Source organism: Pristiophorus japonicus, chromosome 9, assembly GCF_044704955.1.
Source record: "Pristiophorus japonicus isolate sPriJap1 chromosome 9, sPriJap1.hap1, whole genome shotgun sequence".
Taxonomy (NCBI): Eukaryota; Metazoa; Chordata; class Chondrichthyes; family Pristiophoridae; genus Pristiophorus; species Pristiophorus japonicus.
In genome coordinates, this window is record NC_091985.1 from 61,839,878 (window position 1) to 61,911,966 (window position 72,089).

Below are 72,089 nucleotides of genomic sequence, written 5' to 3' on the forward strand. Positions count from 1 at the left end.
AGTTACAACATAGTAAAGTTTTTAAAATTAGAAACCATATGAAATTCCTTGTTTTACAAGTTATTGTACTTTATAAGAAAAGCAAATTTAGTGCAGAGAACAAAGCAGATTGTTTTCGCTGAACTTCTTAAAACTATTCACATCTCAAAAAGAATCTATCATAAATGGACATATTTACCATAAATGGATGGTATTCTAACATAAACAGACATTTCCTCAGACCTTTTCCATATGCAGTAATTTGTCACACTGAAATCTGGTTTCCAGCAGAGTGTTTGAAAGTGAATGCTTTAGCTGCCTTGCATTCTTTAGCTTCTAGTCCAAATACAGTTACCAAACTAAAGGAAGAAGGTAGATTGAGGTCCAACTCATAATTGGTTACTAAGAGTAACCTTGTCCACTAGATGTTAAAGGTACAAACCTGCCATTACTTTTTAATTAGGTTCAAGGCAAAAAGCAGTAGCGTGGTCTTGTTAAAGACTGTGCATACCAGTGGTAGGTAGACTTATCCAATACTGAGTCTGTGAAAGCTGTATGCCGCATGTATTGAGCTTCTTGGCATTGCTTCAGATTATAGCACTGTGCCAGATCTAGAAAACTATCGGGGATTGATGGCAAGAAACAAGATTTGCTCTGCCAAAAAAAAATCTAGGTAAACAAAGTGCGTATTCTGTGTGTACTGGCTATAAATCCTGTGGATATGGCAGAAGAATAACAAGACCCTGCATGATGAGTCATTGAAAAATACTTACATCTAAAAAAGTTGTAATTATTGCCCTTCAAAATGAGCCCCTTTTTAAAAATAAGTTTACTTTCAAAACTCTCAAAGCGTTAGGCAAGATTTGACTGTGCATGTAAGAAAATATATTCAGTTTTCCATCTAAATGACTTGTCTAATTCATCGCTTGCTGAGCTTTAAAACAATGCTGAATTTCATTGGCATTGAGCTAAAATGGTCAGTCACACTTACAGGAATGCAACGATGAATTAACACTGACAGAAAATCTAAACTCAATGTTTGAACTATTATTCACATCATTGAGCATAAAATCTAGGCTGACACTTCAGTGCACTACTGAGGGAATGCTGCACTGTCGGAGGTGCTCTCTTTTGGATGAGGCCACGTCTGCTCTTTTTTGAAGAAAAGCAGTGGAGTTTTCCCCAATGTCCTCAACCAATATCTAAAAACAAATGATCTGATCATTATCACATTGCTGTTTGTGGGAGCCTGCTGTGCGCAAATTGGCTGCCGCATTTCCTACATTACAACCGTGACTACACTTCAAATATACTGCATTAGCTGCAAAGTGCTATGGGACATCCTGAAATCGTGAAAGGTGCTATATAAATGCACCTTTTTTTTCCTTCCTACTAGAATACCCTTTGTATGAGACAGCTATTCTGTTATTACCATGGTACAAATTAACTCAATACAAGTAAATACATGTGAATGGCACACATGGTGGGATAGCACTTTGGTGTCACTGCCAGGGTAGGACATGAGCTCACATTCAGGAGTGCCCATAAAGCAAGCTTCTGCTATTGGCCATATAGTCAGGGAGATACAAAGCTGAAGCTCACTGCAAACATAATTACTGGCATGGAATACCACCCACTAATAAATGATACCATGGTGTTTATTACTGCCATTTAGCCATGTATTTTTTTATATTTGTACAGTGGTTCATGCCTAACAACTTATAGTACAACAGTGTGGATTTAAATCTTAGCACAATCTATCAACATGCAGGAAAACTGTAGTCACATTAGCCAGAAGAAAGCAGCTGCACTGATTTGTAAAGATAGAAAAAACTTGTCTTCATAGCTTAGAAGCAGCACACTGCTTCTCAGGGCAAGTGTGTGATGTCTTACCACACATTCCTGTTCAGATCTAATAAAACCCATTTTATCCTTAGATAGATACAGATGGCTTATAAGGATCTGACCGCAGAATGACGGCAAAAATGTAATGGCAGCTGCTTACAGTTCACTGGTTGTTCAACTAATTGTAGACAAATATTTACCAGAATTAAATAAAAGGTAGGACAGACTACGCATTCCCAATGTTCATTTCCCATCACTGTCCTGTGTGCGAAACATTGGTGCAATTCAAGTAAATTTGTTATAGGATTTAATTCCCCTGTTCGCCCTTCATCCCCCTCTCCTCTGCTCCCTCCTCTCACTTTATTTCCTTTCTCTCCCCCCCACTCCTGCTCCCGCCATCCTTCTCTCCCTTCTCTTAAAAGGGAAGGTGTAGTGGATCGGAACATCTGCCAAAATAACTTGGTCAACTGAAGAGGTGCCATTCAGGAATACCTAGTCAGCGGGGTTGAGTGTGGGCTGGCCCAGTTGTCTGATAATTTGCTCAATGAGAGGTGGAATGCAGGGCAACTCACTTGGAGTGGTGGGGGGAGGGGTGGAGGTGGGGGGTACTTCACCACGAGGAGGATGAACTTGTTCAGTAGGGTGGGACATTGTAGTGGAAATTATCTGGGGGGAAAAGCAAATAATGAAGGAGTTGCTCAGGGTGGGGGTAGGGTTGTGGGGATGGGTAATGGACATGTCGCTGAGTGGGTGAGGGGGCAGTGATTGAACTACTGCTCAGTGAGCGGACATATTGCTTAGTGCGGCGCAAAGTTGTGCATTTAGTGCTCAGTGGACGTGTACAAAGACAATACTGGCACGACAAATATATTTTTCAGAATAAAGGGGTCGATGCTTTAGGAAGGAGTGAGACTGATCAATTCTTCTAATTGGGAATGTCAAGTGAGAGGTGCCGTTTTTTTGTAAGTCTGATGCACCGAGACATACCGTGCTCTGACCCAAGCCACAAGGGGGGAGCTTTATTCATTTTTCATTAAGAATGCATAACATTTAAACTATTCCGGTTGTTGCCAAATCAGTACTTTTTTTCTGACTGGATCACAGGCAAAGTCAAATCAAATGAAATAGTAAAGCTGACTTTAAAGTAGATCATGACTGCTATACATATTTCTTATGTTCTTATGACAAAACTAGATTTATTTGTAAGTCTTAAAGAGGAAAGGGGCTGGGAGGGCTAAAAAAACTGCTTTAAGTCAATAAAATATAAGGGTCCAGAAATTTGAGTACGTCCAAAAACAGGTGTACTGGGGAAGCAGGCACCTGAATAGATAGCCCTGATGTGCATGTTATATTGGGTCTCGAACCAGTATTGCTGAGGGTTCTCCAACAGGTGTTAGTCCCCTTATTTGAATATGCAAAGGGGCTAACTCCTATTTCAGGCCTTTTTTTGCCTACACCAATATGGCAGCATCCCACTTCCGGCTCGTAATGAGAAAATGGCTGGGGTGCTCTCCAATGTCTAGGCCAAGAAGTTAGAAGTAAATTGTTAAAAATAGGAAGAATAATCTTTAATTTTCAATAAATACTTATCCACTGAGAAAACAAGATGATAAAACCAAGTTCTGAAATGTTTCAAAAAAAGTTAGTGAAGGTGTTTACAGCCTGGGCAGACACCAATCAGCCAGACTGTGAAATTACAGCATGACAAGTTTACATAGGAAAAATCTTTTATCAATGTGGCATTTGTGGGAGAAATTCAAATCACGGCCATCCATTTTTCAGACAAAGAATTTTGCATCATGATCTGCCGCACCTGATCGGCACTGGAAGTGCACTGGACACCTTATTGGTTTGGCCGACTTTTAGTTGTCCAGGTGCCTGCCTGAACCAGGCTTCAGGTTCTTCATATATGTAAACTGGGGTCCCACACCAATTGTATTATTCACTGTACTATAAGCTTCCTTTAAAGAAAAGGAAAATATTCTAACAGAAACATCTCTCACTAATTTGAAAAAAAGTAAAGTTTGACCAAACAAATCACATCAAAGGACTTGTTTCTTGAGGAGGTAAAATTAATCTGAACTGTTTGCATATAACTGTGGCTGACGGAGCACACACATGTAACACATTTCTGTCCCGTTGGTATAATGATTTCATTTTGGGGATTTTGAGTATACAGCATATTTTTCAAGGATTTCTGCATAAAGTGAGGACTGAATGAAATTCACTGATGCTAAGAGCAAAGTGGCAGCTGAAAATTTGACGAATGTTTTCCTGTGGATAAAATAGAATTGAGAGACATTCAAATTGCTCCTAGAGGAATAAAATATACCTGCTGCACTGTTACAAGCATAACATTTCTGAACATTCCATTACAGGAGCCTTTTCATGGATATGCCCATTAATCATCTTCAGTTCTGTCCTCCATGCATGACTCAGATCTATAAAATTCAATTAGTCCTCCAACTGCAGTGACCTCTGACAGCTTCACACTGCATTCCAGACATTCTCACCTACACTCCAGCACTAAGGTTCCTTTTGACATTACTGCAGCCCCTGCGTCCCTACCTCCCCCCACCCCCAACCCCCCCACCCAATCCATATTTCTTCAAAGTCTGGCTGGTTTTCTTTTCATGTCGTAATTGGTTTGAGAAAAAAATAAAATTACCTTTAATTTGGCACCACGCCTTACAATCATACTTTACAACATCTGCATCTGGGACCCTAACTCAGCACAGCAGCACTTACATACAAAACACAACATCTGCAAGAGTGGAAATATACAGATTGTTTGTGCAACTGGGTTTAGTTTAGTAAAATATGATAAAGATGCTGTTGGAGAGCCAAAAAGACCCATCCCTGCATATGCTGCTTTAATAAGTTACAGAAATGGGGATCTGGGTGGCTGCCACAGTGCATTTGAATTGTCTATGTAGCCCACCCATGCCGACAGTGTGAAAGTTTCCTCTCGCTCTCTGACAGCTGCTAAAGATGTTAAGTGAAATGAGTTTAGTCTAATTTCCGACAGCCAAGATTGTGTAATACAAACTGTCCCAAATCCAGTACTTGTCACCACTTTAGCTGTCTTTAGAAAGAAGGGGCTTAATTTTCCCCAATGCTGTTTTTTGGCATATTTGAAGAGTTACGCCTGGTTTTTTTGGCACTGACTTCTCCAAAAAAAAACTTGCAAGTTTCCCCATTCTAATTTATGAAATTGGCGCCGCGCAGCCTGTCCTTTAGCTTCGGGAGGTGGAGCCTAATGTCGGTGCCGAAAAAATGATGCTCTCCCTTCTGCGCATGCGCAAAATAAAAAATACATTTTTCACATGACTGCTATGGGCGTGCATGTCCAGTACAGCTCTCGGTCTAAATTCGGCCATTTTTAAAGAGCTAGTTGTGTGTGAGAACTTTAATTCTCCGTGGAAAAATGGGAGTTGCAATGCAATATGCAACGCAGCTCAAGGACCAAGAATTTCTCACAGGTTGAAGTGGAGGCACTGGTTACCGTAATTGAGGCTGGATGGCACGAGCTGCACACCAGCAGAGGTCACAAAAAAGTTTCACCAAAAGAAATGAAGAAACGCTGGAACCAACTTGCAGAAGAGTACTGTGCAATGGTGACCACCCCGAGGTCTGGAGGCCAGTGCAAAAAGAAGTGGCAAGACCTTGGTCAAGTAGTTAGTGTCAGTAATATTTTCATTTATTCAATGGAATTGCAATTGTCAGTGTGACCAAGTGTGACAGCAGAAAGACACCCTCTCTAAAAAGTTATATTTTCATCTTTGCAGAGGAAGGTGGCACACAACAAAAGGGAAAGAACTCGAACAGGAGGAGGCCCGGCAAATCTGCACCCACTGACACCCTTGGAAGAGAAGGTCGCTGCTTTGATGGGTACTGCCTGGAGAAAAGCAACCACCACTGCACAAGCTGGGCCCACACTCGAGGGAAAGGGTAAGTCCTGCAAATTCCACAGTCTGGCTTTGCTAAATGTTAAGTACTGCGTGGGCTAGCCATGCTTTGGTTCATGGGGATGTCTCCATTAGCTATGCTTCGGTTGATGCAATGTGCTATCATTCATGGTGGTCCTTCAAATGAGTCTGCTGACTGCGCTGTGTGAGCTTACTCATGCCACCCTGCCCCCTCCTCTGCTGCTAACCATTTGTCTCTTCTGTTACATTTTGCAGAACTTGAGGCCAACCCTGACGAGGCTGAAACTGATGCAGATGAAGATTCAGACGTGGATGAGCCTGAAGAGGAGAACATCTGCCAATCCCACCTTCCAGAGCATGAAGGGTGAGGGGGAGGGAGAGGGGCAGGGGAGGGGATAGATGAAGTCCCCACTCTTGTACTCACTCTGGAGGAGCTGCAGGTGCCGCCCATTGAGGTGCCAGCCCCTTTCCTGAATGGTACGAGTGTTGGGAGATTCCAAGGTTTCTCACAGTCTGAGACTGGGGATTCCAGTGGGGTGCAGCGAGGCACACCCAGGGCCCCACAGTATAGCTGTAACCTTCACTTCAACTGACAAAGCAGTCCTCCTGATGCTTCTAGGTTGCAGGTCTGCTTTTACTAACTCACAGATCTCGGTTACAACTTCTTTGTGGAAACGCAGCCTTCTGACACAGTCTGCATCACTCAGGTGCAGGTATGAACGCCTGTCTCGATATACCCGATGCGGGTAAGGCCTCCTGCCAATCATCCTATGTGCTCTGAGGTTCCCCAGGCGATGCTGCCTAATCAATCGTCTGCTCCGCAGCACTATCATGCAGAAGTCTTGCACGAGGTATGGCATTGTCAGTATTGCCCCTATAATTAAATCGTACCTTTGCAAGAAGCTCAAAACAGCAGGACAAGGAGTTAAAGCTTCTTTCATCTCTCTCTCCCCAAGGTCAATGCCCTCGGGTGACCACACCCTGATCTGCGCATGTGCAATAGTCTTGCTTAGAACGGGAAGCTAGGCATTGAATGAAGACATTTGGGGCAACGAAGTCTAATGCAATTCTTTAATTTTAGATTTTTTTCAAGGTACCACCACCCACCCCCGACCGAACGTCTCCTCACCGGGCTTGAGGGTCAGCCGGCAGTATCGCTCCCTCGCCCGGACACAGGGGCTCAGCGTCCACCACCCCCACCCTACCCCCACCCCCTCCCCTGCCCCCCCAGCGCTTCTTTTGAAGCTGCTGTATAGTGTAAGGATTCTCATTCCTTCAGTTTGGTTTCAACAGCCCCCTCACCCACCCCTCCCCGCCCCCACCCCCCCACCCCCATCCCCGTCCCTGGGCTTCTTTTGATGCTACTGCATAGTGTAAGGGTCCTCATCCCTTCAGTTCGGCTTCCACTGCTCCCCCCCCCCATCCGCCCCCGGGCTTCTTTTGCACCTGAGCCTCGAGCCCCTGTGTTCTGGCGAGGGAGCGATTCTGCCGGCTGACGCTCCAACCCGCGAACCTGGTGAGGAGACGTTCGGTGGTGGTGGTGAAAAAATTAAAAATTAAAGAATTGCATTGGACTTCCGTTTTCTCCGTTTTTAGTTTGAAAAAAATTAAGCTTCATAATGCATATTCTTTGCCTTCTTGACGCCCCTCCAAAACTTCGTATAAAAACAATGGCGTCTTTCTGTGCTGATTTTTTAATGCGCACTGGTTTTGCTTGTGTGCCCAGAAAGTATTTTGGGAGTGGTCACATACACCTTCCTCGGAAAAATCTAACTTGCTTAAATGTGAAAAACTGCCGCAGACATCAGGTTATGCCCCCTATGATGCAAAATATCCTAACCTAAAAAAATCGTAACTAACTGAGTTATGCTGGCGCAGAAACTTTGGGGATACTTGGATATTTTAATTTACACCAAAAAAAGCGGCGCACGCCAAAAAAACGGCGTAGATAACTGGGGAAAATTGAGCCCAATATGTGGGAGATGAAAATGTTACTCTGCAATAGCTGAATGATTGACATTGAGGTTTGTGCCGAGCTACACTGTTGGAGAAATGGAGATGGTTGACTCGAAGATCTGGGACCCTTTACTATCTCCAGAGCCAAAGTACAAGTGCAATCATACACTAATTATGTAGGAAGCTTGGGTTGTGGACATAACCCTAAAGATTTAAATGCAGTAATACTTGCATTCTTTGCCCTGCAGCAATCTGGATATGCACATGCATGAGTGAAAGAGCTGAAAATTATCTGAGTTCTTAGCATGCAGCCTCAGTCAAACTGCATCAGGTCATGAGGTAGCTCTTTGTGGCAACGTACTCTACCCCTATATTTGGGGTAGACAAATGTGGGCACTCTTACTATGGCAATTTTCCAGATGCTGCCAAAACTCTTTCTCATGTGTTCCCACAATCTGTGGGCAAATCTCTTCTGCTGCACTTCACAATGAAGCAATCCATGCCCAAATGTAACAAGACCTAGATGACATTGAGACTTGGGCTGATAAGTGGCAAGTAACATTTGTGCCATGAAAGTGCCAGGCACTGACTATCTCCAACAAGCGAGAGTCAAACCACCACCCTTTGATATTCAATGGCATTACCATCGCCAAATCCCCCACCATCAACATCCGGGGGGTCACCATTGACCAGAAACTTAACTGGACCAGCCACATAAATACTGTGGCAACAAGAGGAAGTCAGAGGCTGGGTATTCTGTGGCAAGTGTCTCACCTCTTGACTCCACAAAGCCTTACCACCATCTACAAGGCACAAGTCAGGAGTGTGATGGAATACTCTCCACTTGTCTCGATGAGTGCAGCTCCAACAACACTCAAGAAGCTTGACACCATCCAGAACAAAGCAGCCCGCTTTGTCCCATTCGCCATCTTAAACATTCACTCCCTGCACCACCGGCGCACCATCGCTGCAGTGTGTATTATCTATAAGATGCACTGCAGCAACACGCCAAGGCTTCTTCGGGAGCACCTCCCAAACCCGCGACCTCTACCACCTAGAAGGACAAGGGCAGCAGGCGCATGGGAACACCATCACCTGAAAGTTCTCCTTCAAGTTGCACACCATCCTGACTTGGAAATATATCGCCGTTCCTTCATCGTTGCTGGGTCAAAATTCCGGAATTCCCTCCCTAACAGCACCGTGGGAATATCATCACCAGACGGATTGTAGTGGTTCAAGGAGATGGCTTACCACCACCTTCTCAAGGGCAATTAAGAATGGGCGATAAATGCTGGTCTTGCCAGCGATGCCCACATCCCAGGAATGAATAAAAAAAACCTTCAAATGCAGCATCTTCATAAAGAGCAGTTTGAATGTGCAATCTTCTTTCTTCCTTCATCAGACTATCAAAGCAGCAGCATGCAACTTCACAGGTTAAGTAGCAAAAGCATCCCTTTACACCTGGTGCTGTGCAGGAGATTGTGTTCCAGCGATCAGTGAGCTCCAGCCCCTGGCCTGATCAGGGCTGGGAGCTCGCGGGTCACCTGCAGATGAGCTGACCTCAGAAAGTTGCACAAAGTCACCCTCTTTAGGAATTCACAAAGGTGATGTGCCCTACAAGCAGGTCCCACTACCTCTGTGTTGGGGTTGGAAAATCACTCCTGATATTACATCCAATATCATTCAACAAACTTTCAATGTCTTTCATTGTGTCCATCTAGGTTTCTGAGAAAGGAGTTTTGTTAATATTGACCTCATTCATTCTTTTGTTCCGCCAAAGATAATTGTACAGATTGGATTTCTGGCATTACTACATTTTTTAAAATCCGATTTAATTATCCCTCAGATACTCCATACCAAAATATTCATGGGAAAGCATTCAAATAAGAACCTGATTTTATAAAAGTGAACTCCAATTACATCAGTTGACTGCTTCTGGCTCTGCTACTGTTACAAGATCTCAATATTAGATGACAAGGCCTTGAGTTCCAGCCGGATATCTACCATTTGCCATTCGCTCATCAAATTATGGCTTGTGCAGACAAAATTACCACTCAGATGGTCAAATCAGTCTGTGTGGTTCACTCAATTATCAATAATAACGTATGATTCATAACTGAAACCACTTGTGAAAATAAAATAGCTTAATAACTTATGATTGGTTATTTAAGCCATCAGCCAATAAAATAAAGGAATGTTTTGAACTTTCATTCGCTGCAGTCTTTCCCCGTTGAGTGCATTTGCTAATAATGGGACTCTGTTACTGCTGGTCAGTGGGAAAAAAAATCGCTCTTTCTTCTGCTAACAGTGTAGTGCTATGCAGTACAAGCATGTGGAAGGAATGATTGCCCTAAACGAAAGTTGACTTTGACAATTATCTTGAATGAATTTTAATTAATGCCAATTCGTTTGAAAACATTTTCTGCTGCAGATGAATTTTTCAAGCACATCAATCACACTTTTATGACATGTATAACATTACCAGTGTAAAACACCAATTCAGTATGACCACGGGCTGCTACTTAGAGCCTAGCAATGCAATGGGCCGTAAATTGCGGCCTCTCCGGGTGCGTACGATGTGCGCACGCGCCCGAAAAGGCCTCGCAAATGCCAGTTCTCGGTGCGCAATGCGCATGCGCCGTGAACCGGTATTTACGAATTGTCAAAATGTTTTTTGACAGATCGCACACATGCCCAGGACAAGGACATTCGCGGGCAGAGATTTGGGCTATTTGCCCAACTTCTGCCCAGCAAATGTCTTTCAAACTCTTACGCCTGGTAAAAGCAGATATATGTATAGCCTGCTGTTACCAGCATAAGAGTTTTAAAGGATAAGAAAAATTACATTTTATCACTAATTTTTATATTAAAAACACTATCCATTAAGGTAAGTTTATTTTTACCTCTATTAAAACATTAAAAAATTCAAAAAATTATTTTTTTGTCTAAAACATTTAATTTAATTCAATTTCAATGAATATTAAATATGTGAGGTGTTGTTTTTATTTATTGTGTTGTGTTTCTGTGTTTTTGTGTCAATGGCTTTGTCTTCCCAGGCACAGAGTGTGATTGATTGCAGCCACATGCCATCTGGACTTCTGCCAGTGACTACAGGAACACCCTGCAGACAAAAACTTAATTGCAAATTGTGTGACATTATAATGGAGCACAAAAATGCACAAAACAAAATTATCATCCATCCTGCCTTTCTTTCATGACTTCTTTCTTAATCAATTACTCCTACGAGGTGCAACCAAAGTGACTTCAGCATGGGAGGTGGAAGGCTGCTGGTGCTAGGAGTGAACTCTAGAATCTTGGGCCCAAGAGGGCCTGGCTGCAAAACATAGCATCATGGCAACTGCTGGGGCAGTCTGGCCCAACTTGTATTCTGGCACAAGAGCAGGCATTGGTTAGGGGCTGTGAGGGAGCAGACGTGCTGTCATCTTGAGAAAGGGGAACATGTACAACTTCCATTGTGTTATTGCAACTCTCATAAGACTACTGCTCAGCCCTCCCACTGATCTGCAGGTGAGCAAACTATAGGAAATCTGTGATGCAACTGAAAGCCCGATCTATTTGGGCCCCCAGCCTTTCCAAGGCGGAGGTGGTGGTGCTGGTGCCCAAAGCCTGTTTGTTACCAGTATGAGCATCTATGGCTGGTGCCACAGACTCCAGGAAAGTGAGCACAGTTGACCACACACTCAGTGGTAGACTGCAGAGTGCTAATGCCATGCACCAGAATCTCACACAAGTTGGAATTGGACTCCTCCATACTCTCCAACACGGTACAGAAGCTCCCAGGCAGGCACTTCAATGTGTTCAGCAATTGATGCTGCACAGAAATCATCCTTCTTTCAAAGGCTAGATCCTAAAGACTACATCTCTATTCTCTTCAGCAGAGCTAGCATGCAAACTAGCCCCCCAGTAAGTTATTTTCAGGACCGTCCTTTCCACTTGCACCTGTTCCTGCTCATCTTTGCTCAGTGAATCACCCAGAGAGGTGCTGATATCTGTGCTGGTGCTTGCTTGGAAGTGTAAGAGCGAGTGATGGGCGAATCTCCACATAGATGGTTGTTCCTCCATCTGTACAACTGCAGGAGCCGAGTCATCATATGAACCTAGGAAAGGGGGAGAGGGCCAAAGGTCAGCATGTAATTGAAAGAATAAGCAGTTGCAGATGAGTGTCAGAGCAATGCAGTTCCAGGTTGCTCTGCTGACTGTATGTGTGATTGTTTGAAGAAAGAGAAAAGATAAGGTATGTAATCAAGAACCATGCAGCACTTGGCCACCAACCTTGCCACCTCCAATATTATGGAAAGTCCCTTTGCCTATGATGTCCAGGGCAGTTTCCTTCATTAGTGAGGACTTATATGTTGGCTGAACCTCCCTCTCCCACCCTCCCAACCCCCTCTCAAACCCCTCCCATCCCCCCATCCTAGAAACATTGAAACATAGAAAATAGTTGCAGGAATAGACCGTTCGGCCCTTCGATCCTGCACCCCCATTCAATAAGATCATGGCTGATCATTCCCTCAGTATCTCTTTCCTGCTTTCTCTCCATACCCCTTGATCCCCTTAGCCGTAAGGGCCATATCTAACTCGTTCTTGAATATATCCAATGAACTGGCATCAACAACTCTCTGCGGCAGGGAATTCCACAGGTTAACAACTCACTGAGTGAAGAAGTTTCCCCTCATCTCAGTCCTAAATGGCCTACCCCTTATCCTAAGACCGTGTCCCCTGGTTCTGGACTTCCCCAACATCGGGAACGTTCTACCCGCATCTAACCTGTCCCGTCCCGTCAGAATCTTATATGTTTCTATGAGATCCCCTCTCATCCTTCTAAACTCCAACGTATAAAGGCCCAGTTGATCCAGTCTCTCCTCATGTGTCAGTCCAGCCATCCCGGGAATCAGTCTGGTGAACCTTCACTGCACTCCCTCAATAGCAAGAACATACTTCCTCTGATTAGGAGACCAAAACTGAACACAATATTCCAGGTGAGGCCTCACCAAGGCCCTGTACAACTGCAGTAAGACCTCCCTGTTCCAATACTCAAATCCCCTAGCTATGAAGGCCAACATACCATTTGCCTTCTTCACTGCATGCTGTACCTGTATGCCAACCTTCAATGACTGATGAACCATGACACCCAGGTCTCGTTGCACTTCCCCTTTTCCTAATCTGCCGCCATTCAGATAATATTCTGTCTTCGCGTTTTTGCCCCCAAAGTGGATAACCTCACATTTATCCACATTATACTGCATCTGCCATGCATTTGCCCACTCACCCTGTCCAAGTCACCCTGCAGCTTCTTATTGTCCCCCTCACAGCTCACACCACCACCCAGTTTAGTGTCATCTGCAAACTTGGAGATATTACACTCAATTCCTTCATCTAAATCATTGATGTATATTGTCAAGAGCTGGGGTCCCAGCACTGAGCCCTGCGGCAATCCACTAGTCACCGCTTGCCGCCCAAGTGCCGTCAAGGATGGAGTCAGGCCCACGGAGGGTCAATGACCTCAAAAGAAATCTTACCCCATTCCCACTCTTTCCCACCCCTCCTCAACTCTCTCCTACCCCCCATCCTACCCCCACCCTCATCACCTCCCCCCTTCCCCCGGCTCATCCGGTTCTGATCCTCTCCCTGTTGTTGCATTTCAGTTTGCCCTGCAAGAAGAATGGAAGTAATGTATGGTCCTTTCAAAAGGCTTGTGCCGATGTGTAAGGTAGCTTTCTATAGTGTGCATTCTGAAAAGCAGAAGCAGCAGGTTATGAGCAAGAGGTGGTGGTGATTACGTGAAACAACGTGCTTCCAGTGGGAAGGCTGAAACCACTTAACAGAAATGCATTCTAGTTGTTACTAGGTAAAAGCAGAATGGTGTTTGTGCAAGTTCTGAGGAAGCAGCAGATGCTGAGGGGCCGATTTTCATCAAGGCCTCCACCCACCCAAGTGCTGCCCAAAATGCCGGTGATGGCCGGCGAGGTACCGGACAGTACTTTGGGCGGGATATTCATCGCCGAGGTCCCTCGAAGGTCGGCGGACAGCAAATGGCTGACGTACACTGCCAATCTGGGCAGCAGCGGGCGGGAGGTCTCATTCTCGGCGGCAGAGGCGCTTGCCGCCCAAGTGCCGTCAAGGATGGAGTCGGGCCCACGGAGGGTTGAAGACCTCAAAAAAAAATCATCAGTAAAAAATAAAAAAACTATCTGATCTTCAGGTGACCCCATCCAGGTAAGTTGCTGTGGAAATTTTTTTTTAAAATGTTCATTAACCTTTTTTTCAGGATCTTCATATTTAATGTCGAGGACAGACCAGCCTCCAGCCAGCGGTTCACTCCCGTTCTGGCACCGACTCCTGCAGACTCCTGCCCACATCAATACGGGAGCTCGGCGGGTGGGAGGTCAGTTGCATCACTCGGCCATCTGCTGACGTCAGCGGGCGATTCCCGGCTGCTCTCCCCTCCCGCCGTCTCCAGGCCACCTCGAAAGTGGCACTGGGCGGATCTGCAAGAGCAATGTCGGTGGCAGTGGGCGGCAGTCGGCGGTGAGTTGATGAATTTTGGCCCCTCAGAGTGTGAGTGTAAGCAGAAGCAGGAGTGGTTCAGTGTCATGTGCAACGGGGGAGGGATGTGTTGGAGTGCTGGGGAGAGATAGTGTTATGTTGCAAGGCATAATTCTGAGAAACAGATTGATGAAGAAATCAGTCTCACATTTGCTGACAGGCTAAGGTTAGAACATAGAAATCTACAGCGCAAAAGGAGGACATTTTGGCCGACAAAGAGCCACACAGCCCTCGGTTAGCAGCCCTGACGGTTACATATAAATCTACGAACAATGAACAATGGCGGACAGGTAAAGAGCATCCGGCCCAACCAGTCCACCCCCCACAACTGCGATACCCCATGCATCACAACATTTTACACTCCACCCCAACCAGGGCCATGCGATCTCCTGAGAAAGGCAAAAAACAGATAAAAACCCAGGCCAATGGGGAAAAAAAGCTGGGAAAATTCCTCTCCGACCCATCCAGGCCATCAAAACTAGTCCAGGAGATCATTCTGGCCGTATTCGATTCTCTGAAGTACTTACCATCGTATCTGCACCAGCCAACAAGAGGTTATCCAGTCAAATCCCATTTACCAGCTCTAGGTCTGTATCCCTGCAGTTTACGGCACTTCAAGTGCCCATCCAAGCACCTTTTAAATGTGGTGAGGGTTTCTGCCTCTACCACCCTTCCAGGCAGTGAGTTCCAGACCCTCACAACCCTCTGCGTGAAGAAGTTTCCTCTCAAATCTCCTCTAAACCTTCCACCAACCACTTTAAAACTATGCCCCCTTGTAATTGACCCCTCCACCAATGGAAATAGGCCCTTGCTATCCACTATATCCAGGCCCCTCAAAATTTTATACACCTCAATGAGGTCTCCCCTCAGCCTCCTTTGTTCCAAGAAGCACAAGCCCAGCCTATCCAATCTGACCTCATTGCTAAGATTCTCCAATCCAGGCAGCATCCTCTGAAATCTCCTCTGCACCCTCTCTAGTGCAATCACGACCTTTCTATAATACGGCGATCAGAACAACACGCAGTACTCCAGCTGTGGCCTACCTTTTTCTCTTGACAGGTGAGAGTTGCAGTACCATGCAACACTTTCCTTTTATGTGATGCTGTCCCACTGTGAATGGCAAACATGATGATTGCAATAAATGGCAAAAGGAGCTTTAGCAAAATAAACAAACCCACGTGCAAAACAGATTGTGTATGTGCGTATACCTCTATGTATTAGGATATTGGAAGAAGGAAGGAGGAAGGAGTTTGTGCGTATGTACTAGATGCATGCAGCAGAGCCTGGTCTCTAGTCGTCTTGGATCCTCTTGCCGTTGGACCAAGACCTTGCTCTGTCAAGCCTGTGTGGTGGCTGGTGTGCAACGGCCACCCCACGTTAAAAGAATTCACGCAAGGGCATCTTGCACCATTTAAAATGAAGTTCAGGACCTAGAACTTTAGGACCCTCATTGACAACACCTATGACAGAGAATGTTGGTCCCGCATCAGACTCATCAGTCACCTGAGAACTCATTTTTCGTGTGGAAGCAAGTCATCCTCGACTCCAAGGGACTGCCTAAGAAGAAGAGATTCCAGCTGTGGCCTAACCAGTGTATTATACAATTTAAGCATGACCTCCCTGCTCCTGTATTCTATGCCTCGGCCAATAAAGGCAAGTATTCCATATGCCTTCTTAACCACCTTATCCACCTGGCCTGATACTTTCAAGGATCTGTGTCAAGCACTCCAAGGTCCCTTTGTTCAGCTACACTTCCAAGTGGCCTACTGTTTAATGAGTATATCCTTTCCTCATTAGCCCTCCCCAAATGCATTACCTCACACTTCTCTGAATTAAATTCCATTTGCCACTGTTCTGCCCACCTGACCAGTAGATTGATATCCTCCTGCAACCAATTTTAGTGTCATCTGCAAACTTCTTAATCATACTCCCTATATTCAAATCTAGATCATTGCTGTTTACCACAAAAAGCAAGGGACTACAGAGCCCTGCAGAACCCCACTTAAAACATCCTTCCAGTTACAAAAACATCCATCAACCATTACCCTTTGCTTCCTCCGGCATCATGCCTAATTCCAAAGAGGATTGACTGGAAAATGATGGTCAAGGTCTCTGCTATTTCCTCTTTTGCTTCGCTCAACAACCTGGGATGCATTTCATCCAGGCCTGGGGAATTATCCACTTTCAAAGCTGCTAAACCCCTTAATACCTCCTCTCTCACCATGTTTATTTCATCCAGAATTTCATACTCCTCCTCGATAGGAGTATCAGCATTGCCCCTTTCCTTTGTGAAAACAGATGCAAAGTATTCATTAAGAACCATACCAACATCTTCCGCCTCCACACAAAGATTACCGTCATGGTCTCTAAAAGGCCCTAGTCGTTCTTTAGTTATCCTCTTACTCTTAATATATTTATAGAACATCTTTGGGTTTTCCTTAATTTTACTTGCCAAGAATTTTTCATGCTCTCTCTTACCATTCCTAATATCTTTTTTAATTTTACCTCTGAACTTTCTATATTCCACCAGAGATTCTGCAGTATTTAGCGTCGGTATATGACATACACTTCCCTTTTTTTCTTTATCCTCCCCTGTAAGGCCCTAGACATCCAGGGGGCTCTAGAATTGTTATTCCTACCTTTTTTCTTTAAGGGCACAGGTTTGGTCCTAGCCTTCCAGATCTCCTCCTTGAATGCCTTCCACTATTCCGACACTGATTTACCTACAAGTAGCTGTGTCCAGTCCACTGTGGCCTAAATCACTTCTCAACTTAGCAAAGTTAGCTTTTCCCCAATTTGGGACTTTTATTCTTGGTCTATCCTTGTCCTTATCCATAACTACCTTGAATCTGACTGAATTATGGTCACTGGCATCCACTGATACCCCTTCCACCTGCCCAGCTTCATTCCCCAAATCTAAATCCAGAACCGCCCCCTCTCGTGTTGGGCTTGTTACATGCTGACTAAAAATGTTTTCTTGAATGCATTTTAAGAATTCTGCACCCTCTATACCCTTCACACTATATTTGTCCCAATCAATATTAGTATAATTGAAATCCTCTACTATTAATGCCCTATGATTTTTGGACTTCACAGAAATTTGCCCACATATTTGCTCCTCCATCTCCCTCCCACTGTTTGGGGGTCTATAATACACGCCTAGCAGTGTGATCGCCCCTTTTTTGTTTTTCAGTTCGACTCATATGGCCTCATTTGATGATCCCTCTAACATATCATCCCTCCTCACCGCTGTAATAGTTTCTTTAATCAATACCAGGGAGGGTGGAGAACCTACAAATAAAAATCATAGGAAATAAAAAAAAAACACTGAAGCACCTTCAGTGGACCCTATCCAGATAAGTCGCTGTAAAAAATGTTTTTTTAATATGTTCACAAACCTTTATTTTACTGTTCTTCATACCTACCGTCAGAGTTAGATCTGCCTCCATGCAATGGTCCTTCCTCCTACTGGCACTGACTCCCGCCGACTCCTGCCTGCACCAATCTGGCAGCTCAGCGGGCGGGGGGCCACTTGTGCTACTTGGCCGCCAGAGGATGTCAGCGGACGGTTCCCGGCGGTACTCCCCTCCCACCCGCTCCAGCCCAAGTGGAAAATGGCGAAGAGAGGAAAACGGCAGCAAAACTCGGCGGCAGTCGGCGGCAGCAGCCGGTAAGACCACCAGTATCAGGGCCCTTGGCTTTATGCTGACAGTTGGAACAGGACACAATGTCCTTGGCCCTGTGACAGCACACACCATCCCACTATTGGGAACATTGTGGTTGTTTGTAGTGCTAAGAACTTCCCATGTTGCTCTATCAATATAATTCATACTCTTAGTGTCAATTAAACACCCAGACCAAAGCACCAAGAAATAAGTATCAGACCCAATCACATGACTATACAGAAGGCTTGTCTTGGTTTATAAACAGGCTCATTACAAGAATAATTGAAATAGCATTTGACTTTAGTTCTACAACAGTCTCGCCGAGAATCCAGCACTTGCTTTAGTAAATGTTAAAGATTCCAATGCAGGATGCCTGAATCTCTAATTCTCTTAAAGAGGACGGTGCCGGCAATCTGTGGTTGTTCTGGTGCTCTTACCAAGTGTACCTTGCAGACATCAGAGGAAAGGAGCCCCATCTGGGTTCCAGCTGGGATCGGGACCTCAAGGTGAGGGAGGGAACATTTTCTTGCACGTAGTCCCCTGACGCAGTGGGCTGCTGTGGACAGCCTTTTCCCTTTTTCAGGCAAGGTGACTTGGTATCTCCCGAGATTGGCAAGCATAGGCCAATGTTTCTGGTCTCTTTGGCATGCAGGTGCTCAAATATACCCCTAATGTGACCCACCTCATTGACCCTCCCCCTGACCGAGTGAGCTTTGGCGGGGTCAGTGATTAAGGCCACGGGCAGGTTCATCCTGGCACTTGAACTTGCAGTCCTGGAAGGTCAATCTAGTGTTCAACTGCAACATCGTCACATTTCCCTTCTTTTGAGTTAATGAAACAAACACATTTTAACTTGACTTCAGAGTGGATTACTGTAGGTCTGACGACAGGCAGGGGGTTATTCTGCTCTTGCAGTTGCTGTTAGTAACTAGCCATTGTCTTGATAATGTATTGCTTTTTTCACAATCCTGCTCTCAATTGCTTAAAGTTGCTGCTTCTCGTTCTGGGCGTAACACTATCTCCTAGAGTGAGTACTTGAACAATAGAATCTTCAGACACATCTGGTGCTGCTGGTAATGTATATTTGGGCTGCAAGTCCTGATCTGACCTATCCTTCTTTGAACTTGGAATGAATTGTAGATAACTCTGGTTCCTGTGTTTAGTCCAATTGCCTCTTTGCACTTTAGGACTGATTTTCTGTGGCTCCACTCATGGCAGACAGCCTCACTGTGGGTGAGTACAGGTCACAAAATTGAACATGCAACCCAGTCTGCCTGAGGTGCAACATTTTACAGCAAAGAAATTGTCTGAGCTGCTGATTCGCTATCACCTGTCATATAGCAAAAAGTCAAAATTACCCCCATTGAGTCTGGAGGTGCTCAAAGCATGGATATGAGTTTCAGCAGCAGGAGCTGGGTTAGGGTAAGAGATGGCCATATAATTGCAGAGGTAAGCAGATTTAGTGATGGAGATGATTGGGGTATGATGCACAACTTAGAGGCAAGTATGATGCTGAGATTTTGCACGGCTTTGTTTAACCTAAGCGAGTGATCAAGGAGGGGGCAGGCATTCATAGCAAGGGAGTTTAGAACAGGCATTGAAAATGTTCTTGAAGTTGATTTAATTGGAAATGAAAATTGGGCTGTTTCTATAACTGGTTGGTGATTCCCTCAGCCAGTTAACAGTTCAAGCGGTGAAATGTACATTACCCCTATGGATGCAATCAGTAATGTCCTGGATGCTGCGATGATGTGCAAAATGTTCTGCCTGGAAAGTGGTGAAAGTATTTGCTCTCATGATCAATGAATCAGTGACTTGCTTGATGCATCTGTACAGTGCCAATTGACATCGCTGATTTCCCCCGACATTGCTTGGATGGGTCTGAGCCATAAAAGTACAGGGAAAAGGGAGAAACAATTGAGGAACAGAAATTATCAAGGGAAGCAAAAGAAAGATCGAGGGAAATAGAGAAAGAACTGGGACAACAATGAAAAAAGTGGGGCAACAGTAAAATGGAAGGCAAACAGAGAAAACATAGGAGGAAACAGGAAGCATGGGAGAATAATGTGGGAAAATGTGAGGTTATCCACTTTTGGCAGAAAAAATAGAAAAGCAAATTATAATTTAAATGGAGAAAAATTGCAAAGTGCTGCAGTACAGAGAGACCTGGGGGTCCTTGTGCATGAAACACAAAAAGTGAGTATGTAGGTACAGCAAGTAATCAGGAAGGCAAATGGAATGTTGGAAGGGGGATAGAGTAAAAAAGCAGAGAAGTCCTGCTACAACTGTATAGGGTATTGTTAAGGCCACACCTGGAGTACTGCTTACTGTTTTGGTCTCCATATTTAAGGAGGGATATACTTGCATTGGAGGCTGTTCAGAGAAGTTTCACTAGGCTGATTCCGGAGATGAGGGGTTTGACTCATGAAGATAGGTTGAGTAGGTTGGGCCTATAGTCATTGGAGTTCAGAAGAATGAGAGGTGATCTTATCGAAACATATAAGACAAGGTGGATGTAGAGAGGATATTTCCACTCATAGGAGAAACTAAAGCCAGGAGGCATAGTCTCAGAATAAAACTGGGATGAGGAGGAATTTATTCTCTCAGAGGGTTGTAAATCTATGGAATTCTCTGCCCCAGTGAGTTGTGGAGGCTGGGTCATTAAATATATTTAAGGTGCAGATAGACAGATTTTTGAGTGATAAGGGAATAAAGGGTTATGGGGAGTGGGCAGGGAAGTGGAGCTGAGTCCATGATCAGATCAGCCATGATCTTATTAAATGGCGGAGCAGGCTCAAGGGGCCAGGTGACCTACTCTTGCTCCTATTTCTGATGTTCTTATGTAATAAGTGGGAACTGAAACCCAGGACCTTTAGGAGAGAATTTACCATACAAATTATTTACTATTGGTTTGGTGCTTTGCACAATTTTTTTGTAGATTTATATTGGAGTTCTCAACCTAGCAGCCAATTAATCTCAATGGGCTAGACTTTCCACTTTGGTGTCTAGCCCCCAAAAAATGGGCGATGTCCCAGCGATGTTCGATTTCTCAGCCTTTCCGATCACTGGAACATCGCTCATTTTTTGGATCGTGATTTTCCACTCAGTGATAGGCCAGCGATGTGAAATGGGTGGTGCAAAAGGTTAGCGATGTGACGTGCGCCCAGCGAACGGCCAACGATGTGGAAGTCAAAAGCTTCCCTAGCAACGGCCTTCTGCGCATGCAATTTTTTTTTCCAGTTGACATCCTTTTCTGCATTTCGGGAGGTCAGGGGCCATCCACACATGCGCAGAAGGCCGTTTGTGGTGGGGGAGAGAGAGAGAGGCGAGAAGGAGCAAAGAGAAAGCAGTGGGGTGATTGAGAGAGTAGAAAGAGAGAAAAGTGACTTAAAATCCAAAACGAACAGAATTAAAAGCCAATAGATAAAATTTTAAAACTTCAGAACAAAATTTTAAAACTTAAATACTGAAACTGTATTCTACAATATTCTAAAGACGCCATCCTCATCTGAGAGTGTGGAGGGGGCTCGCAAAAGGGCCAAACCTTTTTCAGATGAGACAAATGAGACCCTCGTTCAGGAGGTTTATGCAAGTTAACCCGGGGTGGCAGTGGGAAACCCCCACTCCGGGTGTACTGTAAAATATGGATGGAGAGCTCAGACATTGTCTCTGTGGTGTCCAACGAGGCGAGGGGGTCAGACCAATGCCGGAAGCGTTGGAACAGCCTAGTTGCCTCAGCAAGAGTAAATACAGATTTTACATTGTATTGATGAACATTGTAATTATAATTTTAATTATCTCCTGCATTGAAATATATTTTGTACACAGTGGGACACTTTTGTACATTAGCTTCTGACATTGCAGACCTCAATGGAGATTGTATTAGAGAGAGATATGTTTGTGTCAATCATTAGCTCCTATCCCTGATATTTGTTATAACTGTTAAAATGTTTTTCCATAATAGTACCTATACCATAAAGCTTATGCCATGCACTTTGCAACTTTTGCAGAGGATGATATCGAACAACTGGGCCCAGCAGAGGCACATGGGAGGGGGCCCTGCTGCCTTACAGCCTTTAAGTGACATCGAGGAGCGTGCTGCAGCTCTGGTTGGGAGCCACAGCCGAGCGACCACCTCCTGTGGTGCTGCAGAGCCCTCTGATGTGTCACGTGAGTAATGTGTCCGGCAGTGTTAAAGTAATGCAACGTCATTTCATGACAATATATAAATGTACGCTCCTCTTAATCAATCTGTCTATCTCAGACTAATCCTGCCTCCTCTGTGTTACTCAATTCCGCATAGATGTACTACCATATGTATTGACATATGATGCATTGTTATGTAACGTCTCCTGGTCTCATTTATTGTAGCAGTGATGCTCCTCCTTCATATGCCAGCGCAGTGCAAGATGTGTACCCTTCTGTTCTAATAAGCTCAATTGTGTTTTGCAGGAACCACAACATCAACCTGAACCTGCACCGTTGCAGGTGGTCCTCACCATGGGTGGGACGAGGAGGAAGATGATACCACCAAGCCTGAGGAGGAGGAGGCAGAGGAGGAAGTGGAAAGTGAGGAGGATGCCCCTAGCATCCCTCTGCCTCAGTCGGAATCACCTGTGCAACCTGCATAACTCCCACGGGGTTTTTCCAGTCTTGCGAGTGGGCGTGGGGGCATGGGTTCATCGCCAGGTTGATTGTCCTCCCAGAGGTGCTCATCTGCCTCCTCCTCCTCCTGCTGCTCCTCTTCATTTACCTCTTCTGCTTCCAATCCTTCTTGAGGTGGACTGGCAGCCTCATCTGGCAAATGTTGTCCTCTCCTTACAGCTAGGTTATGTAACATGCAACACACCACAATAAACTCAGCGACCTGGTCAGGATGGCACTATAGGTTGCCTCCTGAGTGGTCCAGGCATCTGAAGCGCTGCTTTAGGACTCCAATTGTCTTTTCGACGATGTTGTGTGTAGCAATGTGGCTTTCATTGTAACGCTTCTCGGCTTCAGTAACGGGATTACGCAGGGGGGTCATGAGCCAGCTGGCAAGGCCATATCCTTTATTCCCCCAGCATCCAACCTTGTGGCTGATTGACAAACAGATCAGAGACAGCACTCCCACGCAGGATATGTGCATCATGGATGCTGCCTGGAAAATTAGCATTAACTGCCATGATAATTTGGTTGTGGCTGACAACGAGCTGCACATTCAGCAAGTGAAATCCCTTTCGGTTATGAAACACCTCCGCATTCTGTAAAAGTGATTTCAGGGCAATGTGCGTGCAGTGTATTGCTCCCTGCACTTTGGGGAAGTTTGCTATTCTCGAGAACCCCAAAGCCCTCCTAATTTGTGCCACCCTGGTCATAGGGAAGCTTATAAAGTCCATCCTGCGAGCGTATAGGGCTTGAGTCACCTGTCGAATGGAGCAGTGTGTGGCGTGCTGAGAGATACCACAGATGTCACCAGCTGAAGCCTGAAAGGAGCCCGATGCATAGAAGGATAGTGCCGCAGTAACCTTTACCTCAACGGACAGTGCGGTCCTGATGGTGCTGGCAGGCTGCAGATCCCCCTTGATGACCTGACATATCTCATCGATGATCTCCTTTCGGAAGCGCAACCTCTGAAGGCACGTGTTATCAAACAAGTTGAGGTAAGATTGGTTTTCCTTGTAAGTTCTTCGGCTGTAAGGTCTCCTCCTGCGTCTACACATTAGTCTGTGACCTCTATGATTGACTCCTTCACTAAACCATTCACATAACTCAAGCTCAGATGCCAGCAGTTCTGCACTTACAATTAATGGCAGAGAAGATGCAGCCCCCATCACTTTAATCACTATTACTTTCACTGTTTATATAAATGCCCTTTCTACTACTAAACTGACCTTTCTACGAAAATAAATGAAAATATAATTATAATAATAAATATAAGTTTAAATGTGAGTGGATATATTTGTAAAATGCACTTAATAACTCACAAATTAGTAAGCACTCTTGTTTTAGCGGCCTTCTCCCTTCCTCCGATATTCAAAATGGCGTCAAAATGGTGTCCGTAGTGCTCAGTTCTGTGAGGAAAGCCCGGGAAAAGCAACTATTCCCCAGCAATGTTGTTGGCGAGCGATCAGTCCAGCGATCTGCTGGCCATGTGCCGCAAGTTAGACTGGGTGATGTGCGGGTGATCACCTCAGCGATCAGCTCGTGATGTGAGCCGAAATTGGGGAGGATAATTTTTCGCCGATGTTCCAGCCTGAATTTCCACATTTTCAAAATGGCCGATAAAAGGCCGTTTTGGGCGATATAGGGGCGATATATGGGCGATGTAAAGTGGAAAGTCTATCCCTTTGACTTTGCAAAGTCAGGAATGTTAGACCTGTGAAGCTGAATTGTGAAGAAACACATCCCGAATATCAAACTGAAGAATCTGCAGCATCTCTGGTATGTTTCCTTGACTGAAATCATTCACTGTAGGTCATGCAGAAATGAGTAGAAATTTTTTTTCATAACAGCTTCATTTGAAGAAAGAAAAAACAGCCTTCTTGGGAAGAGCCTGACCTAAAGGGATAAACACAGGCCCATTACAAATGGTTGTAAATTAAAAAATATTAATTATCATAGATGAAGCAACTAAAATAAGTGATAACAGGATGCATTGTGAAAATACTATGGTATTTTGCTGGTGTATTTTTATTTATTAAAGATATTTATACAGGATATCCCAGTTAAACAAGAAAGCTATTCTGGGATTCTGCCAAAATAAGCAGTTAAACACGATTCTTTCTGTTCAACAGTGTGAGTAAAAGAAGTACGTTTAATTCAATAAGTTAGGGTACCTACAGTATTGAAAACATTTTTTAATATAGTGGATTATCAATACTATTCTCTATAACTGGAGCAATAGCAGCTCCACACTTTCCAAATTTTGTAAAAGTTGAATTTTCAGTTCTAAGTTATAAAAGAAAGTCACTTTTACAATTAAACGGTAATTCTGTGATATGTCATTGGTAACGTAGAGATAAGAGCTCTGAATCTCCTCTCTGTCGCACTGCTGGTTGTTCCTCAGTGGACCCCTGATCCTGGCTACTTTCTGAGATCAGCAGCACTTACATATCTTGGGCAGGTACCAATCCATCTCTGGCCTCAGGTAAGGTTGGTGGGGAGGGTGGGGGAGGGAAATTGGCAACCTGCCACAACCCCTTATCACAATATAAGTGGGCTGGCTGTGCTGCCTGAAGATGTTTGAAAAATGTAAAAAATGGTCTGGTTTAGAATTCCGTGGCTTCCCTCCTACAGTCGATCGCACTGGGGTCAGCATGGCTAGGGCGGCATTAATAGGTATACGTTGTACGATTTATTTCCCTCATTTACCTGACATTATAACACATTTACCCATTTGTGGGCAAGCATATTATGCATCAATAGGCCACAATTTATGATAGAGACTTGGTGTAATTGGACTCCACCCCAAACAGCAACTTCTCAGGGTTGCAAAACTTCACTGAAATGCTGAATTTCCCAAAAGTACAGGGATCATTGATGGAACCCGAGTGGCCATTTTGACTCTTAGGAAAAATGCCATACCCGTTATAAAAAAAAAGAAAAAAATGGACTTCCACTCCATCAGTGTTAAGCTGATCTGTAACCAGGAGCTCCTGATCACATAGGTCAATGTAAGCTTTCCAGGCAGCATATCACAATGCTTGCAGCATATCACAATGCTTTCATTTGAAGACAATCAACTTTTGGTGAACAGATTTGAAGGTAAAGACAGCCTGTAAAGATACCACCTCGTTGACATAGGGGATGAATATCTAGGGGGGTTCTCCCACTTGTCCACTGTATCCATGTTAATATATTACCCCCAACCCTGTGAACTTTTATCTTGTGCAGTAACCTTTTATGTGGCACCTTGTCAAATGCCTTCTGGAAGTCCAAATATACCACATCCACTGGTTCCCCTTTATCCACCCTGTTCGTTACATCCTCGAAGAATTCCAGCAAATTTGTCAAACATGACTTCCCCTTCATAAATCCATGCTGACTCTACCTGACCGAATTTTGCTTTTCCAAATGTCTTGCTACTGCTTCTTTAATAATTGACTCCAACATTTTCCCAACCATAAATGTTAGGCTAACTGGTCTATAGTTTCCTGTTTTTTGTCTGCCTCCTTTTTTAAATAGGGGCGTTACATTTGCAGTTTTCCAATCTGCTGGGACCTTCCCGAGAATCCAGGGAATTTAGGTAAATTACAACCAATGCATCCACAATCCCTGCCGATACTTCTCTTAAGACCCTAGGATGCAAGCCATCAGGTCCAGGGGATTTATCTGCCTTGTGGGCCAGCAGTAAATGTAATAGGCTAACACTAGGTGATGGGTATACTTGGGCCATCTATTTAATAGAGAAAAAATGGTTTGTTAGCCTTACCATTACTATTTGCCATCTGCTTTCACATTTGTTTTAAGTCCTTTGATTGGAGACAGCATTGTCTCTGACAGTCACCTCCACCCAGATAATGTGAACTGCTGTCTTCTGGAAGGATGTCCTGGTTTGCCAAACATGGTGACCCTCCTTTCACCTACTTCATGCAGCAGCAACTCCACTGTTTCATCAGTGAACCTGGCAGTTCTTTTTAGTGACCCATTAATAAGCACTGAGTGGTTACAATCGCTGCTGAAGTAGAACAGTGCCCAATATTCTGATTGGGCAATCATGAGCTCGTACAGGGGATCTTTTTGGTGGGCAGAAGCTTGGCATGTAATTAATAATTAATCCTAAATCCAGATATTCAGGCAGAGACAGCAGTATGCGACAGGTCATGTGGACGTCCCACTGTACTGTATCTGTAATTTAACTACAGTCAATATATATCAAATTGAATACTCCCTTACAGCATTAGATTACAATGACCAATGCTCCTTTTACAGTGCTGCAGCTCTGGGCAACCCATCTTTGGTGGCAGTGCTTTAATGTAAATGATGCCAGACATGTGTTTCTGTGTTTCTGGGAGCATGAAGTACCATTTCAAGAGGCACTTTCTCCAGGCCATTATAGTCACAGTTCTGCAAGTGGTAAGTGCAAGTGGACACACAGTTGAAGGAACCGCTGGTGATTATTGTTCTGTATGGAGAAAGAGTTAGACTGAACACTGTGAGCTCAAAGTAAAGTGTGACCTTAGTCTTTTATTGCAGGTCTCCAGAGTGCCTCTCCAACCTGTGAAGCCTGCTTAAATACCTGTGCTCCCGAGAGATTATGGGATCCCTTGGGACTCCAGGAGGTGAACCCTCTGGTGGCTGTACAGAGTAAATACAAGTCCACATATATAACAATTACCATTTTGTGTGATCTTTGCCAGGACAAGCATTGAGCTGCCCTGTACAAGTCAGCAACATCAAAACATAAGAACATAAGAAATACGAGCAGGAGTAGGCCACCTGGGCCCTCGAGCATGCTCCGCCATTTAATAAGATCATGGCTGATTTGATCATGGACTCAGCTCCACTTCCCTGCCCGCTCCCCATAACCCTTTAATCCCTTATCGCTCAAAAATCTGTCTATCTCCGTCTTAAATATGTTCAATGACCCAGCCTTCACAGCTCTCTGGGGCAGAGAATGCCACAGATTTATAACCCTCTGAGAGAAGAAATTACTCCTCCTCTCAGTTTTAAATGGGCAGCCCCTTATTCTGAGACTATGGGCTAGAACCTCCACTTTTGTGGGGTTAATCTCCTAAAAATGGGCTTTATTCCGGCGTGGGCGGTAAAAAAGGGTTTGCAGATCGCCAACTTCTCGTCCATTCTCAAAATACCTAGTTTACATTTTTGAAAATGGACATTACCGCGAGTGATATCAAATGGGTGGTAGCGTTAAATTTTTTTGACCTTCTGCCGTAAAATGTGGCCGTCCTTAGCAACGGCATGGTAACGTTCGATTCCCACGATTCTGGAGGTCAAGGGTCACCATGACATGCGCAGAAAAGGAGACAGAGAGTAAGGGAGCTCAGAGGGACTGAAGGCATGGCTGGGTGTGGTGTGGTTGCTTTGGGAGGAAGGAGGGAGACTTCAGAACTTCACAGTAACTAGGCAAATAAAAAGTAGCTGTTACAAGCCACATATTTGACCGAATTTGCCCTATAGTGGAGGGAAAGGAGGAGACATCATAGCACGCTGTGGAGACTGACGCTGGAGAAAGCAGTGAGGTGGGAGAGGAGCACATTGGAGGCCGCAAAAGAGCTAGGAGGTTCTCGGACGAGGCAAATGCCTCCCTCCTGCAGGAGTCACGCTGGGGTGATTTGACACAGGGAGGGCGCAGGACGCCCACTCCAAAGGCCTACCAGAGGATATGGATCGAGATGGCAGAGGTGGTCTCGTCGGCGACGAACGAGGTGTGTGAGGGCAACCAATGCCGCAAACGATGGAAAGACCTTGTGGGATCTGCAAGAATAAGTATTACATTTATTTACATGTTCTTATATAATTATATAATTTGATTTGTAACATCATGAGTGACTATCAGCAGATGTGAGGTCTTTCACTTTTACCGGGAATGTTTTACTCAAAGCCTGCGGTCACGGTGTACGTCTTTAGGTAAAGAATGATAATTATCATAATAGTCATGATTACATCTGTCAGTTATGTGTTGTATCAGTGTCTGTGACAGTACCTAGCAATGATATCATGCAATGATCTCATGCCACGTCGTCCTGTCACCTTTTACAGAAGAAGCTATTGATGATGAGGTCCGTGCAGAGGTGAACGGGTGGGGGGCCACCAGTCCCCAGCGACATCACAGAGATGGAGGAGCGAGTGCTAGCACTCGTGGGGAAGCACCCCTGACAGCCACGGATGCATCTGCAGACCCTGAAGTGATGCCACGTGAGTAAAGCTTACACCATTGCGTGATGTAAAGTCAATAGATGCCACACCACTCATATCCGAATAATATATGATAGATGATTTCTAAAAATGTTATAGAAATAATGCTGGCCTAATGATAATCATTGCAATGCACAACGTGTTGATAGTCATGAAATATGATGTCTGCTATGATTTGGAGAGCGGTGGTGCTTTTGTCGTGCATATGTTGTGGGTAGCGCTGGACTCACCTTGTCACCCTAGCACCCCTTTCTTCTCTAATAACCTAATTTGTGTCTTGCAGCTCAGCCAGCAGCGTGGCCACAGAGGCCAGAAGGTGGGGGTGCGGTGCAGGAGTCGGCGGACGATCCTACTACATCTGGTGCTGAGGAGCTCCGATTGTCACCAGTCAATCCGCTGGGTCTGTTCTCCACGGATGAGAGTGCGGACTTCGAAGAACCTGCATCGCCACGCTCCAGAACTCATTCTACCTCAAGGCCATCTAGTGGTCCTCTGGTCATTCCCGCCTCCACTCTGGAAGTACCAGCCCCAAGCACCTCTCCACAGGGCACCCCATTTGTCCCCAGGACGGTGCCCAATCCACGGGGGCCTTGTGGACGCGGCAGGTCTGTTCCACAAGCGCGACACAACAGCGGAGAGATGGTACAGTTGTCCAGGAGGACTGTAGAAATTGGTGACCAGCTCATCGAAGCATTGGGGGACATATCCCGACACCTGGCCACCATGACTGAGTACATTCCGCACATGGCGGAGTCCCTGGATGCGATAGCTAGGAACCCTGCTGCCACAGGCCTCCCAGTAGACCCCGAGCGCGGCATTCCACCCCTAGGTTCCGCACCACCACTGCGAACGACAGATGAGAACCAGAACCAAGATCCTGCTTCTGCATCAGAGAATGTTGTCCCTTCGGCAGCCCCCACTCCCGTACCCGTGCAATGACTGCATCTGCCTTCATCCCACCCAATGAGGCACCGCCTGAGGAGCTCCTCGGTCAAGCGCCGTAGAGCGAGGAGGGGAAGGGGTAGAGGTAGGGGGAAGGAAAGTGAGGTGCATGTCTGCAGGTGATGGCTGTGTTATATCTCCATCTGGGTATATGCAATTTGTTGTAATGTATTGGGGCTGGGGACCACACTCCTGCTTTGCCTTTGTATTCTGTGTTGTTGGACATGTTGAACATGTGATTTATGTCAATGGTGGAAAAAGTGGTGTGTGGCTGGGGGTTGGGTGTTATTGGCTGTGATACTTATGATTTCAGACCAATGTTGGTATTAAATTTTTGTTATTGAACATAACCTTGTTGCGCATTGTCTCAGATAGCTGGACCGTTACACACCGGTGATTCCTTACCATGAAAGGGTTAAATACAACTTAACATCAATCAACGTAAACTTTAACTGGCACCAAGTTGATGGGCACCATTGATGTCTGAGCTGCACACACACAGCAGTGTGTTAGCATTGTCACTCACATCAGTGCTCTTTCAGGCAAATCTTTCCGATATCAGCTCCTCACGTAAGAGTGGGATTTAACAAATGCCAGCCATACCGCTGGCGTTCGTTCCGGTTAGTTCACCTTTTTGTGGGTGGTTTTTTGAGCGAGCAATATTGTTGGTGATATGTGTGCGAGGTGGTGAAATTGAAGATAGGCGATCTCCATGGCCGCTAGTTTGGGTAAATATGCTCTTAACGACAAAAAGCAGTGGGCGGGCGTTAATATTGAATCTCGGCGTTAATTCCACGTGGAAAGTAATGCGAGGCGATATTATGGGCGTTGATTTCGCCCATTCTGTTGATTCTGTCCCAAAAAAGTGGGCAGGCGGTGATATTTTTTCTCGTCGTTAAGCTCATTGGGAAAGTAACGCTCGGTGCTAAGTTTCTAAAAATGCCCGCCAGTTCCCATTTTGTGCCAAAATGGGCAATATATGGGCGTTATACATCATTTCAGTGGTAAAATGGGCATTAAGTGGGCGTTAAGCATGCAAAAAAAGTGGAGGTTCGAGCCCCATGTTCCCTAGTTTTAGTTTCACCTATGAGCGGAAACATCCTCTCTGCATCCACCATTTCGAGCCCCCTCATTATCTTATGTTTCGATAAGATCACCTCTCATTCTTCTGCACTCCAATGAGTATAGGCCCAACCTACTCAACCTATCTTCATAAGTCAACCCCCTCATCTCTGGAATCAACCTAGTGAACCTTCTCTGAGCAGCCTCCAATGCAAGTATACCCATTGGAGTCTGTTCAGAGAAGGTTCACTGGGTTGATTCCGGAGACAAAGGGGGTTGACTGAGTGGTTGGCACCAGTGCTTTATAATTTGGCCTGCAATGCAAAAGGGGCAGATTGCAGAGCATGGAGATCCCAGCACATTGCAGCAACGCGGGGATGGAGTATAAAGGGGGTATAAAACAACTATGCAATTAGGAGAATCATGTCACAAAACTAAGCAAACCAGCAATTTTCAGTGTGGATCAGGGTCATTCTCCACATGTGCCATAAGTCACAATTTCACTAAAACTAGCACAAACTAGCTGGTTGTTTTATTGGAAGAATGTAGGCAAAAGCAAATATGCAGTGCTCCCACCATCAGCTGCACTTCAAATATAAATAATTTGACCTTCTTTGTTCCTGATGCCAGTGGAGACTTAGGGCTGGATTTTCCTTTTAAATCGTCGCGCCCATCTTTAGCGGTGTTCCGGCGGTTGCTCCTTTTGCGCGCTCCCACGGTTTTCGGGTGCTCCAGGTTGACGGCGGCAAAGTGGTGCGGGAGTGAAGTGCAGCCGGGGCGGTGTGCGGCAGAGGAGGCCTATCGACTCGGGAACCTTCGGCTCCCAAGTTGTGCGCACGGCGTGCGGCTGTCAAGCTCCGCCCCCCCCCCCCACCCCAGAGAGGCACTGACCAGAGGCCAGAGACTGCCGGTCTGAGATCGCTGTTGGGGGGTGGGGGGGGGGGAGTGAAATCACTATTGGCGGGGGGGGGGGATGTGAGATCGCTGTGGGGGTGGGGAGAGAGTAAGATCACTGTGGGGGGGGGAGGGGGTGAAAGAAAGATTGCTGTTGGGGGGGGTGAGAGTGAAATCACTATTGGGGAGGGGTGAGAGTGAGATCACTATTGGGGAGGGGGTGAGAAGGAGATCACTATTGGGGAGGGGGTGAGAAGGAGATCACTATTGGGAAGGGGGTGAGAAGGAGATCACTATTGGGAAGGGGGTGAGAAGGAGATCACTATTGGGGAGGGGGTGAGAAGGAGATCGCTGTGGGGGGGGCTGAAAGTGATAGATATGGGGGGGTGAGAGAAATCGCTGTGGGGAGGTGGAGAGAGTGAGATCGCTATGGGGGGTGGGGGAGAGAGTGAGATCGCAGTGGGGGGGGGGAGAGAGTGAGATCGCAGTGGGGGGGGGGGAGAGAGTGAGATCGCAGTGGGGGGGGGGGAGAGAGTGAGATCGCAGTGGGAGGGGGAGAGAGAGTGAGATCGCAGTGGGGGGGGGGAAGAGAGTGAGATCGCAGTGGTGGGGGGGGAGAGAGTAAGATCGCAGTGGGGGGGGGGGGAGAGAGTGAGATCGCAGTGGGAGGGGGGGGAGAGAGTGAGATCGCAGTGGGGGGGGGGGAGAGAGTGAGATCGCAGTGGGAGGGGGAGAGAGAGTGAGATCGCTATGGGGGGTGGGGGAGAGAGTGAGATCGCAGTGGTGGGGGGGGAGAGAGTGAGATCGCAGTGGGAGGGGGGGGAGAGAGTGAGATCGCAGTGGGAAGGGGGAGAGAGTGAGATCGCAGTGGGAAGGGGGAGAGAGTGAGATCGCTGTGGGGAGGGGGAGAGAGTGAGATCGCTATGGGGGGGAGGGGGGAGAGAGTGAGATCGCAGTGGGGGGTGGGAGAAAGTGAGATCACAGGGGGGGAGGCGGGGAGAGAGTGAGATCGCTGTGGGGGGGGGAGAGAGAGTGAGATCGCAGTGGGGGCGGCGGGGGGAGAGAGTGAGATCGCAGTGGGAGGGGGGGGGAGAGAGTGAGATCGCAGTGGGGGGGTGGGGGAGAGAGTGAGATCGCAGTGGGAAGGGGGAGAGAGTGAGATCGCAGTGGGGTGGGGGGGGAGAAAGTGAGATCGCAGTGGGGTGGGGGGGGAGAAAGTGAGATCGCAGTGGGGGGGTGGGGGAGAGAGTGAGATCGCAGTGGGGGGGTGGGGGAGAGAGTGAGATCGTAGTGGGGGAGAGTGAGATCGCAGTGGGGGGGAGGGGGTGGAGAGAGTGAGATCGCAGTGGGGGCGGCGGGGGGAGAGAGTGAGATCGCAGTGGGAGGGGGGGAGAGAGTGAGATCGCAGTGGGAAGGGGGAGAGAGTGAGATCGCAGTGGGGGGGGGGGAGAGAGTGAGATCGCAGTGGGGGGGTGGGGGAGAGAGTGAGATCGCAGTGGGGGGGTGGGGGAGAGAGTGAGATCGCAGTGGGGGGGTGGGGGAGAGAGTGAGATCGCAGTGGGGGGGAGGGGGTGGAGAGAGTGAGATCGCAGTGGGGGGGGAGGAGAGAGTGAGATCGCAGTGGGAAGGGGGAGAGAGTGAGATCGCAGTGGGGGGGGGAAGAGAGAGTGAGATCGCAGTGGGGGGGTGGGGGAGAGAGTGAGATCGCAGTGGGGGGGTGGGGGAGAGAGTGAGATCGCAGTGGTGGGGGGGGGGGGAGAGAGTGAGATCGCAGTGGGAAGGGGGAGAGAGTGAGATCGCAGTGGGAAGGGGGAGAGAGTGAGATCGCAGTGGGGGGGGAGAGAGAGAGTGAGATCGCAATGGGGGGGTGGGGGAGAGAGTGAGATCGCAGTGGGTGGGTGGGGGAGAGAGTGAGATTGCAGTGGGGGGGTGGGGGAGAGAGTGAGATCGCAGTAGAGGGAGGGAGGGGAGAGAGTGAGATCGCAGTGGGGGGGAGGGGGGGAGAGAGTGAGATCGCAGTGGGGGGGTGGGGAAGAGAGTGAGATCGCAGTGGGGGGGTGGGGGAGAGAGTGAGATCGCAGTGGGGGGGGGAGAGAATGAGATCGCAGTGGGGGGGGGAGGTGGGAGAGAGTGAGATCGCAGTGGGGGGGGGGGGAGGTGGGAGAGAGTGAGATCGCAGTGGGGGGGGGGGAGAGAGTGAGATTGCAGTGGGGGCGGCGGGGGAAGTGAGTGAGATCGCAGTGGGGGGGGGGGGAGAGAGTGAGATCGCAGTGGTGGGGGGGGGGGGAGAGAGTGAGATCGCAGTGGGGGGGGTGGGAGAGAGTGAGATCGCAGTGGGGGGGGGGGAGAGTGAGATTGCAGTGGGGGCGGCGGGGGGAGTGAGTGAGATCGCAGTGGGGGGGGGGGGAGAGAGTGAGATCGCAGTGGTGGGGGGGGGGGAGAGAGTGAGATTGCAGTGGGAAGGGGAGAGAGTGAGATCGCAGTGGGAAGGGGGAGAGAGTGAGATCGCAGTGGGAAGGGGGAGAGAGTGAGATCGCAGTGGGGGGGGGGGAGAGAGAGTGAGATCGCAGTGGGGGGGTGGGGGAGAGAGTGAGATCGCAGTGGGGGGGTGGGGGAGAGAGTGAGATTGCAGTGGGGGGGTGGGGGAGAGAGTGAGATCGCAGTAGAGGGAGGGAGGGGAGAGAGTGAGATCGCAGTGGGGGGGAGGGGGGGAGAGAGTGAGATCGCAGTGGGGGGGTGGGGGAGAGAGTGAGATCGCAGTGGGGGGGTGGAGAGAGTGAGATCGCAGTGGGGGGGTGGGGGAGAGAGTGAGATCGCAGTGGAGGGGGGAGAGAATGAGATCGCAGTGGGGGGGGAGGTGGGAGAGAGTGAGATCGCAGTGGGGGGGGGGGAGGTGGGAGAGAGTGAGATCGCAGTGGGGGGGGAGAGAGTGAGATTGCAGTGGGGGGGGGGGGGGAGAGAGTGAGATCGCAGTGGGAAGGGGGAGAGAGTGAGATCGCAGTGGGGGGGGTGGGCGAGAGTGAGATCGCAGTGGGGGGGGGGGAGAGAGTGAGATTGCAGTGGGGGCGGCGGGGGGAGTGAGTGAGATCGCAGTGGGGGGGGGGGGAGAGAGTGAGATCGCAGTGGTGGGGGGGGGGGAGAGAGTGAGATTGCAGTGGGAAGGGGGAGAGAGTGAGATCGCAGTGGGGGGGTGGGGGAGAGAGTGAGATCGCAGTTTGAAGGGGGAGAGAGTGAGATCGCAGTGGGGGGGTGGGGGAGAGAGTGAGATCGCAGTGGGGGGGTGGGGGAGAGAGTGAGATCGCAGTGGGAAGGGGAGAGAGTGAGATCGCAGTGGGAAGGGGAGAGAGTGAGATCGCAGTGGGAAGGGGAGAGAGTGAGATCGCTGTGGGAAGGGGAGAGAGTGAGATCGCAGTGGGAAGGGGAGAGAGTGAGATCGCTGTGGGAAGGGGAGAGAGTGAGATCGCTGTGGGAAGGGGAGAGAGTGAGATCGCAGTAGGAAGGGGAGAGAGTGAGATCGCAGTGGGAAGGGGAGAGAGTGAGATCGCTGTGGGAAGGGGAGAGAGTGAGATCGCTGTGGGAAGGGGAGAGAGTGAGATCGCAGTGGGAAGGGGAGAGAGTGAGATCGCTGTGGGAAGGGGAGAGAGTGAGATCGCTGTGGGAAGGGGAGAGAGTGAGATCGCAGTAGGAAGGGGAGAGAGTGAGATCGCAGTGGGAAGGGGAGAGAGTGAGATCGCTGTGGGAAGGGGAGAGAGTGAGATCGCAGTGGGAAGGGGAGAGAGTGAGATCGCAGTGGGAAGGGGAGAGAGTGAGATCGCAGTGGGAAGGGGAGAGAGTGAGATCGCTGTGGGAAGGGGAGAGAGTGAGATCGCAGTGGGAAGGGGAGAGAGTGAGATCGCAGTGGGAAGGGGAGAGAGTGAGATCGCTGTGGGAAGGGGAGAGAGTGAGATCGCTGTGGGAAGGGGAGAGAGTGAGATCGCAGTGGGAAGGGGAGAGAGTGAGATCGCAGTGGGAAGGGGAGAGAGTGAGATCGCTGTGGGAAGGGGAGAGAGTGAGATCGCTGTGGGAAGGGGAGAGAGTGAGATCGCTGTGGGAAGGGGAGAGAGTGAGATCGCTGTGGGAAGGGGAGAGAGTGAGATCGCAGTGGGAAGGGGAGAGAGTGAGATCGCAGTGGGAAGGGGAGAGAGTGAGATCGCTGTGGGAAGGGGAGAGAGTGAGATCGCTGTGGTGGGGTGGGGGGGAGGAGGCGAGAGTGAGATCACTGTGGGGGGAGCTGAAAGTAACCGCTATGGGGGGGAGAGAGATCGCTGTGGGGGGGGGGGGTGCGGGGAGAGAGTGAGATCGCTGTGGGGGGGTGCGGGGAGAGAGTGAGATCGCAGTGGCGGGGGGCTGAAAGTAACCGCTATAGGGGGGAGAGAGATCGCTGTGGGAAGGGGGAGAGAGTGAGATCGCTGTGGGGAGGTGGGGTGGTGAATGAGAGATCGTTGTATTGGGGGAGGGGAGAGTGAGATCACTGTGGGGATGGGGGGAGCGAGTGAGATCGCTGTGGGGAGGGGGCAGAGAGATCGCTGTGGCGGTGTGGGGGGGGAAGAGAGTGAGTTCGTTGTGGGGGGGGAGAAATTGAGATCGCTGCGCGGGGGAGATATCGCTGTGTGTGGTGGGGGTGAGAGTGAGATCGCTGTGGGGGTGGGGGGGGAAGATCACTGCAGGGGGTCAGACAGACTGGGAGGTGAGACTGCAGGGGGTCAGACAGACTGGGGGGGAAGAGACTGGGGGGTGAGAGAGACTGGGGGGTGAGAGACTGGGGTGAGAGATACTGGGGGGAGAGATTGGGGGTGAGAGAGACTGGGGGGTGAGAGAGACTGGGGGAGAGAGAGACTGGGGGGTGAGAGAGACTAGGGTGAGAGATACTGGGGGGGGAGAGGTTGGGGGTGAGAGAGACTGGGGGGTCAGAGAGACTGGGGAGAGAGAGACTGGGGGGGTCAGAGAGTGAGACTGGGGGTGAGAGAGGCTGGGGGGAGAGAGAGACTGGGGGAAGAGAGAGACTGGGGGGTGAGAGAGAGGGACTGCGGGATGAGAGAGACTGGGGGAGAAAGAGATTGGGGGTTGAGAGAGACTGGGGGGAGAGAGAATGGGGGGAGAGAGAGACTGGGGGGTGGGTGGGAGGGACTGGGGGTGAGAGAGACTGGGGGGTGAGAGAGTGAGACTGGGGGTGAGAGAGACTGGGGGGAGAGAGAAACTGGGGGGTGGGTGGGAGGGACTGGGGGTGAGAGAGACTGGGGGTGGGGGGCAAGAGAGACTGGGAGGGAGAGACGGGGTGGTGGGTGAGAGAGACTGGGGGTGAGAGACTGTGGGGGGAGAGACTAGGGGGTGAGAGAGACTGGGGTGGGGGAGTTAGACTAATGTGAGTGAGACTAGTGAGTGGGAGAGACTAAAGGAGTAAATAAGACTTTATTAGACCATTTATATTATTGTCTAATAAATATTACAATCCATTTAAAAATACATCAAACTGTGGAGAACTATAAAGATCTGTGTGATATCAAACAAACCTGTCAGATCTGTGTCCATATCGTCCACTTAAGATCCACTTAAGATCCAGTAAGACCTGCTTTTTCAGGCCAGTATTAAAGTCCGATGGTAAACGGATCTTAATGATGAAACTTCTATTTTGGATGTATTTGGGTGGTAATATATGGGCGGACAGTATTGAATACCGCCCGACAGTAATGACTGTGGACTTTACTGCTGGGCGATAACTGGGCGGTAAATGGGCGATTTGAGAGAAAACTTGTATTTCTGGGTGGTAACTGGGCGGTAAATGGGCAATTTGAGAGGAAACTCTAGGCCTCAGTTTCTCATGGATCTTGTAAGCTGACATCAGGTCTTGGTTTAAAAGTAAAAGCGTAGAGCTTGCAGAAATGGGAATTGTGAGTCCCCAGCTTCAAACAATTCCTCTTTAGGATGATGGTAGCAGATGAAATAAACAAGAGGGAAAGTGCATAGATTTGCAGTTCTCGGTTTGAGCTCTGATCCGCTGGCATCCCTTAGCAAATATAACAGCACTAATTGACCCCTTTACCCATAATATTAGATACAACAATGCCTCATGTCAATGGAGTCTTTGTTTTGCCTCCTAATGCTTTACAGTATGTGTGGGACAACAGAAGAAGAACGAGACTCCAGAGGAATTATGCTTTCCAGAAATTGTACAAGCCAAGAGTCAATTACTTGGCACTAACAGAACAAAATTGTTGATGTTTTTGTCTCAGCAGAGAAGTACTTGCTGATATATTTCAATTGTTGAATCATTTGTTAGCTGTTAATCGTTAAAAAAAATTGTAATCATCCAGGTGAAGAATGCTAGTCAAATCAAACATTCCCAGCTCAAATAACATGATTAGAATTATTCCAGATAGACATCTACATGGCTGAGGCTGATCTGGATGATGTCCTGATACGATGGTCTGATATTCCTACATGCAGCACTGACTGCAAGCATTGTTAATGTCAGCTAAACAAATACAGAACAGTTTACAATCCAACCTTGTGCCAGCTAAATCAACACAAAGAGTAGATTATAAAGCTGCAGATATAGTAGACTGAAGTGGATCACAGCAGGATTGCAGCACACCATGAAAGTCATCTGTTGGCACCTTTATATCGCTGTTTGTTTAAGTTTGATTCTGTGAAGCTGGAGCCCATTTTTCATTGGTGTATGATTCTGCTACAGGATAAAGGAGCTGGGTTTAGCAGTGTAACTGCCAGGGGTTGGCTCACTGACACTGGTCTTCCAGAATCTCACCTAAACAATTGCAATTGTGAAAGTGACTTTAGGAGTCAAGGTGCTGCTGCTTGCTTTTATCACTTAGGCCAGGAATTTCTTTGGAGCTGCTCCTGCTCCGCCACCAGAACTTTGTTGGAAGTGCGGTGAAAATCCCATTAGAAGTCTCAACATAGTTATTACTTTCTTTCACATCCTGCTATTTCAACAGAATCCCTTCCCTGAATGTAGGGGCAAGAAGGTGGGATTGTGGGATTAGAGTGGACAGCTCTATTTGGAAGAGCTAGGAGCAGTATGGACACAATGAGCTGAATGGCCTCCTGTCCGCTATGATTTTATGATAAGTCTCTATCACAATGTATTGTCTTCATGAGCATGTTTGTTACCTTCAGATTTTAAAAGTTGTACCTGCCATTTTTCTTTCACTTTGGATCTGACATATCTTCAGACATGGGTAAGTGCCAAATTGAGATGACATGGATTTTGCTTGTGATGATGCGCATTCCCCTGTGTTGTTACCCTTTCTGGTTATGTGGTGCTGGCAGTTGCAGTAGCTACATTGGTAATGGCCTTACTGGTGCAGGTGGTTGTGGTGGGTGCACTGGTGTTCCTGGTTATGATGACTGTACTGGTGCAGGTGGTTGTGGTGGGTGCACTGGTGTTCCTGGTTATGATGACTGTACTGGTGCAGGCAGTTGTGGTGGGTGCACTGGTGTTCCTGGTTATGATGACTGTACTGGTGCAGGTGGTTGTGGTGGGTGCACTGGTGTTCCTGGTTATGATGACTGTACTGGTGCAGGTGGTTGTGGTGGGTGCACTGGTGTTCCTGGTTATGATGACTGTACTGGTGCAGGTGGTTGTGGTGAGTATGATGCTGCTGATGGTGTTTGGCAGTTGAATGGTCCATTCTTTCTGATAGATGGAGCAATAATGAACTAACCCATTTTTATGAATTATTAATGTTGTCCCATGATGTATCACAGAATAAACAATATGTGTAAGTGTCTATATTAAAAATGAAATGAAATTAAACCATCATTATTACTGAATAGAAAATTATAATGATCAAGGGTTGATTTTCTGACTGGTTAAGCTGTTTAATCGAATAATAGAGAATGTTATTTTGGCTTGATGCCTTAATTTACCATAACCAGTAAATTACTATGTGACAATGCAGGAACCAGCATCCTTATAGTCCAGTGTTAACTATATTAATCAACACATAATGGGGGAGTTTTCCGGTCCTGGTGCAGAGGCTTTGGAAGCAAATTGCAGTGAGCTTTGTTTACGGTTTTCAGAAAGTCTTCCATGGTGGTTTTCAAGGTTGGTCTACTTACATATTCATCAGGTGCTCCTCACTGCTGGATTGAGCCAGGTGTTGGAAGTTTACGTGTTGTGAGGAGGGGGAGGGTTTGCTGTGTTGCAGTAGCTGTTAAAGAGCTGTTGGTGCTATTTAAAGATCTGTTGTTACAAATCTTGCAATTTGTAATGAGTAGAATTGTTTCATTTTCAAATGCAACACTCATGGTGCTGCTGGAGTGAGTGGAAGAAAGGGAAGTGGCAGTTTTGGGGCAGGAGAACAGCTTCGTCACAGGAGAGCCACATTTTTGGGGAAGAGGTGGTGGAAAGAGTCATCACAGTCTCCAGCATCCCCAGGAACTGGGAGCAGGTGAGTGAGAAGTTTGACAGCCTCAGGAAGACCGGCAAGGTAAGACTACACAGCAACACAAAAACAAATTACTGTGGGTGCTGGAAATTGGAAATATAGACAGAAAAATGCTGGAAACGCTCAGCAGGTCAGACAGAATCTGTGGAGAGAGAAACAGAGTTAACGTTTCAGGTCAATGAAATTTCATCAGAACTGCTGACGTGCTGCTCATCAGAGAGTTTTGATGAAAGGTCATTGACCTGAAATGTTGGCTCGGTTTCTCTCTCCAAATGCTAACTCTGTTTCTTTCTCCACAGATTTTTCCTGATCTGCTGAGTGTTTCCAGCGTTTTCTGTTTTTAAGACTACACAGCATTTGTCGACGCAAAGTATGTGGGCCACATAGAATTTGCTCTTAACCTGGAACAGTTTGACTGAGGCGACATGGAAAGACAGTCTTTCAGCCCTTTTGGATACTCACATACATAGCCATGTTGCTGCAGAACAAACCTTGTTACTGCTGCTGAATTCCAGAACTATTGTTGAATCTGCCATCATCATAGGCAGTCCCTCGAAACGAAGATGACTTGCTTTCACGCCAAAAAAGGATTTCACGGGTGTTTCAATGAGGACCTAATATTCCAGGTCCCGAACTACATCCTGAAGGGTGGAAGATGCCGGAGCGTGGATTTTTTTAACGTGTGGTGGCCATGGCAATGCAGCCACCACATGGGCTTAACAGAGCTAGGTCTTGGTCCCGTGGCAAGGGTTATCCAAGACGACTGGAGACCTGCCCTGCTGCTCAGACCTAGTGCGCACACATATTGCAGTGTGGGTTGGCCGGTGCTGCCCCTGGCCCTGAACTCATGCCACTCCTGGGCCCCGATCACATCCCTACAGTCTCTCGCTGCTCCTTTGCCCCAACCTCGCCGCTCCTGCTGTACCTGCCCACGCTCCAATCACCGACCTGGACCTTGATGACATCACTCTTCGCTGCCGTCACCCTCCTGCACCAGCCCGCACTGCTCCCTGAAGTAGTATGCCTCCATGCTGCTCCCGAGGCCTCCATGCTGTTCCTTTTATGGCCCCAAACTGCCGCTGGTGTTCTCAGGCAGTATCTGTAAAGTTGTACTGAAAGGGTAGCTTCCAAATATCATGTTCAGTGTCTACTTGCAGGTTGGGCACATCCTGAGCACCTGGGTGTCAATGTATTGTCCAAGCTTCCAACATCTCTACGTTATTTATCTGCATGCAGGAAAAGCCAGCACATAACAGGAGGCAGTAAAGGTACACAGGAGTAGGTCAACCCCTGAAATATGCTAAAAGAGATTACTGTTGATATCCTGGCCAAAAAAGGACTGGGCATAATTGTCCACGTTTCTTGTCAGGAGCTGTGCCAAAACACTGCTTTGCAGAGATTTCACTGGGCGAGAGAATCCTGCTGTCTGTGTTCCAGGTGAGGAAGGGTCAGGAGATCTTCTTGCCAATTTCCCGGCCCCTGCTTGCCCAGGCACGATGGGCCGAATGGCCTCCTTCTGTGCAGTATCATTCTCTGAGCCCGAAATTCAGTACTGCTGGAAAGCTGGTGCTCCCCCCCATCATTTGGTGGCCATTAGCGCTGAAATTTTTGAGTGGTTGGGCCACCCCATATTCATCTCCAAAAGTGAACAAATGGGTTCCAGCGCTAATGAATCCTTCCAAAGTGGATTTTTCAGTGGTGTGGCTGTCTTAATTTGAGCGTTATCACCAACGAGAAATTCAGCATGCAGGTAAGGGTTTGTAACAAGCCAGCTGTTTGCAGCTAGGTGTAAGAGATGCAAGGAGAGCCAACAGGTTCACTGATATGGAGCTGGAGGACAGAAGAAGAATACTGTTTTCTGACATGGAGAGACCTGGCAGACAGGCAGTACATAATGCATGGAGGGAGATTGCAGGGGAGGTCTCAGGCACCTTCATATAGGTGAGGACGCACACACCTAGGAGGGTGCTGGCCAGTCTGCACCCGGCCTTTCCAGGGTGGCGATGGGTCGACGTCTCCTAGCTCTGGGGCAACGGGGATCCTCCTCCTCCTCCTCAGGTGGTACTGCTGGCTCGGCATCCAGTGGCTGTCCCCTCATGATGACCAGGTTGTGCAGCATGCAGCAGACCACAACGATGATGGAGATCCATTGAGGAGAGTACTGCAAGGTGCCACCAGAGCGGTCCAGGCACCGGAACCTCTGCTTAAGGATGCCTATGCACTGCTCGATGATGCACCTGGTGGCACAATGAGCGTCATTGTAGGCATGCTCTGGTGCTGTCCTGGGATACCGTAGAGGAGTGAGCAGCCAAGTGGACTGGGAATATCCCTTGTCCCCAAGCAGCCAACTGCAATCCTGATTCGGGCTGATGAAGACGGCAGGCACACTGGTCTGGCGCAGAATGAACAAATCATGGCTGCTGCCTCCTTTGCCCACTGCCTGTCTGCACGGTGCTGCACCTTTTCCTGCATGCCACCTTGCTTCTGAGCATGTGTACCAGGTGTCGCCCTCCCAACACTCCTCCCATCTTCAGGGTGAACCCTGCCAAGCAGGACTCTGCAGCCCACTAAAGAGACAGACCTGAAAGTTGTACAAAAGTAATGGGGTATGTGCAATCCTCTGAGCAGCACTCATCAGGTTTAATGGAGCCAAAACAATTAATAAAACTATATCATGAGGGATCAAGGGGTATGGCGAGAAAGCAGGAATGGGGTACTGAAGTTGCATGTTCAGCCATGAACTCATTGAATGGTGGTGCAGGCTCGAAGGGCCGAATGGCCTACTCCTGCACCTATTTTCTATGTTTCTATGTAAATACTGCCGACCATGGAAAATGAAATAACAACACTAATAATTAACAAAACTATATCAAGAGATAAATACTGCAGACCATGGAAAATGAAATAAAAACAATAATAAGTAATAAAACTTTTTATCGACCAAAGGGCCCCAGCGGTGTCGCATTCGAGCACCACATCGAAAACCTCGCGGGGGCACTGCCGGGAAAAGTCCTACCTTTTCCTCGGTGAATTTCGCTGTGGTAATCCCTTTCCAGCAGCCCACACGCTGTAGAGCTTACTGCTAGAAACCTTCCTTTACTGTAGCTTCACCGCGCCGTTTCCAGCAGAAGTGAACACCGCTGAAATCCTCCCCGAGCTGAATATGGCTCAGGGAGGGAAAAGTACCCAACCGCAGCGGCCGATCGATTTTTTCGGTTGACCGCCCAAACTCCCCTTCGGGGACGGTGAATTTTGGCCCCTCTGACTCTAAACCAGTGGTTCTCAATCTTTTTGTGTTCGCGACACACTTTCGAATACCAGAATTTTTGGTGGCACATTGAAAGGATTAAAAGGTGAACACAGGTTTTTAAAAAAAGCAAGTTTCAGAAAATTTAAAAAACATTTTATTAACCACAGTATATGAAGATATACAACATTGTACACATGTATGTTATTAATTATTTTTTATTCTGAAAGTAACAATAAAATAATAAACTATAATAATAATTCCTCACATTAATTATAGATTAATTAGTATTTTAATGTGATACTTGAGCCTGATGTTTTTTAAATTATGTCACTAATATTAGGGCGTATAACCGATAAGGCGACTCTCATTTCATGTTCAAGTTCGCTAAGTTTTTCCTGTTTTTTGCATTTGATGTTCGTAAGCGTTGAGAATCCTAATTCGCAGAGATATGATGTTGAAAACTGCATCAGAATTATCAAGGCTTTTTTTGATATTGCAGGATATTCTTCTTTAATATAAATCCAGAACGCATCAAGAGACACATCTGAATGTTTCATTTTAAGACTGCGGTCTGTAGAAATAGAAGTCAATTCTTCTTCTTGCAATGCAAAATCAAAATAAGAACATAAGAACATAAGAATTAGGAACAGGAGTAGGAAATCTAGTCCCTCGAGCCTGCTCCGCCATTCAACAAGATCATGGCTGATCTGGCAGTGGACTCAGCTCCACTTACCCGCCCGCTCCCCGTAACCCTTAATTCCCTTATTGGTTGAAAATCTATCTATCTGTGACTTGAATACATTCAATGAGCTCGCCTCAACTGCTTCCTTGGGCAGAGAATTCCACAGATTCACAACCCTCTGGGAGAAGAAATTCCTTCTCAACTCGGTTTTATATTGGCTCCCCCATATTTTGAGGCTGTGCCCCCTAGTTCTAGTCTCCCCGACCAGTGGAAACAACCTCTCTGCCTCTATCTTGTCTATCCCTTTCATTATTTTAAATGTTTCTAAAAGATCACCCCTCATCCTTCTGAACTCCAACGAGTAAAGACCCAGTCTACTCAATCTATCATCATAAGGTAACCCCTTCATCTCCGGAATCAGCCTAGTGAATCGTCTCTGTACCCCCTCCAAAGCTAGTATATCCTTCCTTAAGTAAGGTGACCAAAACTGCATGCAGTACTCCAGATGCGGCCTCACCAATACCCTGTACAGTTGCAGCAGGACCTCCCTGCTTTTGTACTCCATCCCTCTTGCAATGAAGGCCAACATTCCATTTGCCTTCCTGATTACCTGCTGCACCTGCAAACTAACTTTTTGGGATTCATGCACAAGGACCCCCAGGTCCCTCTGCACCGCAGCATGTTGTAATTTCTCCACATTTAAATAATATTCCCTTTTACTGTTTCTTTTTCCAAGGTGGATGACCTCACATTTTCCGACATTGTATTCCATCTGCCAAACCTTCGGACATTCGCTTAACCTATCTAAATCTCTTTGCAGCCTCTCTGTGTCCTCTATACAACCCGCTTTCCCACTAATCTTTGTGTCATCTGCAAATTTTGTTGCACTACACTCTGTCCCCTCTTCCAGGTCATCTATGTATATTGTAAACAGTTGTGGTCCCAGCACCAATCCCTGTGGCACACCACTAACCACCGATTGCCAACCTGAAAAGGACCTATTTATCCCGACTCTCTGCTTTCTGTTAGCCAGCCAATTCTCTATCCATGCTAATACATTTCCTCTGACTCCACGTACCTTTATCTTCTGCAGAAACCTTTTGTGTGGCACCTTATCGAATGCCTTTTGGAAATCCAAATACACCACATCCATCAGTACACCTTTATCCACCATGCTCGTTATATTCTCAAAAAATTCTAGTAAATTAGTTAAACATGATTTCCCCTTCATGAATCCATGTTGTGTCTGCTTGATTGCACTATTCCTATCTAGATGTCCCACTATTTCTTCCTTAATGATAGCTTCAAGCATTTTCCCCACTACAGATGTTAAACTAACCGGCCTATAGTTGCCTGCCATTTGTCTGCCCCCTTTTTTAAACAGAGGCGTTACATTAGCTGCTTTCCAATCCGATGGCAAATGTCTTTTCGCCCAGGCACAAGCGCACGATCAACTCCCGTGAAATTTTGCAGGAGTTTAGTGACGGCGGTAACCGGTAGTGCCCACACTCCGCTGCACCGGTGACAACAATGTCATCATTGTGCGCAGCGACTCGTTTCGGAGCGGTCAAGGATTGACCACAACGTTGGAATTTCTGCATGCACCAAATCCCGAAGTTGCAGCCAGTTTCAAAAGCGGAATGACGGTGAGCGCAGCTAGTTCGCCGTCATTCCTACTGCAAATTCCGGGCCATTGTTTCAAGTGGAGACCCTTCATCAGTTTCTATTTTGTTACATTAAACCTTTTTCATCAAGAACTAGAAAAAAAAAATTACCAACATGGTTATAATGCTGCAGAATGTTATATACTGGGTTGGTTTCTGTGAGCTGAAAAAAAGCATAAGGCAAATCTTAAATATGATCCACAAAAATGAATATAATAAAAGGGGTGAATTTCTGCACGGCTTCTCCTACTCTGGGGGAGGAGCCCCAGAAACCCAAGAACACAAACAGCAATCTTTCTGGATTACTGTGGCGCTTTCACGAAATTCACACCCAAAGATGTTTAGATCTATCGAACTGGTTCTCGGAATATGTAATTTAGCACTGAATAATTAATTGTTCCTTGAATGCAGTTGTGATACGACTTGGATTGCAGTAAATCGGGCACCAAATCCACACTATTAACACCCACTTAATGCTGGATTTGCACTGCTTGTCAAACTTTTGAAAAGCAGGGTTTGACTGTGTGGCCTGTAGTTTCCTCTATATTTGTCCCCAGCTACACACGTAATCTGGGCGCAAACCAATTATGTGGCTTAAAAGACTGCAGAATTTTGGGCATAAGTAACTAGAATGCGTCCAAGTGGCCTCAATTTTTTACATCCGTCCATTAAACCCTCTGCCTGAACGAACCTCCCTCACAAAACTGCCCACACCCCAGACTCTCAAATGTGCTTATCCTCCAATTCGACTTGTTCAAGCAGTTTGAGACTGGACAACAGAGGAGATGCAGTGGGTATGGCAGACCCATGTTATAATGGTGATTATGTATTGTCCTATTGCAAAGGAAAACAGAGCTCTGCTCGCTGGCATTTAAATGCTGGTTACAATTTCATGTTAGCAAAGAATAGTTGGCTCTGTTGCATTAAAAAAGTTAAAAAGAAAGTTTAAACTTCACTTCACACTGAGTGCAGCTGGACTGAAGCCCATAGAACTACCTGCTTGAAGTGGTCTCAGAGCATTAGCCTAAATAGGATTCAGGTGACTTCACACTCAATTAGAAGGCTTTGCATCATTACACACTGCGTAATGTAATTGGGTTATTAGCTCTACCTTTACAAAACTAGAAGGACATAATCATCAAGCTATTAACAATAATCGAGAAGTGAAAGATACTAGTTGTACTTTATTTTTATATACAGAACAGGTTAATTATAAACTAATCTTTCATATGTAATTAAAAATCAAGGACAAACTATCCCGAGTAGAAAGGTTGTTTCCATAGTAACATAGCGCTGATTTTCTAGTGCACTGTGCAGTGTTTAGAGCAGTGTTCTCAACCGGTGTTCCGCAGCACATTGGTATGCCGTGAACCCTTCACAGGTGTGCCACCAAATTGTATGGTGGACTTTAGCTGATTTCACAATGAAACACAAATCATTTAACTCTGGAGCAGAAGAGAGAGAGAGAGAGAGACAGACACATATGTCATCTACCTATATGTATGGCGCCACTGCTGCAGTAAACATTGCCAATATTGACAAATAACTATCTATTTATCTCTACTATTATCAAAAAAAAACTATGTTCTAGAGTTGCACAAGTAATAACAACAAGAGACAACACACACAAACAATTTAAATGTCCATACTCAGAACAAAATCCTTTGGCAAAATTTGTTTCCTTTGAGTACTCGACAACCCCCCCCACTCCCTTGCTCCCTCCCATTACTGATAGAGAAGTGTGAGTGCCTACCATTGAATGGGACTGTGTGTGTGTGTGTATAAGCGTGTGTATGTATATTTGTATATTTACGTTTGTGTGTGTATGTGCGTCTGTACCAAGGGCAGGGCAAATTGTTCATGTGAAAAGCTTAAAATTTGACTATTAATTTGGATGAAAGAAATGAAAGACGAGTCTAACACATATGCAGTAAAAAGTGTAGTTTTTATAATAAAATATCAAAAACTATTTAATTACATTTAACCACATTCTTATTTATATTTTGTTATTTTTGTTTATTGATCTGCAGTTTGATGTGTGGCCGGGACTGGCGGCATCTTTGACGCTTTGACCTGATATAGCGCCAATTAGCGACTCCTTTGATGTATGTAGCATCCAATTTGACCTGGCCTAGCTGCACTAGTGGTTCCTTTGATTTTTTAGAGTTGGCTTTTAGCATATTTTGACCATAGTCAAAATCAAAACTTCCTGTTCAACTCTAGGTTCGTTTCTGTCTGGACTCTCTGGAGTTTGGAAATTGGAAGACTCAGTTCGTGTCTGTCTGGAGTTTGGATCACTCAGACAAATAAAGTTTATCCCCCCAATGGACAAATTCATCATAAGAAAACGTAAAAATGAGCAAGGAGATATCAATGACAGTGCCACTACAAGTGGCGTTAGTAGGCCTACAACCAACACCAGTACAAGCAGTGCCGAACCAAACCCTAAAAAATCTAAAATTCATCGTCAATATATGGAGGATTATTTGAGGTTCAGTTTTTCATGGACAGGAGAAGAAGAATGCCCCATTCCACTGTGTGTTGTGTGCGGCGAAAAACTGTCGAACAGTGCAATGGTTCCCAGTAAATTGAAACGTCATATTACTACGAAACATGCACATCTTGCAACAAAAGATCAGAGTTATTTTAGGAGATTGATGGCAACGCAATCAAAACAAGTGAAATATTTTGAAAAAAATGTTAAGGTGTCAGATAAGGTTCAAATTGCTTCTTATGAAGTTGCTGATTTAATAGCGCAGAAAATGAAGCCTCATACCAAAATTCTCTGGACTCTGGGGAGGTACCAGCGGATTGGAAAGCAGCTAATGTAACGCCTCTGTTTTAAAAAGGGGGCAGACAAAAGGCAGGTAACTATAGGCCGGTTAGTTTAACATCTGTAGTGGGAAAAATGCTTGAAACTATCATTAAGGAAGAAATAGCGGGACATCTAGATAGGAATAGTGCAATCAAGCAGACGCAGCATGGATTCATGAAAGGGAAATCATGTTTAACTAACTTACTGGAATTCTTTGAGGATATAACGAGCATGGTGGATAGAGGTGTACCGATGGATGTGGTGTATTTAGATTTCCAAAAGGCATTCGATAAGGTGCCACACAAAAGGTTACTGCAGAAGATAAAGGTACGCGGAGTCAGAGGAAATATATTAGCATGGATAGAGAATTGGCTGGCGAACAGAAAGCAGAGAGTCGGGATAAATGGGTCCTTTTCTGGTTGGAAATCAGTGGTTAGTGGTGTGCCACAGGGATCGGTGCTAGGACCACAACTGTTTACAATATACATAGATGACCTGGAAGAGGGGACAGAGTGTAGTGCAACAAAATTTGCAGATGACACTAAAATTAGTGGGAAAGCGGGTTGTGTAGAGGACTCAGAGAGGCTGCAAAGAGATTTGGATAGGTTAAGCCAATGGGCTAAGGTTTGGCAGATGGAATACAATGTCGGAAAGTGTGAGGTCATCCACCTTGCGAAGAAAAACAGTAAAAGGGAATATTATTTGAATGTGGAGAAATTACAACATGCTGTGGTGCAGAGGGACCTGGGGGTCCTTGTGCATGAATCCCAAAAGGTTAGTTTGCAGGTGCAGCAGGTAATCAGGAAGGCGAATGGAATGTTGGCCTTCATTGCGAGAGGGATGGAGTACAAAAGCAGGGAGGTCGTGCTGCAACTGTACAAGGTATTGGTGAGGCCGCACCTGGAGTACTGCGTACAGTTTTGGTCACCTTACTTAAGGAAGGATATACTAGCTTTGGAAGGGGTACAGAGACGATTCACTAGGCTGATTTCAGAAATGAGGGGGTTACCTTATGATGATAGATTGAGTAGACTGGGTCTTTACTCCTTGGAGTTCAGAAGGATGAGCGGTGATCTTATAGAAACATTTAAAATAATGAAAGGGATAGACAAGATAGAGGCAGAGAGGTTGTTTCCACTGGTCGGGGAGACTGGAACTAGGGGGCACAGCCTCAAAATATGGAGGAGCTAATTTAAAACCGAGTTGAGAAAGAATTTCTTCTCCCAGAGGGTTGTGAATCTGTGGAATTCTCTGCCCAAGGAAGCAGTTGAGGTTAGCTCATTGAATGTATTCAAGTCACAGATAGATAGATTTTTAACCAATAAGGGAATTAAGGGTTACGGGGAGCGGGCGGGTAAGTGGAGCTGAGTCCACGACCAGATCAGCCATGATCTTATTGAATGGCGGAGCAGGCTCGAGGGGCTAGATGCCCTACTCTTGTTCCTAATTCTGATGTTCTTATGTTCTTATACTATCGCTGAGTCACTTATTTTGCCTGCATGTCATAAAATTGTCAAAATAATGCTTGGTGATGAAGCGGAACAAAAAATTGCAAAAATTCCGCTGTCTGACGATACAATTCGGAGAAGGATAAATGATATGTCATCTAACATTGAAGAAAATGTAGCTGAGAAACTTACAAACTCGAATTTTGGTTTGCAAATCGACGAGTCCACCGACATTAGTGGTAAAGCACAATTATTAGCATTTGTTCGCTTCATTCATGAAAACGAGATGTTGATCCAATTTCTGTGCTGTAGAGAACTTCCAGAAAACACTCGAGGTCAAGTCATATTTGATTCTGTGAATTCATATTTAGAAGACTTGAAAATTTCATGGGACTCATGTGTTGGAATCTGCACGGACGGTGCTCCATCTATGGTGGGATGTGTCAAAGGATTCATTACGGTCGCAAAAAAACATAATCCAAATATATTATTCACCCATTGCTTTTTGCGTAGAGAAGCACTTGTTACAAAGACATTACCGCTAGAATTAAAATCTGTGTTCGATCAAGTTGTTAATATTGTAAATTATATAAAATCAAGACCTTTAAAAACTTGCTTGTTTAAACAGCTCTGCAAAGCTATGGATGCACAGCATGAATGTTTACTTTTGCATACAGAGGTAAGATGGCGTTCAAGGGCAAAAGTCTTATGTCGTGTATTTGAACTTAAAGAAGAATTGTCAGTATTTTTTGAAAGAGAAGGAAACGATACCTTTTGTAAATTTTCACCTTAAGAGTGAAATGTGGTGTGCTAAATTAGCATATTTGGCAGGTATATTTAATTGTGAGGTTTAATTGGAAAAAGAAACAGTAAAAGGGAATATTATTTGAATGGGGAGAAATTACGACATGCTGAGGTGCAGAGGGACCTGGGGGTCCTTGTGCATGAATCCCAAAAAGTTAGTTTGCAGGTGCAGCAGGTAATCAGGAAGGCGAATGGAATGTTGGCCTTCATTGCGAGAGGGATGGAGTACAAAAGCAGGGAGGTCCTGCTGCAACTGTACAGGGTATTAGTGAGGCCGCACCTGGAGTACTGTGTGCAGTTTTGGTCACCTTACTTAAGGAAGGATATACTAGCTTTGGAGGGGGTACAGAGACGATTCACTAGGCTGATTCCGGAGATGAGGGGGTTACCTTATGATGATAGATTGAGTAGACTGGGTCTTTACTCATTGGAGTTCAGAAGGATGAGGGGTGATCTTATAGAAACATTTAAAATAATGAAAGGGATAGACAAGATAGAGGCAGAGAGGTTGTTTCCAATGGTCGGGGAGACTAGAACTAGGGGGCACAGCCTCAAAATATGGGGAGCCAATTTGAAACCGAGTTGAGAAGGAATTTCTTCTCCCAGAGGGTTGTGAATCTGTGGAATTCTCTGCCCAAGGAAGCAGTTGAGGCTAACTCATTGAATGTATTCAAATCACAGATAGATAGATTTTTAACCAACAAGGGAATTAAGGATTATGGGGAGCGGGCGGGTAAGTGGAGCTGAGTCCACGGCCAGATCAGCCATGATCTTGTTGAATGGCGGAGCAGGCTCAAGGGGCTAGATGGCCTACTCCTGTTCCTAATTCTTATGTTCTTATGTTATGTTGCCACGGGGGCGCTAACGGGAGGTGTAAACATTCCGAATTGCTTCCCTTGGAATTTTAACAGTGTACTCACTTCCTTGTTCGCTGTCTGTGAGAATTCTGCCGTTTGATTGGCTGCTTAGCCAGCCTGTGGATATCACAGCAGTTCGCACAAGGAGATCTCCACTAACTACCAATGATTTGAATTGAAGGTCGGAAAACCTGAAGATCTCAACATAGGGATCGCAAGATCCTTTCACAAAGCGTGCTTCGGAACCAGCAGCGAATGCCTTCGCTTTGCTGCTGACTGCAAATTCCGGGCCATTAACTTATCTGTTTTTTTTCACAGATGCTGCTGAGATGCTGAGTGTTTCAAGCTTTTTCTGTCTTCATTTTAGATTTCCAGAATTTGCAGTTGTTTGTTTTTTGTTCGATGTAACAAAGCTTAGATAGAACCACATTTCCATCACTGTGAATTTTTTGTAACTCCGGTGACCACATCTGTGTTTTGTTATTATCATATTAACATATTGCCTTATGTTATTATCACCTAAAATTTAATCCAATATTATTTCCAATGTCTACACCTGAACTCTTGGTTTGCAATAACCTGCAATCTGTTCCAGTACCACTAGATGGTAGATTAGGACAGGTAATTCAACCACTGCCCAATAACATCTGCATAGAGGGTTCAATTTTCTCTTCTTTTGAATTTGCAATATCAGGCACTGCCTGTCCTAAACACTGTTCAATTCCCCCCGCCCCCTTCACACAGACTCATCTTTATATACATATTTGTGTTTGTTATAATGCTGCGTTGTGCCCCAGTGCTTGCTTAGGAGAGGAGTGAATAAATGGATATACTTGTAGGGTGAGTAATGCCCTCTCCTTTTGGTTTCGGTTGCTGGAAAAACAGTTCCTCCCCATGCCACAGAATTCTATGATGGGGACTGGGTCTGTTTGGAAAATAGGAAATTGAAGGACATTATTTTTCAACAAAGAAATGGGCTGCTGTAACATACAATATACTTTTACCAGCTCTAGCTACCCATGCTTGTACCCATTGTGTTGCATTGAAAAGTTGGGGAGATTATATAGTTGGGATCCTAATTCCAGTCAGAGTTGCCCCATACCTTGCTGGACTAAGCTTTGTAGAATTTGTGCCAGTATGTGTGTGACAGAATAAAAATCTTGAAAGAGGCGTGTTTCTACCAAAGGGAAAACAATGAGGCACATAAGGTTGGAATGACAGTGTAAAACTGGCTAAGGTTTCCTGCTTCCCACTGAAATCAGAGCGCAGTTCAAAGGTACTGTTTCCAATTTGACGAAGGGAACTAGAAAACATTAACCAGTTGTCGATATAGTGAACTCGGAGCTGTTTTCCATTTCCTGGTTCCTGAGTCAGGGGAATGGTAGGCAATGTTTAAATGAGGCACAAAATGCAGAAGAAACTGAACAGCTTACATGCTGCAAAGAGATAAACAAGAAAGGTATTGTGTGTCTGGTTACTTTAAAAATAGAAAGGGGAAAAGGATAACTTACTTGCTGGTTTGGCAATTCAATAATGAGATCGCAATCCAAAATGCTAAACCACCCTGAAAAAAATCCTTTTTATTAAATACAAAATTGTCAGAATGTTACAGAGCACTGAGCTATGGTCAATATCTTTCCAACTAATAGCACTCCCAATTTATTCTATATCAGCCTTCCGGTACAGTACATTATTGTTCAAGATAGTGGGGCATATATTGGTTTTACTACTTCTATATTGCACCTCTCATCTTAGGTGTCCATTCATATCTTAAATACAGATTAAAAAACATCTTTTCTGTTTAAATATTTAAACATTTTGTAAAATCCTGGCTATACAATAATGCTTTAATACAGTGTTTTAAATAGAACATGCTCGTGCTTTCAGACATTTTGGCTGCTGTATTGTGGCGTCTATGTTACTGAGGCATAATTGTATGCCTTTATATGGTGAGGGATTTCAGCACTTCTCAATGATCCAATGATACCCTTTTCCTGCTTGGTTGAAGTTCTGTTACATGTTAGGGAACAGCATTCAGATTGTGTTAGATGATGACTTCAAGAATTCCTATATTCAGACTTTCCAAATCCAGTTCATAACCTGAAAACCATAATCCAAACTAGACTGTGAACCATGGTACACTTCCTGAGAATAAGCTCACATCCTACACTAGAATGCTACAGCTTAGACTAAATCATTGCAACCTGGTTTATTTCCATTATCAGGAACTCAGACACATAAAAGGGGAACCACCAGGAAAAGTGGGCGCAGAACAACCTGATCACTGTGGAAAATGATCAGGCAGGGTCTGAAATACAATCAGACAGCTACCTTCTCAGTCAGCCTCAGACGATACCTATTGGCACAAATTAGAAAACAGCATTGAGCATTCGCATTGAGAAACACCAAACAAGTAAGCTGTCCCTCTGTACAGTGTTATTTTATGGGTATAATTGGGTAAAATCTTCATATTTGTAACATTATGAGAGTTATTAAAATCTAATTTACAATCTGGTTACAATCAGACTTGCATGGAATGAAGGTTCAAAAATGAGAAATTGCTGGTTTCGTTCATTTAAGTGAGATTGGGCTCCAATAATGACATAATTATTGTTTTTTGTTAAGAAACAGTAATGTTTTACTCATGTGTTGAACTGTTTTCAGGTAATGTGGCAGTATATCACTAAAAATGCCACTTTTATTTACATTACCACTTGGCACTAAGTGGGCAGTAAGATTACATCTCGCCCAAGACATCCCCAGTTTAAGTTTAAAAGGGAAGAAAACTTTGTTACTCAATGTTTAAATATTCAGAGAGGGGGTTGGGTGCTGGGGTGGAGCAGTTGTCACAAATTTATATACCATAGCTCTCCTAAAGGTTAAAAATGGACGGCTGCACACCATATAATATTTCTTTTTTAAAATGAAGGTGTTATTTTTTCTCTTTTTATTGATGTTTAGCTGTTACAATCAGGAGGATTGCTGAATGTGCTTTAATAACTGGTAAATCACTAGCTTGAACTATCCAGGAGGAGGCACCATACTATAGGAATAAGTAGGCTGAGAATCAGATACAGCAGAGGAACGTGAGCTTCACTGTTCTGCAATTGGCTCATTCATGCCTACTTCGTGCGGCTCTAGTGTGCCCTGCTGAAAATGTCCTCCCACAGAAAAGCGAGTTCTCACCATAACATCTTTATTCTCTCTGACTATCAGTGGCAAACCTCAGGCCGCCTCGAGGTGCATGTGACTCAGCCGGTGTTTGACTGACCTGATTACATGCAATGCAAGTGCATCTGATGTGGTTCGTTCAGCCGGTATCCACTGACATTGCTTGGAGCATGCACTAAGCAGCTTTTTTTTAAATTGAGAAATCTAGCTAAAGGGCCAAGGTCACCAAGGTTGGTAAGAGTGGAAAGGAGGTAAATCTGGAAGTAGTAATTAGGTGATAACAAGCTTTGCTTTAAAAGCCTAAAGTAAAGACTAAATGGTAAATCATCCAATTGGCGAAGTTCACATACAAACTTTAATGTGCTTATACTACATCTTTTTATACAGATGTTAATCTCTTATTTTAAATGGGCTAATGCTTCTGTGAAAATAGCGCAACAAAGAGAAGTAGTATATGTTCGTTCGGTGTTAGTGTGTGAAGCTCTACCTTTCAGGGAAGTGAGAGGTTTCACAGTTGTGAGGTCCTGGGGAAGAATGGGTTTGAGATGGAGACAGTGGACTTAGCCTGGATTTCAAAACAGTGAGGTTGCAAGGAGGAGGAAGAGAGTGTAGGATGGTTTGTTTGCACCTTGTTGAATAGTTAAAATGTAATGCTACAGGAGGTAACAGGCATTAACATTGTTTTGGAAGCCCACTTGCAAGATTTTATTCAAGGGTGCGTTTTTTTATTCATAAATTCGAGTTGCTTGTAAGGTATCCTGGTTACCAATATACTTGTGACTTGACACCAGATAAGTGAAGCCACATACCACTTGCATAAAATGTGTCTAGTAGAAAGTCAAACAATAACCACCACTCCCCGCCCCTCCGCCCCCGCCCCCACCTCCCCCTTTCGTAAAATCAGCATTCAAAGTGCAAGGTAAAGCTGAAAATGATTTATCCCCATACAATACAATGCCACTTTTGTTGGGTACATATTTACCTTGACTTTTTAATGTTCTTATGAGCTTCCATTATATTTACCCAGGTTGATAAATATATTAACTTCCCAGGTAAAAGTTCAATTTAAATTTAATTTCTGATGTCTGGGTGCCATACGATCAATGCTACAACAATAACTTAAGTGTTATGTGAAAATAGTCCTTTGAGGAAAAGCACTGTAAAAATATTCAAAGGAGTCTAGCCTAACATAAGTTAGCCAGTTAGCCTAACATCGGGAAATTGCTAGAGTCTATAACTAAGCATAAGGTGACTGAAGCATAGCGAGCCAGCATGGATTTATGGAAGGTAAGTCATGCCTGACAAACCTGATTGAATGTTTTGAAGAGGTGACTAAAGGGGAATGTCTATGGATGCTATTTATATGGTCTTCCAGAAGGCATTTGATTAAGTCCCACATAAGAGACTGTTAACTAAGGTAGCAGCCCATGGAACTGAAGGCAAATTATTACCTGGTTAGGAAATTGGCAGGAGATAGGCAGTCGGGATAAAGGATAGGTACTCAGATTGGCAGGAAGTGACTAGTGGTGTCCCACAGGGATCTGTGTTGGGGCCTCAACTATTCACAGTATTTATTAATGAATCAGATGATGGCATATATCCGAATTTGCCGATGACACAAAGATAGTTGGACTGTTCAGCCACCAAAGAACTCATTTTGGGAGTGGAAGAAAGTCTTCCTCGATTCCGAGGGACTGCCTATGATGATGATGATGAGTTGGAATTGTAGGCAGTGCAGATGGTAGCATAACATTAGAAAGGGATATTGACAGATTAAATGAATGGGCAAAACTGTGGCAAATTAATTTCAATGTAAGCAAATGTGAGATCAACCACTTTGGCCCTAAAAAGGATAGAATAGGGTATTTTCTAAATGGCGAAAGGCTAAAAACAGTGGCGGTCCAAAGAAACGTGGGAGTATAGGTACATAGATCATTAAAATGTCATGAACAGGTGCAGAAAATAATCAAAAAGGCTAATGAGATGCTGGCCTTTATATCTAGAGGAGTAGAATACAAAAAGTTATGCTGCAGCTATACAAAACCCTGGTTAGCCCATACCTGGAGTACTGAGAGCAGTTCTGGGCACCAGAAGCACCTTAGGAAGGATATATTGGCCTTGGAGGGAGTGCAGCGAAGGTTTACCAGAATGATACCTGGACATCAAGGGTTAAGTTACGAGGTGTGGTTACACAAATTAGGGATGTATACCCTTGAATTTAGAAGGTTAATGGGTGATCGAATTGAAGATTTCAAGACATTAAGGGGAACAGATAGGGTAGATAGAGAGAAACTATTTCCACTGGTTGGGGATTCTAGGACAAGGGTCACAGTCTAAAAATTAGAGCCAGACCTTTCAGGAATGAAATTAGGAAACACTTCTACACACAAAAGGTGGTAGAAGTTTGGAACCCTCTTCCATCAATGTCAATTGATGCTGGATCAATGGTTAATTTTAAATCGGAGTTTCATAACTTTCTGTTAACCAAAGGCATTAATGGATATGGACCAACGGTGGTCTATATAGTTAAGTCACAGATCAACCATGATATCATTGAATGGTGGAGTAGGCTCCAGGGGCTGAATGGCCTATTCCTGTTCCTATGTTCCTATAAGTCTGGCCCTAAGATGTGCATATGGAAGGAGAGAAGCTGTGTTATAGGGGAAATAAAAAAATACACTGATAGATTATTGTCTTGTTACCTTGGATTGGGAGCAAAAGGTTGGTGCAAGGACCTCTAGAAAGCTGTCTAAGGTGCCTCACTATCACAAGAAAGTACTGATGTTTGGTTGTAAACACATCCTATTAATAATTGCAATTCCAAAAAAAGTTTGCTAGTTTAGTGTATCTATTTCAAATGCAAGTATTTGTAATCTGGCCTTTCTTTTCTCTTCCCTGAATCAACTGCACAAGAATGATGTTGGTAATTATTTTTCCCAGGGTAAAATAACATTTATATTGTTTGCAATTTTCTGGTAGTAGAGCTATAAATGCCTTAAAGTTACAGGACTGATTTCTATTTATTCTTGCTCCATTTTCTTCACTTCTAGTGTAATTACTCATTTCCTCTTATTAAGATTTAGATATCTGGAACATCTTATGAAACACAATAATATTCCAGCAGGAAGGACGATGCTTACAATTTGATTTTTTAAAATGACAAGCCTAGAAATTGGCAATGAGGTGAAGTATTACACTAATGGCAAATCATCATCACTGGTGAGCATGTCATTCAACTCCCACTCTGTCTGCATGCCAGGAAATTACTGTAACGCTGTTGAGCTGGCAGTTCTCTGGAGCTCCATATTATGCATTAACATGATTGTGAGTGTTAATTCCTGGTTAAAGGGGAACATATAAAATTTTTAAATATTCTGCACATATGAAATGGGTGTTGCGGCAGAGGCAATTTTTTGCACATTGATCCTCAGAAGGGAGCTTGGTTCCATACAGTTTTTGTGCACACAAGTTTATTGCAATGGGAATTGCTTTTGGTGTCAGCTGTGGCTCCGTGGGAAGCACTCTCGCTTCTGAATCAGAAAGTTGTGGGTTCAAGTCCCACTTAGAGACTTGAGTACAAAAATCTAGGCTGACCACTTCAACGCAGTGCTGAGGGAGTGCTGCACTGTCAAAGGTGCCATCTTTCAAATGAGATGTTACACTGATGTCCCGTCTGCTCTCTCCGGTGGATGTAAAAGAGCCCATGGCATTATTTTGAAGAAGAACAGAGCAGTTATCCTCGGTGTCCTGGCCAATATTTAGCCCTCAATCTGCCATACAGCACTGCCCCCCAGTCATCAAGATTCACGGCGCGGCCCTGGACAACATGGACCACTTTCCATACCTCGGGAGCCTATTATCAGCAAGGGCAGACATCGATGGCTCGGTGTCAAATTTTGTCTGATAACGCTCCTGTGGAGCACCTTGGGACATTTTTACTATGTTAATAGCGCTATAGAAATGCAAGTTGTTGGTGTTGTTGAGTGAAAACTGCAGGCTGAGTTAGTTTGTGGCATTGTGTGTGTTTCCTAATGGTTGTCTCAAGAATGGCATTGGTGGAAGCTTTGGAGTGGGTCACCTGGGATATGGAGGAAGACAAGGGATGAGAAACAGAAGAAAATAGATAGAAGGTTAAATATATTTCTCTGGCTGTCAAGAAATCCAAGCTTATGGCATATAATTGTGTGCAGGATTCCCTGCACTGGAATGGCCTACCTGATAATAGGCCTCGGACCTTATTTACATCAAAACATAGAGCTGCAGATGGATGCCTGCTGGACGTTCCCAGCCAGCTCGCCAGCCATGATCATTTGAATTTCCAGCTGCTGCATCACTGGCAGTGGCTGTCAGGTGGCTCTTGCAAGAGGGGGCGAGAGGGGGAAACTGGGAGTCAATCAGTAGAGGGTAAAGGCGGCGATCAGGAGGACCTTGAGGCAGCGGGCCTGGGTAGGCCCATGCAGTGGCCAGAAGCAGCCTTTGGTTTCAATGTGCAGTCTGTTTGATGCCCTCTTTACCAAATTACTTTGCTATAAATGTAGTCGGAGCTGGGCTGTCTGCGTTCAGGAAAAACAGTTTGACATGCGGCCTAACCAGCAGTCTTTAAAGGGCCCACATCCGGCTGCTGCCAAAATATAAATTTTGTAAATATATACTTGCCTGAATACGGAGCTGGAAGGAGGATGAGTGTTTCTCCCGGTTTCACATCAAAACTACGGGCTGCTTCCACCCATCGCTTTAGGGGGCTTCTGCTCACTGCAACATCATCAAATTTCCAGGCCTATGTCCCAAAGAGAATTTGGACCTCAGCCATGTTTTTACTTTTACAAATTGACCTTGTATTCGGCTCTGTGGGACTGGATGGGCCCAGACCTGCTGGAAGTGTACGAGAGTATGCTTCTGGCTGGCAGTATGTCAGAATCAATGAGGAAAGGCATCATCACCCTCATCTACAAGCAGAAGGGGGAGAGGGAGGAAATCAAAAACTGGCGGCCCATTTTGCTGCTCAATGTGGACTACAAGATCCTGTCAAAGGTCATCGCCAACAGGGTCAAGTCTGCTCTTGAGCTGGTGATCCACCCGGACCGGACCTGCGCTGTCCCCGGCAGGAAGATCTCTGATAGCCTGGCGCTACTCAGGGATACGATCGCCTACGTGCGGGACAGGAGGGTGGACACCTGCTTAATCAGCTTAGATCAGGAGAAGGCCTTTGACAGGATATCGCACACGTACCTGATGGATGTGCTCTCCAAAATGGGATTTGGGGAGGGTATCCGCAATTGGATCCAACTGCTCTACAGAGACATCAGTAGCGCAGTTCTAATCAACGGGTGGGAAACCAAAAGCTTTCCGATCAGATCTGGAGTCAGGCAAGGCTGTCCTCTCTCGTCTCTCTTGTTTGTATGTTGTATCGAGTCCTTTGACGAGTCCATCAGGAAGGATGCGGGCATTAGAGGGGTGACAATCCTAGGCAGCGGAGGCGCTCAGGAAAAGACCTCCCTGTACACGGACGACGTGGCCATCTTTTGCTCGGATCCGCAGTCGGTCCGCAGATTGCTCACAATCTGCGACCAGTTTGAACTGGTCTCGGGAGCGAAGGTCAATCGCAGCAAAAGCAAGGCCATGTTCTTCGGCAACTGAGCCGACCGATCCTTTATTCCCTTCACTGTGAAGCCAGATTACCTGAAGGTGTTGGGAATATGGTTCGGAGCGGACGGGGCGTGCGCCAAAAACTGGGAAGAGCGTATCGCCAAAGTGAAGAAAAAACTGGGATGGTGGAAGCTGCGCTTCCTCTCCATGGCAGGAAAGAACCTGGTCATCAAGAATGAGGTGCTCTCGGGGTTGCTGCACGTGGCACAGGTCTGGCCCATCCCTCGCTCCTGTGCCGTGGCAGTCACCCGGGCTATCTTCCACTTTGTCTGGAGGTCCAAAATGGACCGTGTCCGCAGAGACACAATGCACAAATCTCTGGACAGTGGTGGAAAGGATGTTCCGAACGTGGCCCTCATCCTGATGACCACCTTTGTGTGCAGCTGCATCAAGCTGTGCACAGACCCCCGGTACGCAAACACCAAGTGTCACTACGTGCTGAGGTACTACCTGTCCCCGGTGTTGCGAAGGATGGGTCTGGCCATGCTGCCGCGAAACGGCCCCACCAGTTGTACCATGCCTGTCCACCTGTCCTTCATGGAAAAGTTTTTCACAAAAACCCCCTTTGACCACAAGGCCATAAAACAGTGGTCAGCACGTAACGTCCTGGACGCCCTACGAAAGAAGGAGAGGGTGGACCCTGTTGGGTGATTCCCTGAGCGGACTGTCGAACTCGTTTGGCAGAACGTCTCATCGCCAGAGCTTTCACACAAGCACCAAGATGTAGCTTGGTTGGCGGTGAGGAGGGCCTTACCCGTCAAGCCTTCATGCACAGCTGACGTCTCAGCAACACGGCACGGTGCCCCCGAGTTGGCTGCGGGGCGGATGAGACTGTCACTCATCTCCTTCAGGATTGCGCCTTCGCAAGGCAGGTTTGGAAAGAGATGCAGTGGTTGCTGTCAAGGTTCATCCCAAGTAGCTCCGTAACACAGGACTCTGTGCTCTACGGGCTGTTCCCAGGGACACACACTGAGACAGACATCACCTGCTGCTGGAGGGCCATCAACTCGGTCAAAGACGCTCTTTGGTCTTGCCGAAACTTGCTGGTCTTCCAGAGCAAGGAGATGTCCACGTCTGCGTGTTGCAGACTGGCGCAATCCAAGATCCAGGATTACGTGCTGAGGGACGCACTTAAAATTGGTACAGTCGCCACAAAGGCACGGTGGGGAAGAGCCACAGTTTAAAGCCCTTCTGCCTCGGTAAACCCTGGGGCAGGAATCAGTACAAACCCCCCTCGGGCTGTACTTGCAACTTCTTTTTCGTGTATATGGAGCACCATGATCTGCAAATACCTATGTAGTGCCATGTACAATGTAAGGTCTGTTTCGTAATGCACGTTGAAAAGAAAAAAAAATGTAAATGTACTGTCACCCATTCCGTGTACTGTATAGTGACACATGCAATGTAATTTTGTTGAATGTACGACAAGGTATCCCGTATTGTACTTGAACTGAAAAGCAAGGAAATGTATAGAATGGAACTGCCGTCAGCACCCAAATGTAGTGTATGGGATTGCTGACCGCAGCTAAACGTACTGAACTGCTTTTGAATGTACTGTACAAATTTTTATATGAATAAAGTATATTTTGAAATTTAAAAAAAAAAAATTGACCTTGAATCAGTCATTGGTGTGGTTTGGAGAGAGGCATCAAATTTAATGGCCTGGTTTGGCTCGGGTGGAATAGTCAGAAATGTGATGATGGGTAATTTCATTTATCCCTGTAACTATACATAATGATACATTAGTGAAAGATACTGCGGCCTGCTGAAGGGTTGAGTTGGCAATGGTCTGCTCATTATCACATTGCTGTTGTGGGAGTTTGCTGTGCACAAATTGGCTGCTGCATTTCCTACATTACAACAGTAACTACACTTCAGAAGTACTTTGGCTGTAAAGTGCTTTGGGACATCCTGAGATTGTGAAAGGTGCTATATAAATGTAAGTCTTACTTTAATGGCATCTGATGCTCATGTTGCCATGCAGCTTGGCTTGAGCGAGATGACGTTCTTCAAAGGGGTAATTTTCGTCACCAGGGGGTAATCTGGCAGAGCAGATAGTTCGCACCTTGTAGAACCGCACCTCCACCCCCAATCAATTTGTTGCATTGATTTCAATGGAATGAAAATCAGGTGGCATCTACACTGGTGAACGATTCCCTCCGCCAGGTTACCGACCAGGCATAGAAGTTGAAAATTACTCCCTACTCACTATATGTGAAGGCTGGAAGTGGGGTGGGGAAGAGTTTAGTGGATGTGTGCCTAAGTGCATAGGTTTATGTGAGTAGGAAAAAGTAGATTAAACAGACATTATGGTAAACAGCTTGGACTCCAGATTATAGGACTATTGGTGTAAATAGCTCAGTGTTGCTAGGCAACAGAGTATTTAATCAGAAAACAAAATGAAGAAGTGAGGGGTTTTGCTTTTCACACCAGATAAGCTGTGCTGTGCCATATGTTGGTATATTAGAATCTGTCCACAAAGCAGTTCGAGAAACAAGTGATCGAATTGAGCTGCTATTGACCTGCTAACGATTAATTTCTCCTGATTGTTAGTCTCTGTTTTGATTGTTTTTGTTGTAAATGGAAAGGCAAATAATAAACTGAGAAGTAATTTCAATTATTAAAATATATTTTAAAAATTCAGGAATGTGCTCAAAGTGCCTTCCTCCGAATGATAATACTGACTCTTGACTTCATCAATCGCCAGCATTGTCCCAAGAGCAGCTGCTATTCAACTCACTGCTCCAATATCCCTCAATCTCTCATTCTGGATGGAGGTGGTGGAAAATTGTGTTCCTGAGATCATGAGCTTCTTATGCTTGGCCCATTATAGATTAGAGATGGGAGAAAGTAATATGGATATTTGAATAGTTCAATTACTGGTTAAAGTCAACCGGAATGTTGTGCTCTTGACGGACAAATGACTTTTGCCAAGCAATCTTCATGCAATAGGATTAGTTCTGGATAATGACAGAAACGTCATTATCCTGTAGTGCCTCCCTGCACCGATAATATCATCCGAGAACAATTTTGCTGACACGTAAGTGTCGACACTCTGTCAAAGTGCACGGAGTCAGCTCAGTAGAAGCAGAAGCAGGGCTGCATCGAGTTTGTCTGCAATCCCGTTTACCCTCATGGGGAGGTTTAGCAGTTAAAACCTGAGGCCCATCAGCAGCTACTGGAAACTGCTGTGGAATAAATCAAAACACAAGCTTTTATTTCTGTGTGTCGGACTTTCTCTTTGTCTGAGAAAACCATCAACTTGAAAGCTGCTTTACCTCAAAAAGAAATAAAAGATGTCCATCTTCTCCTCAGGAAATGGTTTTTGGCACTTTCGGCTACATTTGGCAGGCCGCAGAGACTCTTGTGGCTTTCCTGCTCTTCCGCCTTCCATTTGATGATCATGCACAGAATTATGTAATAATGCTTTATATCTTTGCACTGATATGTTTTTATAATCATTATGCAAAAGTTTTTATGCTCTCAGGATATATTTTGTTGGCATCTATCAAAGGAGTTAATTGTATGGTAGTCAAAGGTAACAACTGCAATCCATTAAATTAATTTGCCTTGAAAGTGCATTGGGAGAAAGATGTGAGCGGTGTACAATTTCTTACAACATATCTTGATACTTGTACTGTGATATTAGATGTGCATATCTATATATTTCTGCCCCGTCATCACAATCCAAAAGTCCATAGTACTGTAATACCTAAGTGCACTTAGACAAAAAGAAATATAATTCATTTTCAACTGACTGGCAAGTGACCAGTAGTTGATGTTATGAATTGCATTGTGACATTAAACAGACAGACCCTTAGCAAAAAATATATTTTCAGTACTTGTGCCAGCACGAGCATAGATGCCGATAATGGATCTTAGCAATATAGCAGTAAGCACCTAGGAATGAATTTTGTTCCTTCCTCTAGTTTTGCTTTCCCACCCTTAATTTTCTCCCCTTTTCTCCATAAGGTGTAAACTCTCCATGGGTGCCAACTGCCCTCTGGTACTTTGCCAACTGACCATTCTTTACGTGTAAGTGAAACAGAGGCTGAGAAGTTAATTGGAGCTGCTTCCATTCCATTGCCGTAACTTTGCTGGAAATATCATGGCAACCCTGTTTATTACAACAACAACATGCATTTATATGGTGCCTTTAATGTAGTAAAACATCCCAAGGCGCATCACAGGAATGTTACCAAATGCTTTACGAGTTTCTGAGGAAATTCCTAGCCAAGATGTTAGGGGCTTTCCCAGCTGAGCCCAATTCTGTCTTCAATTGAAACCCACTTTCCAGCAGAGACACTAAATACCAATTGTGAGTGGGAGTCTTTGCCGATATTTATCCTCTTCAGCTTACAGCACTGAGGATAATTGTGGGACTTCAACTTCTGCTCTGACTACGATCAGCTAACTCATTATAGGGCAGATCACTCACTCATTATACAAACCAATTGATTTTCACCTCCATCGAAGTCCATTATAAGTGTATGTATACTGAATGGGTATCCCACTGCTACTCTGCTGAGTGGAGTATTCTGTAGAATGCCAGTCACATCTTTAAAACTGAATAAAAGGGAATCCAATCTTACTCTTTAACTTCTTTCTCTGCATGTTTTAGCTCTTCCCACAATGCAGTGCATCCACTGGAAATCTGCGCGGAATATATGTAATGGGTAAGTGTGAAATGTCAAATTGTATAAACTGCATAACTCACAAATGACACACTGAATTAAACTAGTATTCCACACGTACATATTGCACATTCTAATTGTACCACAAAGTTGTCAAAGATTTCATTCAACACTGTAGCCATTTAAAAAATGTTTTATGGCCTTGCTTTATTATAATTTTCACTCTCACTTGTAATGTAAATTTGATATGTAAATTGCAATATGTAGCAGTTGAGTCTTGTTTAGACCAAGCTACCATGTATACTAAGCCATGTACACTTACCATGTGCACTATATCCTGTACACAATACCAAAATTCCCTGGATTCTGGGGAGGTCCCAGCAGATTGGAAAACTGTAAATGTGATGCCCCTATTTAAAAAAGGAGGCAGACAAAAAGCAGGAAACTATAGACCAGTTAGCCTAACATCTGTGATTGGGAAAATATTGGAGCCCATTATTAAAGAAACAATAGCAGGACATTTGGAAAAGCAAAATTCAGTCAGGCAGAGTCAGCATGGATTTATGAAGAAGTCATGTTTGACAAATTTGCTGGAATTCTTTGAGGATGTAACGAACAGGGTGGATAAAGAGGAACCAGTGGATGTGGTGTATTTGAACTTCCAGAAGGCATTTGACAAGGTGCCACATAAAAGGTTACTGTACAAGATAAAAGTTTGTGGGGTATTAGCATGGATAGAGGATTGGCTAACTAACAGAAAACAGAGAGTTGGGATAAATGGTTCATTCTCTGGTTGGCAAACAGTAACTAGTGGGGCGCCACAGGGATCAGTGCTGGGACCTCAACTATTTATAATCTATATTAACGACTTGGAAGAAGGGACTGAGTGTAACGTAGCCAAGTTTGCTGAGGATACAAAGATGGGAAGAAAAGTAATGTGTGAGGAGGACACAAAAAATCTGCAAAAGGACATAGACAGGATAAGTGAGTGAGCAAAAATTTGGCAGATTGAGTATAATGTTGGAAAGTGCGAGGTCGTGCACTTTGGCAGAAAAATCAAAGAGCAAGTTATTATTTAAATGGAGAAAGTTTGCAAAGTGCTGCAGTACAGCGGGACCTGGGGGTACTCATGCATGAAATACAAAAGGATAGTATGCAGGTACAGCAAGTGATTAGGAAGGCCAATGGAATTTTGGCTTTTATTGCAAAGGGGATGGAGTATAAAAGCAGGGAAGTCTTGCTACAGCTATACAAGATATTGGTGAGGCCACACCTGGAATACTGCATGCAGTTTTGGTTTCCATATTTACGAAAGGATATACTTGCTTTGGAGGCAGTTCAGAGAAGGTTCACTAGGTTGATCCTGGGGATGAGGGGGTTGACTTATGAGGAAAGGTTGAGTAGATTGGGCTTCTACTCATTAGAATTCAGAAGAATGAGAGGTGATCTTATCGAAATGTATAAGATTATGAGGGGGCTTGACAAAGGTGATGCAGAGAGGATGTTTCCACTGATGGGAGAGACTAGAACTAGAAGGCATCATCTTAGAATAAGGGGCCGCCCATTTAAAACTGAGATGAGGAGAAATTTCTTCTCTCAGAGGATTGTAAATCTGTGGAATTTGCCGCCTCAGAGAGCTGTGGAAGCTGGGACATTGAATAAATTTAAGACAGAAATAGACAGTTTCTTAAACGATAAGAGGATAAAGGATGATGGGGAGCGGGCAGGGAAGTGGAGCTGAGCCCATGATCAGATCAGCTATGATCTTATTGAATGGCGGAGCAGGCTCGAGGGGCCGCAGGGCCTTCTCCTGTTCCTATTTCTTATGTTCTTATGTACTATATCATGTATACTATATGATGTACACCATATCATGTACACCATATCATGTACACTAAACCATATAAACTAACCATGTGCATTATACCATGTACACTATACCATGTACACTATGCTATGTACACTATACCATGTACACTAACACATGTACACGATATCATGTGCACTATATCATGTGCACTTTACCATGGGCACTATACCATGTGCACTATACTATGTATATTACAATATACAATGCTGGGGCAGGGGAGCAATGAGAGATCGTGGCTGAGATTCAGTGAGTGATTGTAGCGGAGGTGCGGTGAATGTTTAGTGCGAAGGTGCGGTGAGAGATCGTGGCGGAGGTGCCGCAAATGTTTGTGGTGGCGGAACGGTGAGAGATCGTGGCGGAGGTGCGGCAAATGAGGGTACGTGGCCCAGAGGAGCCGAGGGCCCAGGGGCAGCACGGGCCAGCCCACACTGCGATATGTGTGCACACTGGGTCCGTGCAGCAGAGCAGGTCTCCAGTCATCCTGGTTAACCTTTGCCACTGGATAAAGACCTAACTCTGTCAAGCCCTTGTGCTGGCTGATGTGCAATGGTCACCACACGTTAAAAAAATCCCCACACAGGCATCTTCCACCCCTTCAATTGGAGTTCAGGACTGGAATATCAGGTCCTTCATTGAAACATCTGTGAACTTGTCCCTTTTGGTGTGGAAGCAAGTCATCCGCATTCGAGGGATGGCCTATGGTAATGATGACACTACACTGTAGGATTATCCTCAGTCATTGGCTTAATGGAAGAATAGCAAGGTGCTAGCTTCAGTCTAATTATATCTTCTGCCACAAGTAGAGAACAATGGATAGCCAGGAGTGATTGCAATGCCAGAATTTCATCAGGAGTTCAGTTAACCATTCAAACATACAATTGAGCTTACAACTTTGAAATCCATTCCTTTTTATCTTTGTTTTATAAAATAACTCGTGGATATCCTGCGATATTGCTAATGGGAAACTAGAGGACATTGGACCCCAAATTGCTGGGATCCCACTCTACTGTTGAAAGTATGACAGGGCGGGACTACCAGCCGTTAGCTGCTCAGGATGTTGACCCCATCCCATTGGGGTCATTTTAATATTTGAGGGGGGTGGTCCGGAGCTGGAGAGCTGCCCTCCCTGAAGAAGTGGCAGAAAATACGAATGCACCCTAATGTGCCAATGGGGGAAGGGGGGTGGGCGGGGCTGAGGAGGCCCTTAATGGGCTGGATTAAAGTTTAATAAAATCTTATTTTCCACAGGCAAAACGAGTCCAGCATTCTGAAGTCATTGATTCATTCTAGCCTCAATCACCTCTGCTCTTTAGATTTCCGAGCTTTTGGAAGGCCCATCATGGAACCAATTGAAGGAAAGGAATATAAAGAGCTATGGGAACAGGGCGGGCACATGGGATTAGGATTATTGCTCGTGTGGAGCATAAACACCAATTTAGACTGGTCGAGTCAAGCAGCCTGTTTTCATATAATTCAAGTAAAGGACACCAGGAGAATTCTACTGCTCTTGTAGGAATAGTGCCATGGGGATCTTTAAATCCACCTGAGAAGGACCTAGATTCAACATCTCATCTGAAACACACCTCCACCTATGTAGCACTTCACTGAAATGCCAGCCTAGATTGTGCCCAACTCACGGGAATGTGGCTTAAATACAAAACCTCCTGACTCAGAGGGCAGAGCTATTACCACCGAGCTAAGGCTGACACCTCAAAATATTTCAATAATATGCTAGTACTTCCCATGGGGATAATTTTGATTTTGTGCAATAGTGTAAAACAGGTGACACCTCCTCAGTGCTGCCCACTGCCAATTTAACTATTGAGTTTCGGGAGGCGTGTGAGGTGCTCGCCATTCGGAGCCCAATGTGATTTTGATTTGGATCTGCGAGTCACACACAGTGTCAAACCTGTTGCTGGCAGATGGAGAAATGGGCCCGAATAGATCGAGCAGTAAGATTTTTTTTAAGTTGTACTGGTTTATATGTGGACCAGAAGCGGCAGGATTGCTCCTCCAGACCCCACAAGGATACCTTGGGCATTCCCTGTACTGATATTCCCTCCTTCCCCCCACCCATAACAGTGATCACCTCCTGTTGACTTGCGTTAGTACCTCGAGTCCCCGGCAGCGGCCTCCTGCTGCCCAAAATCCCACTCCCATTCGTTGACCTCCTTATCATTTCCATCGGATTTGAGTGGGAGTCAGTCTTGAAGATGGTAATAAGGCCCAAGGGTTAAAATGGCCCAGGCATCACGCTGGCATGGCCTCCTCCATGCCGCACTCATGCTCTTGAGTTAAGTTTGGGGCTATCAAGTTCTGGTTTAGGCATTTGGCAGAGGCTCGGGTTTTGAAGTAAATTTTTTTAATGAAGGTATTAAAAGACACAAAAGACGACTCAGTAGATACATTTAATCATGTTTTTTTTCATTTAAGTTTGTTTAAACCTTTATTTTGCAGATTGGGGCCAAGAAATTCATCTCAGGCAGTGGCGCAAAGAAGGCGATATTGGATCGGCCACCCATTATATGCAGCGCCTGATATTCAGTTCTCGTGCACTGTGTATGACAGGAGACCGATCCAATACCACACGTTTTGGCCCACTGCCCGAGATGAATTTCTAGGCCTAGATGTTTCAAAATCTAAGGGTAAAATGGCAGTTGAAAAATGTTCTGTAAACATTTGTGGAGAAAAGTTAACCAGTAACTGTCATATCTTTACAGAGCACACACACACAGCTTCTTAAAATGGCAGGCTTTCTGTCCGGAAGCTACCGGAAGCTGCCTGTCTGTTTATTATAACTCTGCAGCTGCAGTACACAATACGTCCACATCCACAAGCATTACAAGCTTAGAGCAGTTACAGACATCACAGTAACCTAATTGTGCAATTGGGAACCGGAGAATAGATTCAGTGGGGAGAGAAGCAAAGCTGGAATTGGGCAGCAGAAAAGTAGAAGTAGAAAGTGAATTTGGAAGACAGAGGAAACAAGGGCTGGAACATAGACAACAGGAGAGTTTGGCAATACTAAATGGTATATACTTCAATGCAAGGAGTAGAGGAAATAAGGCAGATGAGCTGAGAGCACAGATTGACACTTGGGAGTATGATATTATAGCTATTGCTGAGACATGGCTGAAAGAAGGGCAGGTATGGCAGCTCAACATTCCTGGTTACAGGGTTTTCAGACGGGATAGAGAGGGGGGTAAAAAAGATATCTGGTAAGCAAAGAAAAAGCACGAAAGAATGTTGGCAAGTAAAATCAGGGAAAACCCAAAGATGTTTTATAAATACATTAAGAGCAAGAGGATAAGCAGAGAAAGAGTGGGACCTATTAGAGACCATAAAGGAAATCTGTGTGTGTAGGCAGAAGACCTGAGTAGGATTTTTAATGAATACTTTGCATCCGTTTTCACAAAAGAAAGGGGTGATGCAGACTTTGCAATGAGGGAGGAGGAGTGTGAAACATTAGACAAGATAAACATAGTGAGAGAGGAAGTATTAAGGAGTTTAGCAGCTTTGAAAGTGGATAAATCCCCAGGCCCAGAAGAAATGTATCCCAGGCTGTTAAGAGAAGCAAAAGAGGAAATAGCAGAGGCTCTGACCACCATTTTCCAATCCTCTCTGGTTACAGATGCGGTGCCAGAGGACTGGAGGACTGCTAATGTTGTACCTTTGTATAAAAAGGAAGAAAGGGATAAACCGAGTAATTATAGGCCAGTCAGCCTAACCTCGGTGGTGGGAAAATTATTGCAAAAAGTCCTGAGGGACAGGATAAATCTTAATTTGGAAAGATATGGATTAATCAAAGACAGTCAGCATGGATTTGTTAAGGGAAGGTCGTGTCTGAATAACTTGATTGAATTTTTCGAGGAGGTAACCAGGAGGGTCGATGAGGGCAGTGCATATGATGTGGTGTATATGGATTTTAGCAAAGCTTTAGATAAGGTCCCACATGGCAGACTGGTCACGAAAATAATAGCCCATGGGATCCAGGGCAAATTGATAGATTAGATCCAAAATTGGCTCGGAGGCAGGAAGCAAAGGGTAATGGTTGATGGGTGTTTTTGTGACTGGAAGGCTGTTCCAGTGGGGTTCCGCAGGGCTCAGTGCTGGGTCCATTGCTTTTTGTGATAGATATCAATGACTTGGACTTAAATGTTGGGGGTATGATTAAGAAGTTTGCAGATGATACTAAAATAGACTGTGTGGTTGATAATGAAGGAGAAAGCTGTGGACTACAGGAAGATATCAATGTACTGGTCAGGTCGGCAGAACAGTGCCAAATGGAATTGAATTCGGATAAGTGTGAGGTAATGCAGTTGGGGAGGTCTAACAAGGCAAGGGAATACACAGTAAATGGTACGACACTGAAAAGTGTAGAGGAACAAAGGGACCTTGGAGTGCATGTTTTACAGATCCCTGAAGTTAGCAGGCCAGGTAGATAAGATGGTTAAGAAGGCATATGGAATACTTGCCTTTATTAATTGAGGCATGGAATACAAGAACAAGGAGGTTATAAAGGAGGTTGAACTGTATAAAACACTGGTTAGGCCGCAGCTGGCGTACTGTGTCTTCTTCTTCTTCGACAGTCCTCGTATCGAGGATGACCCACTTCCACACCAAAAAGGGATGAGTTCACAGGTATTACAATGAAGGACCACATATTCCAAGTCCCAAACTACATATTGAAGGGTGGAAGATGCTTGTGCGTGGATTTTTTTAACGTGTGGTGGCTGGTACACACCAGCCACCACATGGGTTTGAATTCCATTTGGTCCAGTGGCAAGGATTAACCACGATAACTGGAGACCAGCTCGGCTGCACGGACCTAGTGTGCACACATATTGTAGTGTGGGCTGGCCCGTGTTCCCATTGGGCTCACGCCTCTTCTGGGCCCTGAACTCACACCTCTCCTGGGCCCCGATGGCGACGGCTGTAAAGAGGGTGACTGGATTGGACATCACCATAATCCAGGTCGCTGATTGGAGCGTGGGCAGGTACAGCAGGAGCAGCGAGGTCAGGTCAGCGAAGGAGTGGCGAGAGATTGCAGAGCGACATGAGTCCTGTGAGCAGTTCTGGTCACCACATTACAGGAAAGATGT

General features: G+C 45.5%; 1 long non-coding RNA gene across 1 annotated transcript; it reads right to left on the reverse strand.

Annotated features, from left to right (window-relative positions):
• Nucleotides 1-21,688: 21,688 nt before the first annotated feature.
• LOC139272618 (uncharacterized) lies at nucleotides 21,689-31,602 on the reverse strand. Its single transcript, XR_011594911.1, has 3 exons — nucleotides 31,415-31,602; nucleotides 28,261-28,360; nucleotides 21,689-24,481 (listed from the first exon to the last, which is right to left on the reverse strand). It is a non-coding gene; the product is annotated as an uncharacterized lncRNA (long non-coding RNA).
• Between the last annotated feature and the right edge of the window lie 40,487 nt (nucleotides 31,603-72,089).